Source organism: Papaver somniferum, chromosome 8 (assembly GCF_003573695.1).
Source record: "Papaver somniferum cultivar HN1 chromosome 8, ASM357369v1, whole genome shotgun sequence".
Lineage (NCBI taxonomy): Eukaryota > Viridiplantae > Streptophyta > Magnoliopsida > Ranunculales > Papaveraceae > Papaver > Papaver somniferum.
This window is the reverse complement of record NC_039365.1, coordinates 17983537-18055625: the sequence shown is the minus strand read 5'-3', so window position 1 is coordinate 18055625 and position 72089 is coordinate 17983537. Positions and strand designations below refer to the sequence as shown.

Genomic DNA, 72089 nt, shown 5'->3' with positions numbered 1-72089 from the left:
CAGACTGTGACTTTCGTTTCCAACTCGCCAACAAAAATTTTTACAACTAGTTTTCTTTTCGGCTTAGATGCAAATCCATTAAACCCATATATGTTGTACGTTGATGGCACGAGATCCGAGTCTTTGTACCCCATGGTTCTAAAGGTGTGATAAAAGAGTATATCGACCGAGCTCCTCGTATCCACCAAGATCCTGTCAATTGCCCAGATTTCTTCTTTTCATCTTGATCTTCTTCCCACTTTGAGTATTTCCTAAAATTCAGGGTTATAGCCAAGGGGTTTGTGTGAGAATTTCCTCGTTCAGGTGCATCCTTTGCTGAGAAAGTTATTTCTATTTTCTGTCATTCCTCTAATGGTTCTCTTGTTGTAACGCTGAATATCTCATTGCCTTCGAAGTCCCTCTTATGTACTCTTTTAAGTATGTTGTCATGGAATTTTTTGATGCTCTTCGCTGCATGTATTATCGTATTACAATTCGGATTTTGTTCTCCTCGATCTATTTCAATTCGGTATATCTGCTGATTGTCACGAAGTGGTGGCGGTGGTGGTGGTACATAGCCTTCCAGAAAATGTGCGAGTTTTCCCTGTTCTATCAGACAAAGTATAATTCGTCGAATGTTTCGACAGTCCCTTGTGTGGTTCCCGTGGAAACGATGATATCTACAAAACTCATGACTCCTGGTTCCTGGGGGTGGCTCTCTTCCCAAATTGGGTGGTGGTGGGATCTCCTTTATTAATACTATTGCCTCCCATACCTTTTTCACAATCGTGTCAAGCCTTGGTGTAAGGACCCTCAAGGATGTCAACGCTATTAAACTAGTCAAGGGACGTCTTAGTCGCTAATTACTCGATTAGTGTAACTCGAACGTTAACTAATAGAAACTAATCTAACAACGATATAGATACGAAACAAGTACCATTGGATAGGTCTCAAAAATTTGCGCGGAATGGACTACGTGAACGTGTCGTTCGGATACTGGGCGAAGAAGATATCAAGGGAAAAATATGAAGGGAAAAATAGTCTTTTACCCTTTGGACCGACCTTGGCTTCCCTTATCAAATGTGGTTCGTTCCTTAGTGTTTTCCTTTGTCTTATCTCTAGAAACTGATCGGGAAGAATTCATTCATTCTCTTTGCTTTCTCTTTCTTATTCTTTCTTCTTCTCTCTGTCGACTTTGTTATCAAAGAATCGAGCGTGTGTTGATGTGAGTGATTCATAGAAGTTTGCTAACTTGATGAATCAAAGGGCAAAGTGAAGAAATGTGGTTGATTGAACCGGGAGAAGGGAATGATGTTTCTGAATTTAGGGTTTGTTTGTGGAAGAAGTGGATGAATCATAGAAAATAAGAGATGGGTTTGATCGAATGAAGGCTGTGATGACTCAAATAAAGTGAAAGATGTTTTGTTAGGTGATTCTGTGAGAATTAGGGTTTGCAAAGCAAGGTCAGGGAGGATTAAATTCAAAAGAAGGGTTAGAAGATGAATTTGAGGTTCTAAGAGATCGATTGGAGATGGGTTTTTGGTTGATTTGAATATTGAGATTTGAGTTAGGGATTCTGAGATGGATTCGATAATTAGGGTTTCAGTGATGAGAATTGGGGTTTCTAGGACATGCTGATGCTAATGATTCAAGATGGAGAAGAGGATGATTGTGGAGGTAACAGATGGGCTTTGGAGTTGATTCAGGTTGTACTAAACTAGCAGAGAAGATTATCCAGCCGCATGAGATTTGGATTTCACCTAAGGTATTTCCTTATTAAAGTGAATTGAGTACAATCAGTAAGATGTGTAGTCAAAATTGAGTGTTGATGTTAGTGTGTGAATTGTTAATTGTTGAGTTTATGAATTGAGTTATAAAGTTACGACTTGAATTGGTACGGGATAGAACTGTGTGGGTATGTAGTGAAGTACAAGATTTTGATATGATGTTGGAACTAGTGGATATATCAGTATAGTGAGTGTTGCACTCTCTGAAGCAGTGGGTGATGTTCGAGGTTGTGTTGATGGGTTTGTTACTGACTAGTGAATGGGTGAAGAGAACTGACATGGAGATACAAGGTCAGTATTGTAGAGTTAGAATGAATGTGGTTATAATGAAGATATGAATGTGTAGGTGGTGGTTCTATTTTATGAACAGAATTATTATTGCAGTGGTGTATTGTTGTTGAAGTTAATGGAACTGTGGTATGTTTTCTAGACTTATGTTCAAGTTACAGGGTTTCAATGTATTTCTGAATCTGCGGTAGAGAAGGCAGTGGCTGCTCTGGTGGTATTGTTGATGGCAGTTGAAGTTGAAGTTGAAATGTAGAAGTTGTTGTTGTTTATTTTGGAAATGAACTAATAACGAACACAGCTAAAGAAGATGATGATGTTAGAGATGAATTTGGTGGAGTGATGAAATGGAGTGAAGCTGTAATTGTGACTTAGCTAGGGATGTGATGAATTGCAGGGAGTTATTGAAGAGTTGGATTGAGTTCCAGGGTTATGAGAATGATGATGTAATTGATAAAGATGATAGATATGAGTGTTGTTTGTAAGTTAATGAAGCTGACATGGTTGTATGACAGAAGTGGTGTGACTCTGAAATACTATGGCTAGGCAGTGGATTGCTTTGGAGTTTGGTTGTGCAGGATGTGGTTGTAATGAATCTGAGTTAGGTTATATTGAATTGCTTAGAGCTTGGGTCACAAACTGTGTTGAGGTTGAGTTATGAGTTAGACATATAGGTGGATGTAGTTGAGTTTGGTGGTGATTGAATTTGCTGTTAGTGATTGTTGTAAAGCTTGGATATTGCAGCTACTGCTTTCGCAGGTAGGCTAAGCTTGTATTTGAAGTTCAATTATGAAGTTCAGTTAAATTTAATATGATGTATTGCAATGAGAGTTAGATGTTGTTAGATTAAATTGAATTGGTAATGGAGTAGAAGTTGTAATTAAGTTTAGGTTGCACAATGTTTGTGCATTAGTGCTCTTTGGCCTGAGCAATGGCTCTGGCCTGTGCAATAGTTGTGGCCTTGTGCCATTCAGCCTAGTCAGGATCTGACTCTAGCTGACTTAGTCCATCTGACTGAGTCGAATCGGGTTGAAACGGGTTTGACCCACTGAGTCACTAGTCTTGACTCGTTGACCATTGTCCATGGACTTTGACCTGACCTTGACTCTGTTGACCGTAGACTTGACTTGACCCTGGCTGACGTTGACCGTTAGTGGACCCTTTGACCGTCATTGACCGTTAGTTGACTCATATGGGCCATGCCTTAGGTTAATGGGCTGGAGTAGTGGACTTGGGTTTAGAATAAGTGTTTCTTAATTAGATGTTTGGACCCTTTATGGTCCGAATAAGCCTTTGGCTTCTTCTACTAAGTTGTAGATATTCACAAGACTTATCTAATGGACTATAGAACCAACCTAATCGTATTAGTAAATCTTAGATATGTTAAAGATAGATAATAAAAAGGTGTAAAGTCATAAATGGGCTTAGAACCATAGAATAGACTTGTATGAGCCTTGTATGATTCTTTTGGATAAATTCTTAGAGAGCTTGTATGATTAACAGTTAGTCTATCTAACAACGATCGATTCAAAGGATGAACCAGTTGATCGTGGATCTCGAGGTAGGCGTGGCTTTTCATCAAAAGAGGTGGGAATACATTTGACTCTTTTGTAACCATTGTTGTTTCTTTTACAAATGTTTATATTTAACAAACCGTGCATTGTCTGTCTATGCATTCCATGCTTTATTTAAATTGCATTATGATAATTCTGTTGGTTCTTTGAATCTTTCCATGGTTTGGAAAGGACTTGTAATGTTTGTTTGTCATATGAATTGTTATGGGAAATACGAATTTCCACTTGTGGTATATAGGATACGCTCCTTCACATTTATATCTACATGAATTCAGCTTTTATGCTTATATCGGTCGACAGTTTGCGAGTTCGGAATTGTCGACAGCCATATTTACGATTAGGTGTGGATTTGCGAGTTCGGAATTGCACAAACATAGTATATATTGTTTGAAGAAGGAGTTTGTCCATATATATGTTTGTTAACTTCTGTGAGGATATGCTCTTTCACATTTATATGTACATGAATTCAGCTTTTATGCTTATATCGGTCGACAGTTTGCGAGTTCGGAATTGTCGACATCCATATTTACGATTAGGTGTGGATTTGCGAGTTCGGAATTGCACAACCATAGTATACATTGTTTGAAGAAAGAGCTTGTCCATATTCGTGTTTGTGTATCTCAGTGACTTGGTCATTATTTAATGTCTGGGAAAACATTATTGTTTTTCTTAATCTTGCTTATGATTACTTAGAAGTTAAATGTTAATTATTCCTACTTACAATTTTCAGAGACAGATCAGAGTTGCGCAGCGAAATCCACAAGTGTTGACTCCGTTAATTAGTTAACTTCTGCTATGTTATTATGTTGTTTATTGTATCTGTAAACCAAATGACTATTGTATATGTATCATTTGAGAGAAGTTCATGTATATATATTCTGAGTGAGGTTAGTTTTGGGATAAGTTTTGTAGCAGATTTCTTAATTGAATGTTTAAGTATTTGAATTAGATTCGTAGTGCCTCTTTATTTAGCTAATCTCTTGGATTAGTCAGCTGCTAGCTTAGGGGGCGCTACACTTGGGAGCTTCATATCTTCGAAATCTGGCACATTTGGTCGCCGCTCTCCAAATCTAGGTCCTTGATTATTCCTTTGTTGATATCATGTATTGTAATTTCGTGGCTCGTAATTCCTTCATCTTGACTCCTCATATCTTTTTTGATCAATCCATTTTTGATCTCCACTTGATACAGCTACAAGCTTCGCTAAGATTGGAGTTGAAGGCTCTCATTTCTCATGTTTCGAATCATTCTCCACGACATGCACTGTCCTTGGTAATGGCCTTGAATTTCCTTCTTTTGCTGGAATCGGTGCCACTTCGCTAACTTGCCTCTGCTTTTCTTCCAAGGCTATGTACTCCTCTTGGTATTCTCTCAATTCATTCATCGTCAACGTGTTTCGAATAATGAATATTTGAGTGTACAGCAGGTCAGTTGGGATTAAAGCATTCATGAAAGCTAAGATGAAATTTTTCTCGTCAACTCTCCCTACAAGCTCGCTGCATACCGTTCTCCACCTCTTCACCAATCCTCGCAGGCTTTCTGTGGGTCTCTTTCTCAAATTGAATAGAGTCTCAATTCCTGGTCTCAACATGTTGTTAGTTACATAAGTAGTCAGGAATATCCTCGGTTAGTCTTTAAACAACGAAATCGATCTTTCTGGTAGCCCATCAAACCAGGCCAACGCTTCCCCGGCCAAGCTCGCGGGGAACCATCGACAAAGTACCGCATCATTTCCTTATTGCATCAACGAAAGGGTGTATTGTTTCAAGTGCTACACAACACTTTCAGATCCGCTGAATATGCTTGGTAGCGTTGGTAGCACGCATTTCTCTGGGATATCCGCGTACATTATCTCATAGGTAAATGGAGATTTATAGGCCTCTTTTATTGCCTCCGCTAGCTGCACTCTGCTGCCTCTTCGCGAATTATTTATCAGTGTTCTCATATCTCGCAACTCATCCAAGACTTCCTGGTTCAGGTTCCCTCTGTTTCTCTCCCAACGGTCTCCTCTCATCACACTGAGCCCTCCTTCACCATGTCTCCTTTCCTCCTCATTCTTCCGATTGAATTCGCGCTGTCTTTCATCTTCTCTTCTCCTCTCATTTTCCTCGTGCCTCCGTCCTTCTTCGTACCTCCGCCTTTGATCTTCCCAGCTTGATATTTCCAATGCTCTTCTCAACTCTCTTTCTTCACTACTCTGTCTTCGTTGCCTTCTTCTTCGCTCTCCTCCGCCGTCCTCGCGGGTGTATCTTCCTCGTCGTAACTCCTTTTCTCCTGATGATATCATGTCCACCTCTGAATTCGTGGCTTCGGTTGCCACTCCCTCGTTCAGATGGCGATTCTGCAACAACAACCTGGCGTTTTGTCTCGTCAATCGGGCATGCTGCTCCGCTAGATCCCTATCTCATTCCCTTTCAAGACGAAACGTTTCCCTCAACTGATCCAACGTCATGTCTTCTTCACCGATATTCTCCTCCAATCCCCCACGAGTCGTCTCTTCTTCTGTGATGGTGTCCGTGTCAGAAGTGTGTACAGAACCCTCTCGAAAATGATCTTCGTTGGCCTCCTCAGTCTGCCGCTGGTTCACGCGTTTCCTTTCTCCTGCAGCTGATGTTCATCCTTTTTCCGTTCTTCCTCCTCTTTTGGCCTCCAGTCGCTTGCTTCTCCTCGTTGCTACCATGTGTGCCGCCCGATCTGGTGTTCTAGTCATCGACTTATCCTAATTTCAATATTGGTTTTTTACTAAAACTTAATCTTAAAAGGGATGTTTTTCTAAAATCTCTTACTCCTACAAATTTAGCTAAGGTGTCTCACTAAGATCTATTACTCCTAAAACTTTAGCTTCTCTCCGCTCCTTAGATGAGGATGAATCCCCAATCTAAGTTCCCTGTTTCTAGCGCCAAAATGTAACTACTGGAAATCCAGTAGCACACCCAAAGTGATAGTAAACAAGATCTAAGACATATTAAGTAATGTAAGCACCGAAAATTCTTATTGATGAATCATTCAAAGTAACAAAGATACAAGTTCTTGAATACAAGGAAACCCTAATCTCTCTCCCTAGGTTAAGCTCTCCCACTCTCCAAAATCCGATCCCTCATACATTGCCCAAGGACCTCTATTTATAGGCCATCTAACCCTAATGGAACACAACTCATTTTATCTCGTCGCGTTCTCGCAGTAACGCTTTATACTTCGCCCAGACCGTTTTCCATAAAGTTTTCCCCCTTCTTTCGCTTACTTCACATGGGATTGTCGGGACACTTGTCTCTTTCTTGCTCAATAATTTATCTATCTCGTGGATTGTCTTTTCATCCAAGTAATCTTACTTCGTCCTTGATATCTTGTTGGATACTTCAACTTGGTGCGAGTCTCCTCGCTTCCGCACGCACTCTCTTTATACTTCGCAGAAGCAATCGACAACATAATTCTGACATTTGAATTGACAAGGTTACGATACCATTATTTCCTTGTAACAAAAGTAGTGATAAACACTCAGATGATTTAATGGGATTCATGTAGATTTTTTGTTGGCACGCATTTCCTGATATTACAAGAATGAGTGAAAATGATGAAAACACTCGGATGATTTAATGGGATTCGATGACATGATTTATGGGTATAATGTTGGTAAACAACTGCAAATGTGTCCAAGAAGTTGCTTTTATTTTTAGTCCTACTATGGTATATTGGAAATGAGATGAAGTTCTTTAAATAATGTTTTAGTTATGGACATTTCGCATTTTGATTAAACGTTTTGGTGAATGCTGATGAATGCTAACAAATCTACTAAGCTTTTTTCTTTGTTTCGTAATACAATTTCGTTTGTGAATCTAATAGTCATACACTTTGTAGTAGGTTGTAGTGAGTTTACTTGTTGGCCTAATTTTCTTTAGCATGAGTTATTTTATCTTTTACTTGCTAATGATTTTTTTCCATAAATCACTAGAAACTTTATTGGTCATGTGTCTTCCTCTTCTTTAAGTTGGAGATATATATTTGGTGAATCTAAGAGATGATAGTGATTTTTGTACATGGAAGTTTGTGAACCCAAGTGTACATCTTGTCTAATAGGTTGCGATAACATTATTTCGCCCTAACAAAAGTAGTTTTCCCTCCGACAATTTTCTATAACATCACATTACATATCTGCAGCTATGCTAAGGACAGAAGTTACAAGCAGTTAAGGAGCAAAGCGTACGAGGTTGAAATAGAGACATGCAAGCATGAAACACGTACTCCTACTAGTAACAGTCGAATCATACCCTGTGGCCTTATTGCCTGGAGCTTGTTCAATGATACCTATGCATTTTATGTGAATAACTCACTGATAAATGTGAATAAGACAAACATTGCTTGGGAAAGTGACAAGCACAAGTTCGGCAAGGACGTCTTTCCAAAAAATTCCCAAGCTGGGGGCTTGATTTGAGGCGCCAAATTAAATGCCACTAAACCGGTAAGTCACGTTATTTGGTAGTTAGATTAGAAATCGGGCCATTATTCTTTTGATGTTCTTGTTGAAACCCTAATGAATGTTGATGAAATTGCTTAAGTTCTTTGTTCATGGTGATGATTTCCCCAAATTCTATCGTAGATTTGCAAAAAAAAAAAAAAAAATTCTATTGTTCGAGTTCACTAAAAAAGAATTTGGTTTAGGCAGAATGGATTTTGACTTTAGTTTTTTCTAATATTCTGTCATGAAGTTTGCCGTCGGAATGTATTTTCTCTCATGATTTTTAGAAAAACAGTAGAACTGTTATAAATTGGGTTTGGTTGAATTCAGTACTATTTGCTACTATTGCTCGACTACTATTGCTTAATTGCAATTACAACTTGTGCTTATACTTGTTATATTAATTGAATTTCGGTCATAAATTTTTGGAGGGAGACGAAGATGATTTTTAGTTTTCTTTTCAATTTCGTTGTTTGTTATATTGCGATGCAATTATTGTTTGCCATATGTACCATCCTTTTTGAGGTTCCCGAATAAAAATGTTTACATTTGTTGGTGTCTTAATTAATTTATTCGATCATTATCTAATGTGGTTAACCGCTGAGCTGACATATTGGGTAGGTTTTGCTTCAAAAAAATCTCAGGAAGATTAGTTACTGAATTTGTGTGGATATGGAGTAAAAAGAAGATGAATAATAAAGGTCAAGGTATAGGCGGGTTAAAGCTTCTCCATTTATCCACATAGATTAGATCATCTGCTCTCTTAGGATGAAGTTTGTTGTGCTTTGCATTTTGTAGATCTCTCTTTTTGGTATTCTATCATGAAGTTTGCTGTCGGAATGTCTTTTCTCTCATATGATTTTTGGAGAAATAGTAGAACTGTTATAAACTGGGTTTGGTTGAATTCTATTGCTCGACCACCCACGTCATATAGCTATGAAATTTCACGGCCAATTTATTGAGCTGAATCTTTAAGACAATATCTGTAAGTCGAGTTGGACTACCGAGCTGAATCTTTAAGACAATATTTATTCTAGAATGAAATATGTCATCTAGTTGTGTTTTCAATATTTATTCTTAGTTTGAAGTTGTAGTTTTATTCAATTCTAGGATGAAATTACGCAATAAAAAAAATCTTTTTAACTTGAGCACATCTCGTTCTCAACTGCCTTGTCTTTGAACCATAAAGTGATATGATGAACCTGTAAACGGAAATTGCGAGCAAGTCCTCAAGGCATAAAGACGGAACAAACGTAATACATATGAAAATAAGGTAATTCGAAAGCAGATCAATGTTGCTTAACGCTTTCCACCACCACCACCAAGCTTTGCTTCCTTTGGTTGGGCACCCTTGGCCAGTGGCCACCTTACCCTGAGTCTTCTGTGTCTTGGACATTACTTCTGCTTTTTTAGCTTTCTTCTTATCATTGGACTTCTTAACTCTCTCCTTGGACTTCACTGAAAAAGCCGTACAATACAAAATCAGTATAACAGAACTTCATCAACATACATCAAGTTTTAATGTCAGAGACTATGCTGTTTAATTAAGAAAAGTGAAAGCAACAAAATCATAACGCACAGCGGCTTCAAAAGCTGCATCTCTGACTTCGAGTTTCTCGGCCCTTCTACTTTGGATCACTTCCTTCTTTACTGCCTCTGCAGCGATGTCCTGCAAGCAATAAAAAAGGGATGTCAGTCACAAAAACACACTCCCTACTTCACATAAAAACAAATTAGTAACTTGGAATGGATTTCCAATTTACTTGAATCCTCCTATAAGTTCCATGGTGCAAAATTTATTAAACAAAAGGAGAAGCCCACGCAATTACCTTCTTGTGTTGCTTCCTGTGCATGGCTGTCCATGTAAGCTTAGAGGGCTTCAACTTGTTGTGAAGATACCTATTACATTTCGGGTTAACAAAAAGGAACACCTGCCACGCAATAAAACCACACCAAATTCATTAGCAAAAAAAGCAAACATATCGGTTTATTTGAAAAATCGATTCTATCACCCGTTTCCTTGCAGTTAATTAATGCCCAATCGACCACCACAATCAAGGACCAATCCGTATTTATATACTGTATAAGCCCTATATAAATGTGTAAAGAAAGACAATCTTTATTGGTTATATTTCAAGGTCTGTCGTCTATTTTTTTCGTTCTTTTTTTGTATTAAATTCGATGAATATAAATGAAAATCAATGAATATCTTATTATACAACTTTTTTATAGGAAAATCTTAGGCCTAGAAAGGCACTAAGAGTAGTACACAGAAGTTGTGTTGGCTATGACTGTGGATGCATCACTCAGCTTGCCAACGTTGTTCTTACATAAAAGAGCTAAATTAAAAGTCTCCATATTCTGACTACGATTAACAATACTAAGATTCAGTAAAACAAAAGATATGGGATTTATGTCCATATTTTTACCATTGTCTTCTTGGTTATTTCTTCTTTCATAGTAATTTAGGTGAAATCTTCCTTGAACAACTTCATTGTAGAGGAACTGGAAACGATCTAGAATGTCCATTCATTCAGCAGATATTGCAATGTTTTTGTGCTACATCTCTTTGGCCCACTGGAAATCTAGGTCTGCTCCTCTTTTGACTCCCCCTTCTCCATAGTGTCCTTAATGTCCTCTAGAGCCAATGGTGTTTCCAGCAAAATCTGTCATAGTTAGAGCAGTGTAAAAAACAGAGTTCTCAGTATCTTGTAGTGTGCAGATACTGATATGTTTTCCAAATCCTGCTTCTGCATTCCAATTGTAACAGGTATTAACCCGTTGCAGAGCATTAGCCTCTTCCTTTGGTAAGAGGGGAAAATTGTTCATAATATGATCTGGCATCGCATGTATTCTATTGTGAGTGCACAAATGCTGCTTAATTCTGAGAGCAATAACTCCCACATTAGGCTAAATTTGTTTAAATATAAACTCACATCTGGCTTTCCAAATATACCAACATGTGGTTGCATATATGCTGCATTCAGTGTTTCCAAGTTGGAACCAGGAATTCAGCCAGTCAATAAAGATAATATTGTTATCAAATATAGTATGAGAGTTGCCAAGGATTTCCTGCCACACCATAGTAGCAGTAGTGCAATTTAGAAACATGTGAGACATGGATTCTTCTTCCCCACTATTGCAAACATTGCATATAGGGTTGATGTAATGAAGTATGCTAGCTGTTTTGGCATTTGTGGGAAGAATTCCATGAGCACATTTCCAGATAAAAATTATGATAACTGGAGCCACATCCATGTTCCAAATGTCTTCTCAGTTTCCAGTTGGAGGGTCATTTCTGTATAGATGATCAGTTTTTGCCTTGTACAACTCCTTAACAGAGAACACTCCTGTGTCATTGAAGTTCCGGATTATTCTGTCCTCTTCATTTGGGTAAGTCTTCAGAGTAACAATCACAGCCGCTTCCTCCATGCTAAAGAGGTTAGAGACTTGATCTGCATCCCAGTTTCCATCTGGTAGAAGCAAGGATTCTAGCTTGTTTATGTAGTGAGGGCAGTGTTGTGGTTTTTGAATTCTTGGATTGGAATTTGGGATCCATAAATCTTCCCAAATTTGGATCCTTCTGCCATTACCAATTCTCCAGGAGCAGTGTTTTTGTATGTTGCTTATGCATTATAGAATTCCTTTCCATATCCAAGAGTCTCCATCATTGGAAGTTGTATCCATGCTAAGAACATTTCTGCCTTGAAGATATCTGGCATCCATAAGCTTGTACCATAGAGAATCCTTATCCTACTCCAGTCTCCAACCAATTTTTGTTATCTTAGAGTTGTTGAATAGTTCCATATTCATGAACCCTATGCCTCCTAATTCTTTCGGATTACAAACTGTTGTCCATGCCTTAGGATAATAACCAGAAGGATTGTCTATATTTTTTTCCCAGAAGAAATCTCTTTGTAGATTGTTGATGTCTTTGCAAGTTTTCTTAGGCACCTTAAAGCAGTTCATTTGGTAAATACAGGCTGATGAAGTTACAGACTTGATGATTACCTCTCTGCCAGCAGGATTAAGAGGGGTATGTTTCCATCTAGTGAGTCTTAGCTTCAATTTTTCAACTCCAGGTTTGAAAAAGTTTATTTTGCTTCTGTGTGTGAATAGTGGGGATCCTAAGTATTTATCATCCAGCTGAAGGACTTGAGTTCCCATGGAGTTTCTAATTTGAGGGATGAGATCTGGATTTGTGTTTTTGCTGAAGAAAACTCCAGATTTATGAAAGTTGATTAGTTGCCCAGAAGAACTGCCAAATATCTGTAGGAGCTGCATGATATTTTGAGCTTCAGTTATATTAGATTTGCAGAAGATCATGCAGTGATCAGCAAATAGAAGGTGACTGATAGGAGGGGCTGCTTTGCAGATCTTTATCCCATTGATTATGCGCATCTCCTCAGCATGCAGAAGAGTCCTTGAGAGAGATTCCATGCAGAATAAAAACAAGTAAGGTGACAGGGGATCACCTTGCCTTAGGCCTCTGGAAGGTTTGAAAAATTTATCATGAGAACCATTGATGAGAACAGCTGATGTGGAGGTTGATATGCATTGATTTATCTTGTTGCACCATTGATCATCAAAGCCAATTTTCTTCATAATTGTCATTAGAAAGCCCCAGTCCACTCTGTCAAAGGCCTTTGCCATATCAATTTTTAATCCCATAGTGCCAGAATTTCCTTTTTTTTTCCTCTTTTAGACCTCATGGTGTGGATTATTTCATGAGAAATAGCTATATTGTCAGAGATTTGCCTTCCAGAGATAAAAGTAGATTGGTAAAGAGATATGATTTTTTTTAGTAAAGCCTTCATTCTTTGAGCTAGGAGTTTAGAAATGATTTTGTAGGTTGTGTTGCATAGACTGATAGGTCTGAAGTGACTAGGGAGGTAAGGTTATCTACTTTGGGGATGAGATCTATGAAGGTGGCATTCATCTCCTTTAGCAGGTGTCCAGAAAGGAAGAAGTGTTGAACCATTGAGACAATATCATTACCAATAATATCGCAGTTGAGTTTAAAGAAGTTTGGTGGGAAACCATCTGGCCCTGGATCTTTGTCATTTGCCATACTAAATAAAATAACTTTAATTTCTTCAGGTTCGGGTTTTCTGTTGAGGGTGGATTTGTCTACCCCCAGTTATGGTTTGAGGGATAAGGTTGATGATTTCATAAGATGGATGAATAGTTTCAGCAGTAGCCATGTGAGAGAAGTGGTTGGTGAAGCAGTCTTTAACCTCTTGATGCTCAGTAATCCAGTTACCATCTTCAGTTTGAATAGATTCTATTTTATTCCTTCTTGCTCTACTCTTTGGGGAACTATGAAGGTAGCTTGTTTTTTGGTCTCCCAGCTTAATAAGTTGATCCCTGCTCTTAGTTTTCCAGAATTTCTCTTCTATGTCATGCCAGTTTTTGAGCTACTTTCTAGCATCAGCTAGGGCTTGTCCTCTGTCAAATCTGAAATAGTGAGTATGTAGCCAAGTTAAGTGTTGCTTGCATTCTTCAATGTTGGTTTTGATGGTTCCATACACCTCCTTGTTCCAGACTCTGATTTGAAGTTTGATGTCTTTAAGTTTTCTGGCAATTGAGAATGCACTTGAACCTGGAGTAACCTTTTTCCAGCATTCAGCTATAATTTTCCTGCAATCAGCATGATCTAACCACGGGCCAAAAAATTTGAATGGGATCTTACCATTCTTCCAGTGAGGGTTAGAATTTAATAAGATAGGATGATGGTCAGAACCAATGGCTAGCATATTAGTGATAGTGGTGTTTGGGTAGATATCCAACCAACTATTATTAGCTAGGCCTCTATCCAGTCTTTGCTCAGTAAGAGCATGACCTTTTCTCTTGTTTGACCAAGTGAAAGGGCAACCAGCGAAACCAAGATCAATGAGATCTAAATTTTGTATCTTTTCATTGAAAATAGAAGCTTCATTGGCATCAATGGGGTGAGTACTAAACTTTTCTGAATCATGGAGGATGAAGTTCAGATATACAATGACCAACCAAGGTAAGTTATAAGAGATAGCAGTTTTCTCAAGAATTTTCCAAGAATTTAGCTTGGATTGAGTGTCATGAGGATTGCCATAATAGCCTGTGAATAACCAAGGAGGGCTGTTGGCAGTTCTGATAACATCATTGATGTGGTTTATAGACCAATCTAAAATTTCCAGGTTTAGATTGCTTTTCCGTAATAATGCTAATCCACTATCAGTGCCACTAGCCCCTCCTGGATTAACATACCAGAAATTGTTGACTCCTAAGTCATGCAAATTTTTCTTGAGTTTATCATGCTTTTGTCTAGTTTCTGACAAGAATATGATGTCAGGATTTATTTTATTAAGCATGTCATTGAGGTATCTTTTAGCATCCCTAGTACCCAATTCTTTACAATTCCAAGATAATGAAGTGAAGAATTGCCAGAAACATGATACTGCGGGATACTTTGAGATAAGCCTTATAATAATACTATCATAATGTTTATGAAGTATAAATTGCCCAAGGATATAAAGAATAATATTTAAGTAATAGCAACAGAGGACTAGGTTGAGATTGCATACCCTTGTTTCAACAGCAGAACAATCCAAAGAACCATTAGCCATGGAGTTGAGGTGGTTGGTCATCTGCTTCTGAGTAGAGTCAGGCTGATCCTTGTATCTTTTTGCATTTGTCATTTCCATGTTGTTGAGGGCAGTATAGCAGTATTTGGAGTAGCCTTCTTTCTCTTGGTATCAGTAAAAGTGCTAGAGGAGGAACTGAGAGTGATGTCATTAGAATTCTCAAAGATATGATCCTTTTTCTTAGCTTTCCAGGCAGCTTTTTTCTTCTTTGAGGCTTCTTCTTCCTTAGGAAGGGAATGAGTGGGAAAGTACTTTGAGATATTTATGACTGAGAAGAATTGCTCAGCAGCAGCTAGGTCATCAGCAGATGTATCCTCATCATTGTTACTCAAGATGTTAATATTGTTGGAAGAAGTCCTGGAAGCTGCCTTCCACTTTGGTAATTTTTTATTGTAAGCTCCAGCTATCTTTTTTTCCAAAACTAATCTTTTGTGTCTAATTTGACAGTCTAAGACATTTGGGTGATGAGAATCCAGATCTTCAGTAATGGGGACCTGAGCTTCAGCATAATGAGATTGAGCTCCAAAGATGATGTTATTGTTAGATGTAGATGTTATGTTTTCTATTGATTGTTCAAGATCCAACCTTTTGGCAATTTTCATTTTTGCTTCAAAAGCAGCAGTTGCATCAGCATCAGAGTAATGCCTGTGGATGATATCTTTACCAGCTTGGACCTGTTTTTGTGTAGGAGTTATAGGTATAGGTGCTGGATGGGAGTTGGTAAGTGGTGGTAATCAGGATTTTTTTGATTTGGATGTGTAGGGAAAGGGGGCTTGGGTGATCAAGAATTCTACAAACTTTGCAGAATTTGATACTATTAAGAGTATAAGCACATTCCAGCCAGTGAGAAAGGGAAGGAGATTCATAAGCTTCTATTCCAAACTTAAGAGATCTAGTTACATTGATATTAACCTTGACCTCCACATTTTTCTCAAATATGTCCCTTCCATATGGTTTTTTTGAGCCTTGGAAAACACCAATTGGTTGAATGATATTTGGGATGTCTGGTATAATATGAGTGGGTATTCTCTTGATTAAAAGCCAGATCATAACCTTGGAGAATAGTTCTTCATCAATAAGTTCAGGGCCCTTTGCTGGTACACTCACTAGAACCATTAGCTTATCAAAGACCCCTCTAGTGCCTCCATACCTTAAAGTAGAGTAATCTTATTCCTTAATGGTTCTGAGAATGTAGAAATTTCTTCTTATGTTCCATATGTCAACTTCAATTCTACCAAACATCTCCCAGTGAGCATTGATGAAGTTTCTAACTCTTAATGTCTGGAAGCACATTTTTCTACAAAGTTTGCCAATAAAACATCCTTCCCAGTCTTGGGATTGTTTCTAATATTTTCAGAATTGATGAAGACTTTGGGGAACAAGTCCTCAGGGATGGTTAAAGTTGTATTCATTTTCTTCACCAGGTTCTCAATGGAAGGTGGCTTAGAACTGGAGGAGTAGGCCATTGATGAGTGGTAGTGAGACCAGAGGGAGAAATAGATGAGAGGGTTATGTTTACTTTGGTTAAGGGGGTTGGAGTATAAGACAATGTATATGATGTTGATGTGACTAACTTTAATTTCAAAAAAATTCACGGGATGATATTGCACCTTGTCGTAACTTAATAAGATAGCATTTGCAGTAGAGATGCTTATGGAGTCGTACTTGTGCTTGGAGATGACAGCAACGGGCTTGTTGACTTGGTCGACTATGGCTAATGGAACTTTGACTGAGACCTGTCAAGAGAAATAGGACTAGATTCTAAAACGTTAATGATAGCTGAGTTAGAGTAAGGTTGATTTTTTCTTACCTTAATACCATGATGCACATTTACCTTGTTACTGCATATGACTAGTGGAGGGGGTGCCTGTAGCAAAAGAGTGGGGATGCCACCTAGAATGTAACTCAGGAGTATCTGAGTGGGTAATTGGTGGGTAATCTTCTGAGTCAGATGAGCATAAAAATCCCTTCCAGTCTGAGGAGGAGCTTCAGGCGGATCAAAACTTATGGATAAATTCCATGGTTTTATAACCAGGATTCGACCCGTTGTTGGGGTCAAATTGGAAGTGCCAAGTGTTAGTTGCCGCTGTGCATGAGCCAATGATATGTAGTTACTTTTTCAAGGCCAAAGTAAGTAGCCAGTAGGCTTGCCAAAATGAGATATCATACAAAACCAATCTCTAGGACTAGATATCGTAGTGCCATCTTGGACAATTGAGGTTGTGATTTGCAAATTGTTGCTCTTCCCATACCAAATATAACCATAGAAAGAAGTAATTCTTTCAGTTTCTCAGTCAGTTTTTCCAAGTTTGTACCAGACAACCTTGCAGAATTTTTATGTCGAGTAAATTTCCGAGGGAGAAACAAGCTTGGAGTACCAGCGAAATGAGGGAAAATCAGAGATCCCCTGACGATGTTCAAAGAGAGCCAAAAATACCCAGATTGAATCATCCCAAGCATCAGGTAAATAACTTTGAAATCCAAGAGAAAGTTTCTGTTTATTGTTATTCTAAATGAAGAATTGCTAATGCGGGTATTGGTGTTGATTATGAATTGAATGATGTTGCAAAAAATTACTAGGATGATGCAAAAGGGGTGCTCAAATCGGATCCAGGCGAAGGTGAAGACAAGATGCAAGGCATTTCTTGTGCAAGGGTTGAAGAAGTGGGTTCTGGAGATGGCGGTGAAATGCATGCAGTGGCTGGGGATGGCAATCAGCAAGATCCCAGAGAGCGTGGTCGTCTGGAGAATGGGCGGCTTGTGGGTGTTAAGGATGGATGGGTTTTGTATGCTCAGCATCCCGATCGAGGCAGATTTGTGATCAATGAGTGGGTTGTGCTAGTGGGGGATGATCGGATTGTTTGCGGAGGTGCTCGTCAATGTTTTTTCGCAGCACCAGTTCCTGAGGAAGCTAAAGACCAGATTCATAGGAATGATTCTCTCCCTCTTCCTGCAGACAAAGTCGTCTTTCCTAATCTGTTCATTCTTGCACCTGAGATCCGACAAATGGATGCAGATGTTGTGGAGATAGACAGTGCATGTCATGGGGAGATAACGCATCCATATGAAGTACCAGCGAGTGAGCCTTTGCCAACAAGAGTTAGTGCTAGGTCTTTTGCCCGAATACCAAAAGCTGCTGGACCCAAACCTGCAGAAAAAGCTACAAATGCATCTGGAGATGCAGCGAAAGTCTAGCCAGGTAGGATCCCAAGCATTACACAGAGGGGTGTGAGAATTATATGGTAAACAGAAAACCTTAGATATAAAATATTTTATTATGGTCTGGTGATATGGGAAATCTAATATGTTATACAAAGTTGTTGTGGTTAACTTTAAAGTTGATTTTCTGTATATGATCATAAGAATGTTTGGCACGTTGTCAGTACTACTTCTAGATAAAAATGTGCATTGCTTTCCAAATTAGAATAGATTAGATTTGCAAGTGATCCAGTAGGAAATCATGATAAGAGTAACATGATTGAGATAATGATTCAGAAAAAAGGAGCATTTCTTGGTAAAGATATTACTAGAATTAGTACCAGGAACTGTACTAGCATTAGCACCAGAGTACAGAGTTAGCACCAGAAGTATAAATGAATAAAAGTTGAGGGTCCAAAGTAGATCTAAAATTTAACTGAAACAGTAATTTACCTTCAATATTTCGTGCCAGGATTATAGGAAGATACATACCAAGTTTTTGGGATGCAAATTCCAAGCAGTTGACCCATTGATGATGGTGGTCGTAATGTCTCAGTAAGAGGGAAAATAATTGATGGAGATAGCAATCATAAATATCCTTATATCCATATTTAGAGTATATGTCTATAAAAATGCTTAACCAGGTGAAACTACTTCTAGAGTTTGTCTTTGGAAAATCATAGCTGGCACAGAGAATTTCTCGAGATATTGTAAGATAGTAATTTTTCACTCCGAATTGAGCCAAAAAGCCTTGTATTGGAAATACAGCAATTGAAAGAGAAGTTGTTAAATTGGGATTTGAATTGCAGGTCTTTAACAACCAAAGGTTGTGAATTTTTTAGCTCCTTGAGATTGAAATGCTTTCTGTAACTGTTTTTAATTGAGGCTACATCTGTGACTTGTTTCTTGATAAGGACTGGTATTGAGATTTTTTCTTGGAAGGGGAGAGACCAGCTTCCATGCTAAAGTGAATAGTGATTTGTGGGTAATTTGTGTGATTTGTGTGATTAGAACTGAATGTGATGCTTGTGACAATCTTCATCTCTTCAGTTTCTCTGATTGAGGACTGAAAGTGATTGGGTAGTTTAATGTAATTGCAATTACATTGAAACGGGTGAGAATGAAGCCAATGAGCTCAATCGAGGAGAAAGGTTAAAACTTGGTGGTGGTAATCATCATCAGAGCGAAGAAGTAGAAGAGAATCGAGAGATTTTTAGATTTTCGATAAAAGTTCCGGTAGGATTCGACCGTTGAAAAGAGCCGTCAAAGGGAAACAACACTTAAAAATGGCTAAGAAAGATGATCGGAGAGAGGAGAGAGGGAAGGGGAGAGAGGAGAGAGGGGAAACTACTTCAGTTTCCGTGTTATCTTAACACCGAAACAAAATCAATGGTCTTTAATTGCATAATTAACTTACTATGTTCTGCCTCGCCAAATTTATGTGTGATTGGATGACAGCTCATTTGATGACAAAACAAAATCAATGGTCTTTAATTGCACAATTAATTATGTTTATCATTTTCCTTTTTTTATGAAACACCAAAACCCTATAAATGTAATATCTCTGTGCAACACAATTTAGAACAGAAAACCACAAACATGGCTTGTATCTTGATTAATGGTAATACTAGTAGCAGTCATCTTGTATCCGCCAAACTCTTTCTTCTTGTTTTTACGATATTTTTTGTGTTTTCATCGGTAACAGATGGCTTCGGAGCTCATCACTATCCGACGGCAGTAGTCGTGAGGAATAAATCATCTCCAAATACAGTGCTTACAATGCATTGCAAATCTGCAGATGACGATTTAGGTGAGCGTAATCTGGCTTTTGAAGCCAGTTGGGACTGGGATTTTTATGTCAATTTTTGGGATACAACACTTTTTTGGTATAATTTTTGGTGGGACGAGAATGGTACGCCTGGACAAGAAGGATGTCAAATTTACAAAGCTAAAAGGGATTTGCGTAGATGTCCTCGCATTTGCGAATATGATATTCGATCAGATGGCATATACAGTTACGGAGGAGCGTATGAGAGTTATTTGGTGCATAAATGGCCATAGCCATGATCAATATATGTAATAAGTGTTCTATAACGAGAATCAAATCTATATTATAAGGGACAATGATGTTTTTCTGTTTGGACGGAGATATACAGTTTGGACATATAAAGAACGGCCCAGATTGAGGCACCTATTTAAGTTATTCAGTTACATTTCTGACATATAAAGAATGGTCCAGATTGAGCTACATATTTAAGATTTTCAATCTATATTTTAGACATACAAAGAAGGGTCTAAATTAATTCAGATATTAATTTTATCTAAGATAATGAATTTAAATTAATTACCCTTTAATTTAATGTCATTTATTTGGGAGTTATTCCTCCCATTTAATGTTAAACCGTTTCTTTTTATTCTAAACTAAACTCCCATTAACTTTACTCTTAACTTAATCTTTTTTATAATCAAATTCCTTTCCCAAGGTATAATTCACTATTGTTTTGGTTGATTTAGATAATTGTTGTTAATAGAAATGAATCATTTTCTTAGTATTGTTTAATATTTGCATAAAAATACAATATCAACCTAATTTGGACGGAGATCTACAGTTTGGACACATAAAGAACGGCCCAGATTGAGGCACCTATTTAAGTTATTCAGTTACATTTCTGACATATAAAGAATGGTCCAGATTGAGCTACATATTTAAGATTTTCAATCTATATTTTAGACATACAAAGAAGGGTCCAAATTAATTCAGATATTAATCTTACCTAAGATAATGAATTTAAATTAACTGCTCATTAATTTAGTGTCATTTATTTGGGAGTTATTCCTCCCATTTAATGTTAAACCGTTTCTTTTTATTCTAAACTAAACTCTCATTAACTTTACTCTTAACTTAATCCCTTTTATAATCAAATTCCTTTCCCAAGGTGTGATTCACTATTGTTTTGGTTGATTTAGATAATTGTTGTTGATAGAAATGAATCATTTTCTTAGTATTGTTTAATATTTGCATAAAAATACAATATCAGCCTAATTTTTGTGTCATTTATACAGTTTAATTTCTCTATGATTCTTTTCATCAATATTGAATTTTGTTATCTCGATTTGTTTAGGAACTGGATTATTCAATTATCTATACTTAGTCAACCATCTTGCTAATACTGAAATTTAGGAAGCTTCAAAATAAGAAACACGGAACTGGATTATTGAAGCTCACATATAATCTTTCATTTTCTGATATTAGAAGATTGTTTTTAAGCAACAAAGAAAACGGTTTAGGGAGCAATACAATGATGCAAAAAAAAATTGTGGGATGTGTCACTATACCTATATATGTCGGGACTATACACATTTCCATTCCATATATTTTATCATTGACAAAGATGAAGAAGTTTTGGTATTCCAGAAAGGTACAAGTCTAATTTTTGCTAGAATATGTGGTTCATTTGCACATATGTGATTGCCATGACTAAAATGTCGAGTTTTCTAAAGATCATCTCGGTTCAAGAGAGCTTAGTGCATAGGAACACATCTAGACTTTCATCTAAAGATACCATGACTAATACTTGATCCATCACCTTTCTTTTATCCCGCAGATATCATATAATACTTGAGATTCTTTTATTTCATTTAAGATACCAACAAACCGAACTATGTATAAATACATTAAATTTTGGAAGTTGATTTAAGAAATATTTTAATATTCACCTGTAATGTCATGTTCATTTTGTGCTCGCAAATTGTAGGATTATGGTTGTTTTAGGTCTCTTATGTACTCTTAGTTCAAGGTATAATATCAATTCAATCTGCAAGTTTTCATACCATTGGTATTTAGATTTAGACTGAGTCTCTTATTTACTTCTAGGCCTCAAACGCATATGCTGACAAAGAGAAACTCTCCTATACATGTACAGTTTATCGATTCATGTATTAGAGGGAGAAATTTCTTTTATTTAGATCTGTAATTTATTTAATGCGAGTCTTTCACTATTTTAGTAAGACAACAAGATTGTATTATCAATTTGTAAGGAAAAGCATACTTGGCATATGATGTATGCAATTACATCAGGTGCATCATTTTTCACCGCTAAGAAAGATTCAAGGACGCTTCGTATCACCAATATTCAAGGAAATGCTGTAAAATTTAATGTTTTACATTTTTTTTCTTTTTTTTTCGTATTTTTTTTGTGACACTGTAAGCTGGGCGTTTTTCATGTGTTCGTTTAAACCATAAATGTATAGTTATCATTCTTTTTCAAGAGGTTTCACAGTACAGTGTAACATCTCTCAAACCTAGAACACTATAGGGAATGATGAATGTTAATTACAATATATATATATATGAAAATGACATGTTTAATGTCCGTAAAATGTTTTTCCGTAAATTATATTAACCTAGCTAATTAAACTTTTTTACCATGGATTCGAGTATTACTAATGTGTAACCATGCCAATTATATATTGACACTAGCACAAAGCCAATATTCATTTTTAAAAACAGTCAACGGTTCCAAAAACTAATGCATATGTAACACTTTTTAGGTATATGAAAGAAGGGTTCCCAGTTAAGATTCAACTTTTCGAATTTCGAAAAAAAAAATTGCACTAATATTTTTTTTATCACAAAATAACAATCTAATTAAATGATGACTGAACTGCATTTGTAATTTGGAATACAATCGACAAGTTAATTTTATTCAAACAAGGAATTTCTACGAGTTCCCGCTTAGGAATTTAGGTTTTCAAGTTTGTTGGTATTGTTTGCAACAACTGTGAATGGATAGTTATCTCAATAAGCATAAATGAAACTAGGTGCAGATTCCAGTATTCACACTTACAATGGATATCTTTACCACCAAAAAAATTACTGTGTGGTGTATATATGTCTGCGTACATCCATATATGGACATCCTAATCACCATCTAACTAGAAACCAATCATGTTGATGTTAATAATATCGATCAAAGCTTCGAATTCAGTTTAAGGGAGATTACCATTCCCCCAGTTTCCCACGCTCAGCTCATGGTAGCTCGCAAGAAGAAAAAAAACTAATACCAAAACAACTAGTAGCCATGTGGCATTATGGCATGGGTCATATCCTAGTGATTTAATAAAATGAAATCTTTTTCTGATGAATAAGAAAATTTAAACGAGCCAAAAAAATTAATTTAGCATTTCCACATAAAACTTCGAAACCAATTAACCAGGATGAAATGAGCAAAATTTAGTGAAAGAAATGAACTGTGAAAAACAATGACTAACGTAGTTTTAATATATTTTCAAGCAAAACGACATCACTTAATGCTTCACCACCAAGCTTACCCCTTTATGTCCCAGGAACAAAGTATATCCAAGATCATGTAAGCTAAATGAGGCAATAAAAGATTTTGTTGCTTACAAAATAAACTTTTCCCTTCAACACCTCGTGTTCTCAACTGCCTTTCCTTTGAACTAAAAAGTGATGGTCATCAAGGTTGTCATACAAGTCATTCCATGTTACTAAGCAGAGTGAGGTGATAATCCTACAAATGTATAACCGAAGCTTCCAACCTTTTTATGTTGAGCTTTGCCTCAAATCCTTAAAAAACTTGAATGTGTTAAAAAGATTTTAGCAAGCCCTCTAGGCATAAAGTTGGAACTTCCGTAAAAAAATCTCTGCCTAAGTACAACATAAATACATCCCCACACTAAGGATAAATCAGCATGAAAAACTATGAAATAGAGAAACTTATCTAAACCCAACAATGTCAATACACTTGGTTTATCAGTCTGATCTAGCATTTCCATCAAAAACGAGAAACAAACAGGATAGATATAAAATGTAGTCCGATTGGATCCTCTGTATTCAAAATTAAGCAAGATAACAAAATAAAGGTTTGTCTAAAAATAGCAATAACATAACTCCCAGTATCTCTTCAAGCAGAAGAACGTTGCTTAACGCTTTCCACCACCACCACCAAGTTTTGCTCCCTTTGGTTGGGCACCCTTGGCCACCTTACCTTGAGTCTTCTGTGTCTTAGACATTACTTCTGTTTTTTTTATCTTTCTTCTCATCCTTGGACTTCCTAACTCTCTCATTGATTTCACTGAAAAAACTACACAATACAAAATCAGTAATACAGAACTACGTCAACAAACATCAAGTTTCAATGTCAGAGTCTATGATGTTTGATTAAGAAATGTGAAAGCAACAAAATCATACCGAAGAGCGGCTTCAAGAGCTGCATCTCTATCTTCGGGTTTCTCGGCCCTTCTCTTTTGAATCACCTCCAGAATAGCACCAACAATTGACCTAGAGTAGGGCTTCTTGGTAACACGACGCCTCTTCTTTACTGCATCTGTAGCGATGTCCTGCAAGCAATAAAATAAAGGATATCAGTCACACAAAAAATACGCCATACTTCACAGACAACAAATTAGTAACTTGGAATTCAAATTGGCTTGCCAATTTACTTGAATCGTACTATAAGTTCCATGATTATTCATATCCATGGCCCAAAATTTATTAAACAACAGGAGAAGCCCACGCAATTACCTTCTTGTTGTTGCTTCCTGTGCATGGCTGTCCATGCCAGCTTAGAGAGCTTCAAATTACCACTTACATTCCGGGTTAACGTAAAGGAACACCTACCACGCAACAAAACCACACCAAATTCATTAGTGAAATAACCAAACATATCGGTTTATTTGAAAAACCGATTCTTGTTTCCCGTAGTTAATTAATGCCCAATCGACCACCACAATTAAGAATTAAGCATCAGTCCATATATTTGTATTTATATATTGTAATTTTTTTATATTTTCTTTTTTGGTATTAAATTCGTTGAATACCAATGAAAATCAATGAACATCTTATTAATTATACAATTATTTTTTTGATAAAGAAAGTAATTTATTAATTGAAGGCATTGTGGTCTCCTGTTAGGAGGTTACAAATAGAGGAATTGAAATTCCCATAACTCTCACAGATTTGTCTAGTTTCTTTGGATGTTTTGGAAATTGCATTTTCCACTTGATTATCATCTCGACTAGTAAAGTTAAAAGAACAAGAAACAAAACTAGAAATTAAGTGTTTAATCTCTTTAATAAGGTTACCATTTTCCCATTGAATAAGCGAGGATTGACGGCTGATGGATAGTATGACAAGCTTTGCATCTCCTTCAATCTGGATCTTTGAAAACTGTAATTTCTTAACCCAGCTTAAAGCTTCACAAACCGCCATGCACTCCGCATCCTCTGCTCCTAATGCTCCATGGCCATATGTCCCTTTAATTCCAATGCAGGTACCTGTGTTGTAACGCTATGTTCCACCTCGCCAAATTAATGTGTGATCTGATCACAGCTATGTTTCACCACACAGGGATTTAGTGTTTGGAGAGATTGGTTCACCACATCTCCATTAAAAGGAACATCAATAACTTGCCATGTTTCAGAATCAGGGTTCAATCGGCCGGATCTTGTCACTCTTGGTCTTGCTGCCATCTAGAGAATCAATGGAGAATAAAAAGTTTTTGATTTTGGTTTTTGAGAGTTTTTGAGGATATGAAGGAGAATATAAATGGAGGAGAGGGTTAAAATTAGGATTAAGTTTTGATTTATTTTTTTTTAAAGGAGAGGGTAAATCAGACGTTTAATTCACTTGAATCTCCCCATCTAGTGTTTGCCTCCCCAAAGCATTTAAGCCCCCAAAATGGTCAAAAGACCAAGACTTTTTAAGCCCCAATAATAGAATTCCACGTTAAACCAAAAACCACTTAGTATTATTTCAATTGTGATAAACAGAATGCACTTATTTTTTTGGGATCCCGACACCAACTCCGTAGGAACACTTACCTAAAACGTCTAGCTTTCTTTATTATGTTTTAATTCCTTTTCTGCTCTTGTCGGTTTGTTTATAGTTTTGGTTTCCTAATTTAGCTAGAACTATATAAGCACAATTTTAAGGTGGTTGGGTTCTTTTAATATTTCCTAATAGAATCCTCTTAAGCTGTATCCAATGTTTTAAAAATCGGGCCAGTCATCGAACCGATAAAACTACTGGATCAGGATCAAATGGACTAACAAGTGGTTTAACCGGTAGTTCATTGGGTCAAATATATACCGTAATAAGTAATAACTACTAATAATCTTTCAATAATAAAAATCCTGGCGTTTTTAGGGGCCACTCAAAAGGATTTAGGGGCCAACAATAAAACAAAAAAGGTCACCCAAAGGGAAAATGTAGCCAGCCCTTATCTCGCGTAATTCGTAATGGCGAAATTACCCTTATATATTCGGAGGATATGATAACATTGTTACCCACCGAATGCAATCGGAGGCCAAAATATTTTCCAGACGTCCGATTGTACGAGGTGCAGTATTTCTTGGTTCGTGTTTTGGATTCAGCGTTAAGCGGGAGTTAAATATATTACAAAACCTACCGATTATAAGTTGCCGCAAATTCAAATTTTGAAAGCTACCATAATCGGTAGATATGCTAAATCCAATACCTACCGGTTATTGGTTTCTCCACATTCAACTTTCGTCAAATTAGCCGTTGGAGTTTTTGGGAAAAACAAAAAGAGCCGTTGGACCCTAAACCTATATAAAGAAACTCATATCTATCACCCCAATTGCACCAAACTCTTTCCTCTCTTCAGTTTTAATTTTTGCCAGACGTCCGATTGTACGAGGTGCAGTATTTCTTGGTTCGTGTTTTGGATTCAGCGTTAATCGGGAGTTAAATATATTACAAAACCTACCGATTATAAGTTGCCGCAAATTCAAATTTTGAAAGCTACCATAATCGGTAGATATGCTAAATCCAATACCTACCGGTTATTGGTTTCTCCACATTCAACTTTCGTCAAATTAGCCGTTGGAGTTTTTGGGAAAAACAAAAAGAGCCGTTGGACCCTAAACCTATATAAAGAAACTCATATCTATCACCCCAATTGCACCAAACTCTTTCCTCTCTTCAGTTTTAATTTTCATAACAAAAAACATGGATATTGCTTTTGCCGAAGAAGAAGATTGTGCTATTTATAGAGCGTGGCTTGTGGTAACTACTCATGATCTTGTTCACAAGCTCCACAAATCGGAATCCGAAGAGCAGATATGGAACCGTATCTTAATGGTATTTGAGGCCTTAGATGGTAATCGAATTCGAAGATCATCCAATGACATTAAGATGAGAAAGAATGCGCTAGATAAGGATATTGACAAACTTGAAGATGAGGAACGGTTTGTTAGGAACGCTTTTCCTTGGTGGACGTATGAAAAACGAGTAAGTATCTCTGTAACTCCAATTCACATTAACAAAAGTTAGTACTAACTTGTTACTCATTCGTAATTTCAGAGAAATCTTGCGGATCGCCGGTATGTGGACCTCTATGGGAAACGATTTGAACATGAAGGATGCTACAAAATCAAGAGGGACAATTTCTATGGTCACTGGAAGTTATGATCTGTTTTAATACTTTTATGGTCAATTAGGAGTATGGATTTAGGTGCTTTTGACGAAATTGTAAGGTTAAGGCCGTTTGAACTTTATGTAATGGATGTAATCGGAGTATTATTAATATAAAAACTAGCCGATTATACGAAATCGGTAGATTATTTTGTTAAACAGCCTAACGATTTTAATATTCGGTTATTTTATGAGTCAACTTTCTTTCCGATTATGGTGTTGTTTGGTTCCAGGAAACAGTTTTTTTTGAACTTGTAATATTCGGAAGATAATGTTTTTGTAAAGTTCCGAATGTACGATGGCCCAAAAATCAGAATTTGGAAAAACTTATACTTTTCAACTTTTGTCTTTGAAATAATCGGACGTTAAATTAGTTACCAAAACTTCCGAATATGGGATGTCTAACCTTCAATATGGGCCCTTGGAACCACCTGGAACCATGGCGTGGTTTGTTTTGAACTTGTGATATTCGGAGGATAGGTTTTTTATAAAGTTCCGAATGTACGATGGCCCAAAAATCATAATTTGGAAAAACTTATACTTTTCAAATTTTGTCTTTGAAATAATCGGAAGTTAAATTAGTTACCAAAACTTCCGAATATACCACACAAATCATTGTCATTTGAACTTGTCTAACTTAGTTACGCAAACAAATTTCCGAATGTACAACAAAAATCATTGTCATTTATCTGCTCTTCTTTACTTTACGACCGTGACTACCTCCCAGTCATGCACGACCACGGGTTTGAGCACCTTCAGTTTGAGCACCTTCAGTTGGAGCAGCTTCAGCGCTCGATGAAGCTCGAGTTCTTTTACCCGTCTTTGATACTGCCACCTTGGGCTGATGCCTCTTCCTGACTTTCTCCCCAAACTGGGCAGCATAATCTTCGTTATCCATATTATCAACTAGATCTCTAGCCTCTTTGATCTTCTCAGCTGGCATGGGATCTCCGCTCTTCAAGCATGCAGTTAACATTTTGGAAACACGCTTGAACCTATTCACCTGTTTTTTATACGTAATGACATAACATCAAACGGTAATTACCTAAGATTTATAGGAATAATATAAAATGAACAAAAATATAAGAACACGCACCAGTCTATCATAACCAGCTGGTTTGTCTTTGATGATACAATTATAACTTGAACCCGCCGTAGTAGTGTTGGAATTGATTTCACGGATAACCAAAGGATGTGATACCTTGTTATACCAACTCATATAGTCTGGAGAATTTTCATCACCTCGGATGGTTCGTCTACCAGTGTCGATAATGAAGTCATTCCTCTTATCCCAGTTATCAAGAACAGTAGGTGGGCCTGTGTGAACAATCGTGAGATTGTCACCACTAGAAGAACACAACTCCAACTCCAATTTGTAGTAATCTCCCATTTTCTCCAGAGGTTGATGTTGTATATACCCGTGTTGTCGCATCACCCTAGAGGGGTTATACATCACATATCCTGTGGGGTGCCACAATGGTCCAAAATAAAGGGACAAGTCCGACCGAACGTTTATATGCCCACTGACTCGATCTTCCTTGTATGGATCAAAGCATACGTCTGAGGCCTTCAATTGGTCCAAAATCTCCCTCATACGAATCAACTGCTTATCCTTTGTCCTAGAACGGTTGTCTTCAAATATATACTTTGTTCCTCTAGGAGTACCTTTGCACCACCCCGGGTTCTCTCCGGCCAACTTCAGGATAGGGAAGTGGTCATAGATCCATGCCTATATACATAAGAAACCAATTTTTAGTAAATAGATTGTGTATATTCGGTAGTAATTTCCAAACATAATTTCCGATTATATATAATCGGAAACAAAACTGAGTAGCTATCCACCGAATACACAACATTCGAAAATATATATGGATCATTTCCTACCGAATATGCGTCATTTGGAGTTCAGTAACCTATAGCTTTTCTGGCCTGTATATTCGGTTCTAATATCAAAAGAATATTTCCGATTGTATATAATCGGGAAAACAATTAAGTACCTAGCCACCGAATAACCCACATTCGGAAAATAAGATGGATCAATTCCTACCGAATATGCGTCATTTGGAGTTCAGTAACCTATAGCTTTTCTGGCCTGTATATTCGGTTCTAATATCAAAAGAATATTTCCGATTGTATATAATCGGGAAAACAATTAAATACCTAGCCACCGAATAACCAACATTCGGAAAATAAGATGGATAAATTCCTACCGAATATGCGTCATTTGGAGTTCAGTAACCTATAGCTTTTCTGGCCCGTATATTCGGTTCTAATATCAAAAGAATATTTCCGATTGTATATAATCGGAAAACAAACTAAGTACTTAACCACCGAATAACCAACATTCGGGAAAAGAGATGGATAATTTCCTACCGAATATGCGTCATTTGGAGTTATGGATATGCATCATATGTATTGTCTACTGAATAACTATAGAGTGAGTTATAGAGTTAAAGAAAAAACCTGCAATAGAGCCACATTCCCGGCAACTTGGAAGGTTCCTAGCCTCGAAGCCTTTCTCAACTCTTCCATCAAGAATGCTAGGCATGCCGTGCCCCAAGAATAGTCACCGACTTCAAGGAGAGGATCCAAAAGTTGTATAAGGTTGGCGTCGATCCGGTTGCCAGAAGTATTGGGGAATATGACACATCCCAATACACAAAGGAGATATGCGGTGGCAGCGTGGTTCACTTGCTCATCAGTTAACGTTCCATTCTTTTCCTTCTCCAAGGTGCCTCGAAACATATTCATCAAAGCTGTAATGTTGATCTGTCTTGTTCTGTAACTTGCATGCCTCCTAAACTCTGCTGTTGTTGTCTCTTCATCCCAACCTAAGCACTTGTTAGTTAGAGAATAAAGTTGTGCCCAACTTAACTGCTTTGTGTAGTTAAACTTCACAGCTGTGCCTTGGTCGGGAAGGTTAAGAATCTGCACAACATCATCCGGGGTGATCGTCATCTCCCCAAACGGCATATGGAAAGTATCGGTGTCAGGATACATTCTCTCCACGAACGACGATATGTCCACACGATCATGTTCCAACAATGAATTCTCGGCGGCATTAGCTAACCCCGAGTTGGCAACAATTGTCTTGAACCTTTCACATTCACCGGATAAAGGCCACGCAAGCATTTTTGTTGGTGCGGCGGTAGGTTTGAGTAGACGGACCGCATCTTGATGATCCTATTAATACAAGTATTACGATATAACACATAGACAATACATTAATAAAAAATAGTAATTTTATTACCTCGGTTTCATATATTTCTCTGGCCCATGAGTCTTTGTATCCAAATAGCAATTTTCCTCCATCCGCTGGTAGTTCAAGGATTGTGCCTGCTGGAATACCCTTCTTCTTCAAGTGCTGAGGGACAAGATGTGATGCTTTCTTAGCAATATCCTTCCTTACAACATCTTTTCCTTTTTTGGCTTTTTGGGTACCACTTGGTTGTCCTTCTTCTTATACTCTTGCCACTGGATCAACTGGTTCAACACTTGGTCCTGCACTTTGTTGAGCGGCTTGTTCAACACTTGGTCGCACCCCTTGTTCACTGCCTTGTTGTTCAACAGTTGGTTGCACTCCTTGTTGACTGCTTTGTTCTTGTTCGCTTTGTTGAGCACCTGAATTATCTTTGGCACTCCTTTCCCTCCTAGCACTAGCTGTCACTTTCTTCCTCCCTTCTCGACTTTGTCTAAACAACAAAGAAAGGAACAATATTTACAAACTATACAATCGGAAGACAAAGTATGGAAATATAACCCGAATGTACACATTCGGACGTAAGAAGACACATATTGTTCCCGAATACAAAACAATCGGAAGCTAACTAAACATATTTGCAACCGAATATACATCAATTGGAGTTCAGAAGCTGTAAATTTTTCATCCTACACAACCGGAAGAAAAAGTGCACCTCTATAACCCGAATGTGCAAATTCGGAAGTAAGAAGACACATATTTTTTCCGAATGAAAAACAATCGGAATATAACTAAACACGTTTACAACCGAATATTCATCAACTGGAGTTCAGAAACTCTAAAATTTTATCCTACACAATCGGAGGTATAAAACATTATATTGTCTTCCGAATAAATACTGGCCCCAAAATGGGATTTTTCCTATATCATAAATTTTGAGATTTTTTCAATATATACATTCGGTAGTGAGTGTTCTTCCGAATACTTTGTGTCTACTTAAATATATTCGGTAGCCAAAAAATTCATTAAACTACCGATTATTAGCAGTTTGTATCCAGGAAGATATGGCCACCAATATTCGGCAGATAATCATCAAATCTTTCTCCCGAATACTGTCGATGTTCTTGAAAAATGAAGAACACAACTACATTCGGAAGTAAATGAGCATGCATATCGTCCGAATCTGGATAAATAACCGAAAACCCTAGAAATGTTTTTTCACGATTCGACGAATTAAAGCGAAATAAACCCCAAAAATGATAGATTCTTACCTAATTGGGGCCATTTGAAGTTGACGAAGTGTTTGAGTCTCGGAATCGCCACCACCGACTACATTGCCGGGTACTTGTTCTTCGCGTTCTTCGCGTTCTTCTTCATTTGCAGCAAGAATTTCTTTATTTCTTGCTAAAATTCCAATGTTTGGATCGATACCCCGAGCAACATTTTTGGTTCTAGGTCTGTGGGTTTCATTTCTCTTATCCATTGTTTTATAATCGAATCGACGATGTTTTGATTTTACGATTCGCGGTGATGTTTCAGTTGAACGAGGAAAAAAAAATTTTCTTCCACAATCGGAAGATAATATGAAACTGGAAGAAGAAGAGTTGAAATGAGTAGAATTGTTTTTGATTTGGTTTTTATACAGTTTTACCAGAAGGGCATTTATGTAACTTCAATATCATATAGGGTACCCCTTAACTAGAGTCTTTGGCTGGGTATAAATTGATGGCCCCTAAATCCTTTTGAGTGGCCCCTAAAAACGCCAGGATAAAAATACCTATCTAACATTAATTAGATAATAAAGTCAAATCTATGATGGTGGTTAGTATATATATGTTGATAATGCAAGGACTTCATATGAAAATCTTAATATTTCAAGTTTCCTCCCATCAAATTCTTCCACCGATGGTTTCAGATTCTACTTTCTTTTTTTTGACGCGCTCTCTCTCTCCTCACATAAAGAAGAAAACATGATACTCTGTTCAGAAAAAACAAAAACAAAAACAACAGAAACGATTATCCAACTGACCTTCTTTCCTTCTTCATTCATTCTACATTTTTAAGAGATTTATTGCAAGTATCTATTCTCATTAGGGTGGGACTTTCTTTTTTATTTCCTTGACGAAGAATCGATCTGATCCATGATAGATCTGATTTCATTATGGATTAGATCTTTAAAAGCATGATCTTTCTGGTAATCTTTTAATTACAATGGAACATCTCAAGAAAAAAGAAAATACAATAACAATCTAAAAAAGAGTAAAATTCATGAAACTAGTTGAAGATCTGTACGGGTATCGTGGAAATTTTGTGATAGAAAACAGCCGGGTGAACCGGCAAAAACGCAGCTGGGTAGGTGGGCCAGTGGTTGGACCGCCCGGTTTACCCGGTTCATTGGGTTTTTTTACATATTAGTGGGATAATATGAAGCCGGACTGTTTTTTTCAATGGTTCATAGATTTATCGGTCCAACCGGCCGGTCAGGTCCGGTTCTTAAAATACTGGTTGTATCCCTGTATATAGGTTAAGGGATATTTAATACTCTTTTTTTTTTTTTGGACAATCAACATATTTCAATTCGTTCAAATCAAAATCGTGATTACATGTCTGCTTACAAGAATAACAAAAACATCAAAATATAAAATAATCAAAACCCTAATACAAATAAAAACATCATTTATCAGTAGGTCGCGAAGAGAAAGAGTGATAAACAACAAAGATATCCAAAATAATTTTATGTATAAGGGAGAGATGATGGTAAATCCGGAATTAAGATCCGACAATTTAATCTGATTGTATTCTTCTTCTTCAATAAGAGATGCTCCTAATACAAAGGAGTACTTTGCCCATAAATTTGTCTATCCACACGAACACAGATGCCGATACAAAACGATGTGGTGATGAATCGTTGATGTTTTTGAATCAAGAATAGCAAGCCACGAACCGGCCACTAAAACTTGAAGAACTCGTCCCACAACGACGAAGAAAAATCGTCCCAAAACGACGAAGAAATATGTCAACAGACACCAAAAACGATGTAAAAATATCTTATTCAATTACCAACAATCAAAAACTTTCAAAGAAAACAAATTCTTGCTCAGATCTGGTCCAAAAGGACCAGATCTGAGCAAGCCGGCTCTAGGGTTTTTCTTCTTTTTTTTTTTGAGAAAGGGAAGAGGAAGAGGAAGAGAGAAGGAAGAACAGTTGGAATCTTAGTACTCTACTTTTTACCTTGGATTTAGGAATTATTCGTTGGAAGTGAAATAATCTCGGTAAGTCAAATTTTAATTACCTATGAAACAAAAATACCTAATCTACTCTTAATGATTAATGGTCAGTAGATATTCTCTCTCGGTATTCACCAATGACTAATCCGACGTGGTGAGAATCGTGAGATATGCATACTGAAGAAACACATTACACTGTCCCCGTCTAACTAAACTTGTCTAAATTGGGGCATATGCCAATTAATTGGGGCGTATAACTACATGAAAAAATAGGGTCGTTAGGAAGTAATTTGTAGAAGCCTCTTATCCAGTATTTATATTAATGCCTAATATGCCCTTATTAAATTAGTGATGATTAATTAAGTTAATATTTATTAAATTAATAAGTGTTTGAGTGGGATTATAATGTTTGGATTAAAGTAGAAATTCATTTTTCTTTTTAAAGGTTTGGAGGGAAAGAAGTAGAGGGAAAAAAGGAAAAACTAGGGTTTGTGAATTTCTTAGCAAAATGAAAGAATTTACTGATGATGAAGACTCTAGTAGTGATGAAGAGGGAGGTGCATCAGATTATTATGATTTCGATCCTACCGAATTGGATAATTTGTTGAATGAAGAAGAGCATGACAACCAAAAAATGCTTGAGGATATTATTCAAGCACAAGAACAATTTCGTCGGGAGGAAGAAGATGATAATGCTTCTAATAAACAGGTATGAGTTATAACGATCTACAGACATGTATTTGCATGTCTAAATTGCCGAATAAGGAAAAAAATTCAAAACTTTAACCCAGAATCGGTTTATTCGATAGCATGCTATAAACCGATCTGGGAAAAATACCCAAATTGGGTTCAAGAATCAGTCTTTGTTCATCACCAAATAAACCGATTGTAGTAAATTTTTGGCGCGACGGGTACGTGACGAGAATCGGTTTTTGTTGGTGATGTGCATAATCCGATTTCTTCCCTTGAATAATCTCGTAGAATACACAAAGTTGACAATCGTTTTTTTTTTCATTAATATGTAATCCGATTTTGGAGTTCCAGGAGAAATGTGCACCAAAATCGGAACGTGAACCGATTGTAGACTCTGAAAATTTTCCACCAATTCTTTAATCGGTCTTTATAGTTGCACATATAAACCGATTACTTATAATCGGTTTAATCGACTGTAACTTATAAACCGATTTTGAATCCTCAACTTTTTGATATTTGTTGTACATTGTTGTGGAGTTTGAAGAAGATCAACCCGAAGCCGTATTTCTGCTGGGTGTCGATACCTCTGCCCACTATTTCACCGATTTGGAATGGGAAGATAGAGACGATGCAAAGCAATGGTTTATAAACAAGGGAGATTAAATGCGCATTAGTTTTAGGCCGTCATTCAAGTAAATATCATTTGTAATTTGTTTGTGAGAGAGGTGGAAAACAAGAAAGTCACTGGACAAAGGACATACTGTACGTGAAGAAGACAAGGATTTTTACATATCGATGATGAAGGAAGGAAAAACAAGACAAGAAAAATAAGTGATTTTTGAAAAAATGGTTACTAGAGTACAAGGGCCAAAGGGGAATGGACCAATTACCCGAGAGCATTGGATGCAGATGCCTCTATGTGGTCATCTCTTTGCGGAAACGTGGAGTTGCGTTGTTCATCTATTTGGTAAGGGATCATGTTATACATACGCACCAAAATACACCATTTGGGATGAATCGCTTAAGGATCGCAGAATTGTTTTATTCAACCATAACAACATACATTATATCGGTCTTAGAGTACGTGATGATTGTCCATTACTATCGGTAGATAAGTTTAACAAGGTCACTGAGGTCACCAAGGAGTGGCTAAAAAAACACGATGCCAACATGAGGCGATGGGAGGAATTGATCAAGCCGGATCAATTCGATGGTCTCCATTTGTTGGAATGACTATTTTCCTTATGTTAAAAACTTGATCTACCAAATGCTTATATTTTGTCGCTTTCTTATATTGTATTTTGAAAACTTGAACCAAGCTTAATGAATGAAAGTGGTTTTCTTTTTTTTGGGTAAGTTGGACTCATGAAATTTGTAACAGAATCGGACTTCTAAAATGTTTATAAAGTCCGATTCTGGAGGTAGTTTGCTGCAGCTTTTTCAGTTTCGGTTTATACTAACGATAATGTAGTATGATTGTTGGTATACAGAGATTTTCAACTACACAATCGGAGTACATATGGTCTAAAATGATCCGAACAAGAAGCCATAATCGGTTAATGTGTGTACTAATGTAACCCGATTGTAGTTGATGTTCATCACATCAACCCATAATCGGGTTATTAAGGTTTACATTAAAAACCGATTAATGCAAGAATCAGATTACTATGGCGAGCATATAAACCGATTCTGGGTGGGTTTTCAGAAAACTTGATGAGTGAATTTTAAAGATTTAGAGGTAAATCATTGTAAAGTATCTTTTAGATGGAATGTTTTTAAGGGATTTAACTCAATCACTTGAATTGTCTGTTTTTGGGTTTTCTTTTTGTTTAACAAAAGGAAATTAGATTTTAATTGTTGTTTGTGATTGATTAGGATTTAATTTTAATTTTGATTGAAATTGATTAATAAAATGAGTTTTGATTGATTAGGATTTGTTAATTAAGTTATGATTTAGTGTTTGTATTTGTGTTATAATAATTAAGATTTTTTTAAGGGTTAATTCAGTATTTTTATAATTTTTAAACACCCCTTATCATTCTCTATTGGATTGATGAGGAAATCCATAGGCCCCAATTAAGTGGCATAGGCCCCAATTTAACCAGGCAAATAAAATTCACGAGATACTTTCATGATCTAGATTTTCTCTGCCTATGTCTTCTTCTCCGCCATTGCTTACTAGTTACCACCTTAATTGCCTGATCCATCTTCTTGTTAGGATGATTATAGTCATATGAACAGACGTAAAATAAATAAATAGCAAATAAAATCAATCTTTATTAATTAATGAATCAAATAACCTAAACAACACATAACCATCAAAATTAATCAAAATTGGAACATCAGATTGGTCAAAAACACCATCATCATCCTTATTATCGACATCAAGTTGATATATATCACTGAAGATTCGAAAGGTAAAAAAACCAGTACTAGTGCTTGTGGAGAAACAGGAAAAGTAAAGGAAATAAGTCGAACAAGCAGTTTCACCGACGAGAAATGATAAGAGAAAATTTTAAGGACTCCGGGTCCCACTGTAATTAACTTCACCAGTTCACCCATATTTCCATACATTATTCTATGCAGATAAAAACTCCGGATCCCACTATAACGAACTTCACCCTTATTCCCGTATATCTATACAAGGGCGGTACCGGGAATAACATATTTTGATCTATCCTATATTAGTTACACTAGTTCCAATGCAAACTTTTAAAATCAATACAATTTAGAGCAGAAAACCAACCTCTAACAATGGCTTCTTTCTTAATCAATGGTAATACTAGCAGTGGTCTTCATGTATTTGCCATATTCTTCCTTCTTGTTTCAGCAATTTTCTCTGTGTTTTCATCGGTAGCGGATGGCTTTGGAGCTCATCACGATCCGACGACAGTAATCTTAAGGAACAAATTATCTCCAAATACAATGCTTACCTATCATTGCAAATCTGCGGATAATGATTTAGGCGAGCGTAGTCCGGCTTTTGATGTTGCTTGGTCCTGGGATTTTTATGTCAATTTTTGGGATACAACACTTTTTTGGTGTAACTTTTGGTGGGACCATAATGGTATGCCTAGACAAGGAGGATATCAAGTTTTCAAAGCCAAAAGGGATATGGATAGATGCGGTGGCACTTGCGAATATGATGTTCGAAAGGATGGTCTATATGGCTATAATTTAGCAGCGGAGACTTATTTGGTGTATAAATGGCCATGGTCATGATCAGTTTGTAAGAAATGTTCTCTAATATTGATAAATGATCGAATAAAACGCAAACTTTTTCTGATGAATTAGTACTTTACTTGGACAAAAATGAAAACTAGGGAATCAATGCATGTCGTTGATTACAAGATCGGCTCTGCCATCATATACATAGACCCCGGTTAAAAGAATCAAAGTTGTTACATGAACATGCAAAAGCAAGATCTTTCACTGATCTTTATCCACCTACTCTCAGATCACTAACACCCAACCAGGCTGCACTCCAAAAGTTTATCTATTTTTCCTCAATCGAAGAAGAAAAGTTTATGATGTTCTTGACCAGATGAATATATGTCGAGAATGAATGCCATTGCGGCGCTTTCGTTCCAACAAAAGAGGGGTGATTCGATCAATGATAGAGTATAGACATAATAAACATAATGCAATGGTGTTCTTGAGTTTTGACTTCTCAATTCTGACCATTCAATAATTGAACCCTCCAGTCCACTTTTTATTCTTCAACCTTGAATTTCACTTGCGTTATGTGGTGCTCAGTGCTTTTAGTGTTTTCCTGTTTATTTACCGTGGAAATATTCCTTGTTACCTTAAATGCACTTTGAACCTCTGACGTGCAAACCCTTCTGCAGTTAATCAGCCTGTTGCATTTCTTATAAGGTAGTTATGACCGGCCCGCATAGTGGCGCATAATCATGACGCGTTACGGAGTATGTAACCTGGTAGATGGAGCTGCATGTCCGACGATGTAGCGCCAATATGGGTGAGACAAGAAAGGTTACTTGGCACATGCAACATTATGCGATAGTATTGCATATCCTTATTCAGAGTTAGCCCAGTTCAAGGAAGGAATAAAGGATGAGATGCAAAGTCATGGAATGACTTTGGCATGGTCCTAAGCTTTGGCCATTGATGATTATTGCTCGCCAAATGAGATGCAAGTGATGCATATGAAGCATGAAGCTGAACTAAGCAAGTCAAGACTCAAGTGGCATGGTATCTGGATGTTGGCATCCAAATTAGCTAAGTATGCAACTGGGATGGATGTTGCACATCCATTGCCAGATACTTGGCAGACATGCAAGTGGCATGTTGCATTACCATTGCCAAATACTTGGCAGAGACCAAGAGTGAGTGAAGCGTAACCATTGTTGAAGGCTTGGCAGAAGTGCAAGCTGAGTTGCACGAGCATGCCAAACATTGGCGTGGCCGGAGCTACACGTTGCGATGTTGCGAGACTTGAGTTCAAGCGCCAGATGCGAGTGTGTGTGCATCACAAGTCATGCAAAAGCGTGTGAGCAAGTTAGAGAAGGTTACAAACAGGCTTTGCAACCGAGTTTGGCATGTACTAACCGTCCAAGACAAGTGTGGCTCATTTTCAGAGTGCCAGCACAAAAGCTAGCAGTTAAAAAGTAAGTTGTGGCGGTTAGGGAACTGCCCATGGACAGATGGCTGTTCACGGGGCGTGCAACAGAGTTGCACACGGATTGGCCCTGGTTCTTGGCAGTATAAATAACCATAAAACCCTTGTTGAGTGGGTTGTTCAATAGTTCAAGTGTTGAGGAACCATATTTGCAGTAGAGAGTGAGTTTGCTGTAGGCTTCGAGAATAAGCTTGTGAGTTTATTGGTTGCACTGATTTTGTATCTTTACCTTAAGTTAATAAAAGAGAGTTTGTTGGCTTATGCATTTGTTCTTGGTATCTTGTTGATTCGAAGTGCTCCCCTTATTTCGGTGTGGTATAAACATGGCAGGAACCTATTTGTAGTATGGGGTACATTGTTTGGTAGAGAAAATCTAAGTAAGTCTTACGTTGCATAACTCAGAGAAGTTGGATGTTTGCATTGGTGCAAACTTGTAAGGCTGAAATACGAGTGGTGATAAGAGATCAATGAACCACTATATTGCCGGGTTATACTTGCGAGAAAAATTTGTCAGGGACATTTGCAGGTGTGACAGTTCGTGTATCAGAGCACAGATTGCTCTGTTTTGGCTTTGTTTTGGAATTTTTTCTCTGTTTTGCTTGAGTTTTAGTTGCTGAAAATTTTTAGATCGTAATGGCTGGTAAGAAGAGTTTGATGGATGCCTTAACTGATAGGGTAGCGGACTTGGAAGACAGGATTGGTGAAGAGGTGCGCCATCCTAATGATGCTAATTATGATGCTACGAGAATTGCTCGCATCCAAGCGTTGGACAAGCATGCTGCTGATATGGAAGGCCAAATCGCTGCTGATAAGACCATGTACACAGGTGCATTTAAAGAGCTAACTGATGAGTTAAGCGTCTTGATAAGGAGGGTGAGTATGATTGGTTCGAATCAGGATACTGCAGGTGGTAGTGGTAGTGACTTTACAAAGATTAAATTCCCGGAACCTAAGGAAATTTCTGGCTCAAGATATGCGAAGGCATTGGAGAATTTCATGCGGAACATGGACCAATACTTCAAGGCTGCCAGAACCCCAGAAGAATAAAAGGTTACTCTCGTAAGCATGTACCTGGAGGATGATGTGAAGTTATGGTGGAGAACTAGAACCGACGATGACCTTACAGATGGTCGTCCGAGAATCGTGACATGGGATGCCATGAGAGAAGAATTGAAGGGTCAATTCTTACCAAGCAATGATGCTTGGCTATCCAGAGAGAACTTGCGTAAGCTACGGCATATCGGTACACCACGGGAATACGTCAAAGAGTTTTCGTCTCTGATGCTAGATATTCGTAACATGTCGGAAGAAGACAAGTTTTTCAATTTTACTTCTGATTTGCAAGCATGGACACAGGCTGAAGTGTGAAGGAAGGGTGCAAAAGACCTACCTTTAGCCATTGCAATTGTGGACAGCCTTGCTGATTTTAGATCAGTTAATACCTCAACTGATGCTAATATGAAGGGCAAGGACAATAAAGGCCAAAATAAGAAGGATGATGGGAGTAGGAAAAGTTCTGAGCCTAAAGAAAAAAGTTATCAAAGGGATGATAGCAAAGCCGTGAAGAACAGAGAAGGTGGTTGTTTCTTATGCAAGGGTCCTCACCTTGCGCGTAATTGTCCTAAGAGAGAAAAATTGTCCGCAATAGTCACTGAGAGTAGTGGCGAGAAAGAAGAAGCTGATCAAGTGGAGCATGTTAATCCTATTCAACTATGCAACATAGTAGCACAAAAGGCAACAACAAATAGTAGGCTGAGTGGCGCTGGCCTGGTTTATGTGAAAGTTGGCATACACAATCATCGGCTCTGGGGCATGGCAGATACGGGTGCTTCGGACACTGTTATGAGCTTGTCAATGGAAGAGTACTTGGGTTTGGAAGTATATCAGGATGATCACTGCATGAAGACAGTGAATGATATTGCTAATCCAATCAAGGGGATGGCTGTGGCAAATGTTGAAGTTGGAGAGTGGCGTGGCCAAGTCAGTATAATAGTGATGCATCTCAATGACTTTGAGATGATCCTTGGAAACAACTTTTTCAAGCAAGCAGGGGCAACATTGATGCCTCACCTTGGTGGGATTTTCATACAATGTCCAAGTGCACCTTGTTTCGTGAAAGGTGTAAGGAAAGTTAGTCCGGTTGACATGAAGTGTGACACGGGAAAGGCAAGTGAGTTTGCACCTGTCCGTTTGTTCGAAGAAAGCTTAGCTGAGATTCATGTGGAATTTGGATATCTTATGGATCTTAGCATCCCTTGTTCGCTGTGAATAGCGCATGTATGAGGCACGAGCATTGCATTGCTGTTTGCAAGTGCCTGAACCTTCAAGGTTGCTGAAGTATGGAGACTTTGTCATGTTTTCTGTTTGCTATTTCTGTTTGAAGTTTAAGTTGGGTGTTGCTGATCTTATGGTATTTGAAGATAGCACACTTTAGCTGGTGTATTTTCTTTGGTTTAGTTGTTTTCTTTCAGTAAGGCCGTGGGTTGGCCAACGGTGTAAATGGGAAGGAATCCCGATGTTTCTTATGTAAGGCTAGTGTAATGAATGAAGGTGGTATTTAATCAAAAACCTTGTCTCTTTTTGCTTAATGTAAAGCTAGTTCATTGGGGAAGAACTACAAGTATACTTAGCCAAGTATGCAATAAGAAACACTGAGAGCAATGCCAAGAAAGTTTTGAAGTTGGTGGCACAGGCAAGTTTGCTGTTGGGAGAGTTACATAGAGTAACGCAGCAAGAATGAAGATATAAGTCCATTCAGCATATGAGTTAAGAGTAACTCATGGTTAGGAAGAGCATGTTGTTGTTTTTCCGCTACATTAAAGCGTAGCAGTTTGAAAAAACAAGTGAGGACTTGTTAGTTTCAAAGGCGCGTGAAGAGGATACTTCTTTGGAAAAGATGACGGCGGAGAGCCCAGAGTATCTTAAGTCATGGCTAATGTCATGCATTTCAGTCGAGTTTGCACAAGGGTGTTGCAAAATGATTGAAGAATACTTAACTTATGGTAAGGTCTGTTGAATTGCAAAGGCGCAATGTCAGTCGGAATTGAAGGCAAGTAAGCTAAGTTATACATATCAGGTTGATATGTTAGTTATTTGGCGTGTACACTTAGGCACGGAATGGCTTGAAGAAAAATTCATGTTCTGATGCAAGAGGCATAGCAACAGATTGCAAGTAGCATTTGGGTGTTGAGATGTTAATGAAGTGGAGATTGAATCATAGTCGACGATGTGACAATGATGCTGGAATTCATGGTCTCAGTGGCAAGGCAAACAAGCTAAGTGGCGGCATAAAGTACTAGGAAGAAAAGTTTTGGCAAGGCTGAAGGTCAAACAAAATTGCTGATTTCTGAGAAGTAGCTCAGATGTGTACAAGGCCAAGGAAAGTTCAGTAGAGGCTGAAATGATGTTGCATTCAACGAGAACGTTGAACATATTGGGTGGGGGAGGTCTATGACCGGCCCGCATAGTGGCGCATAATCATGACGCATTACGGAGTCTGTAACCTGGCAGATGGAGCTGCATGTCCGATGATGAAGTGCCAAGATGGCTAAGACAAGAAAGGTTACTTGGCACATGCAACATTATGCGATAGTGTTGGATATCCTTATTCAGAGTTATCCCATCTCAAGGAAGGAATAAAGGATGAGTTTCAAAGTCATGGAATGACTTTGGCATGATCCTAAGCTTTGGCCAAGTCTTGGACTGTGCATGTGCATCAATGGCGATGCCAAACACGCCGTTGATGATTATTGCTCGCCAAATGAGATGCAAGTGATGCATATGAAGCATGAAGATGAACTAAGCAATTCAAGACTCAAGTGGCATGGTATTTGGATGTTGTCATCCAAATTATCTAAGTATGCAGCTGGGATGGATGTTGCACATCCATTGCCAGATACTTGGCAGACATGCAAGTGGCATGTTGCATTACCATTGCCAAATACTTGGCATAGGCCAAGAGTGAGTGAAGCGTAACCATTGTTGAAGGCTTGGCATAAGTGCAAGATGAGTTGCATGAGCATGCCAAACATTGACATGGCCGGAGCTGCACGTTGCGATGTTGCGAGACCTGAGTTCAAGTGCCATATGCGAGTGTGTGTGCATCACAAGCATGCCCAAGCGTGTGAGTAAGTTAGATACGGTTGCAAAGAGGCTTTGCAACCGATTTTGGCATGTCCTAACCGTCCAAGACAAGTTTGTCGCGTTTTCAGAGTGCCAGCACAAAAGCTAGCAGTTAAAAAGTAAGTTGTGGCAGTTAGGGAACTGCCCATGGACAGATGGTTGTTCATGGGGCATGCAACAAAGTTGCACACAGATTTTCCCTGGTTCTTGGCAGTATAAATAACCAGAGAACCCTTTTATAGTGGGTTGTTCAATAGTTCAAGTGTTGAGGAACCATATTTGAAGTAGGGAGTGAGTTTGTGAGTCCATTGGTTGGACTGATTTTGTATCTTTCCCTTAAGATAATAAAAGAGAGTTTGTTGGATTATGCATTTGGTCTTGGTATCTTGTTAATTCGAAGTGCTCCCCTTGTTTCTTTGTGGCATAAACATGGCAGGAACCTCTTTGTAGTATGGGCTATATTTTTTGGTAGAGAAAATCTAAGTAAGTCTTTCGTTATCTCAGAGAAGTTGGCTGTTTGCATTGGTGCAAGCTTGTAAGGCTGAAATACGAGTGGGTGATAAGAGATCACTGAACTACTGTATTGTCGGGTTATACTTGCGAGAAAAATTTGTCAGGGACATTTGCAGGTTTGACAGTAGTCCAGTACTCCAGTTGATTTGATCGCTAAAAAAATAACTCTGTTATTGGGGCTTAACCCACTGACCATTTTGGGGGCTTAAATGCTTTAGGGAGGCAGATTATCGGTAGGGGGATTTTAGGTGATTGAAAAGTCGGATTTACCCTTTTCTCTAAATAAATTAAAATCAAAACCTAATCTTAATCTTAATCTTAATCCTAAATAAAAAGCAAACAATAAAATCCATTCATTTTCTCTATTCTCCTTCTTCTCAAAAACTCTCAAAAACCAAACATCAAAACCCCTCTCTTCTCCATTAATTCTCAAGATGGCAGTAAGACCAAGAGTGACAAGATCCGGCCGATTGAACCCTCATTCTGAATCAGGAAAAGTTATTGATGTTCCTTTTCATGGAGATGTGGTGAACCAATCTCTCCAAACACTAAATCCTCATGTGGTGAACCAATCTGTTCAAACACCTGCAGATCCTCCACAAATGACTCCTACAAGGTAAGAATTGAAAAATCCACCAGTTATTTTATCATTAGATTGAAAAAATAGGTTCGATTGATGAGTTTAGGGTTTTTCAAAATGCTTTTCTGAAGAGTTTATGGCTGGGATATCATATCGTCCTGACCGTAATTTCAACCTAACGGTTGGGACATCACGAACTTCCAACCGTTAAATTTAGATATCCCAACCGTGATATGTTTATACGGATGGAGCTTTCCCAACCGTAAAACGCCCTGTGTCTGCTTATTTGTTTTTGAGGTTGAGTGTTTTCGGATGGGAATTTTCTTACCATAAACACTAGTTCTTGACCGTTATTCATGTTTCCTAGCCGGTTTAATGATTACAGTTAGGTAGACGATATTGTTCATAGCCGAGACTTTAATTATGATTAGGATGTCTCAGTCATCCCAGACGATATTGTCTAACACGAATGGTTTGTTGTTGGTTCCTAACCGTAACCGTATAACTCTGATATGTTTTTCACCATTTTTAGGAACCCTGAAAAGGAAAAAGAATCCCAAGAGCTTCCAATGTGTGACATTGCTACGATGATGGTCAAGCGAGCTAACTGGATAGCCAGGGGACTACTCTGTAACATCGAGGAGGTTTTATATTTGGATTGTGACCAACAAAAAACACTGCTTCTCAGGCTTCAGGAGTTACATAATCCAATGAGGGATGATTTATATACTGACGATGAGGATGATTGGATGAGTGGTTCCCTAACTCCCCAAAGTTCTTCTTCATAATCTTCTGAGGATGTTCCCAAGAATATTGGTCGTAGTGGATAAGCGGTTTATGTACTTGTTTAAGTGTTCTTAGCTTTTATCATTCAAGACTTTGTTTTAGTATGTTTTATTTGGTTATATATTTGCATGGATTTAGCTTGTTTTTAGTAATGGGATATTAATTTACCTTGAATGAATGGATACTAGTGTTTTAATTATCTAGCCGAGTACAAAATGTACTAACAATCCAGAGTAAAAAATGTCCGGGATAACTAATCGTGAAATGTATTTACGGCTAGAATTACTAGCCGTATATTGTTTTACGTCCTAAAATAACAGTCGTAAACCTGACAGTTCCCATAAACACGGGTAGAATTCCCAGCCGTAATTCTGCGAAAAAAGTAATTTACCAGTTCATTGGGCATTATGGGTAGGATTCCCAGCCGTAATTCTGCAGATTTATAGTCACGGTTGGGTTTTTCGGCTGTTAGTACCTAAACGGTGAGGTCTCTCAGCCGTTGTTACGGTCACGGTTAGGTATTCCCATCCGTTCTCGATAAACGGCTAGGTCGTGTTAGCTTAAAACCTGACCGTAATGAATGATTCAAATATTATTTTTTTAAACATATGAGAAAACTAGCTTAAAATGTTCATTTATAATGAGTGATTCAGAAACAAAGGTTCACATTACATTCAAAATACAAAGGTTCACACCACATTCAAAATACAAAGGTTCATATAATCACCACCCTTCAAAAATCATTGTTATCATATTATCACTAACCTTCACACCACAATTACTCATAGTCATCATCATCGGAATTATCATAGTCATCCTCATCGGAAGTCATTAGTATACAAGGCGCATCCCTCGACAATTGCAATGCTTTCCATAATTCAAATCTTTCTTCGAACCTAGCACACAAACCCAACGACATTTAATTGTCACCACCGTGTCCCCTCTTTAATGGAGGTAATGGGAAATCTTCTTTCAATTGGAGGCCGATAAATGGTTCATGTACACCAACCCCATGGTGACTATCTTTGTTGATTCATCTTCGGTAAAGATACGTCTTGCTGGTGTGTATGTAACCCTATATGCATAGGAGATGAAATGAATAACTAAATGGAATCAGTTGGCAAGTAGATATCCATATATTGACATTCTCATCCAATATTCTCTTGTCAATGTAGCGTTTCTCATTAAACGTCGTTCAAATGCTTGGAACCTCTCATTTAGCACCGCCTCCGTTTCATCTCTTTCGATTATCATCGTAGGCTTGTAGAATTCGGGGAAACCACGTAATTCAAGCAAACATTTTTGCCTTACATAAGTAATTTGGTCTACATTCCAATCTCTTGCATCCTCAAAGGGTACAAGTTGATCTACGAACACATGGTAACCACAATTTCGTTGCCTGCTACATCGTCGGTGAACTTGACGTAGTCATGAATGAAATGTGGTAAAAAGTGCATGCAATTTTTGTATATTGTGTATGTAGGTCAGATATAATTACCTTCATCATCTATAGGAGGTGATATACCCGATCCTACGTCTATATAAACCGTTTTTTTTCACCATTAACAACTATTTGCGATGGTTCGACCGATGGTGATTTTCCTTTGACATCATTACCTCGGCTTCTCGCTAATTGCTTTATACCAACTACACTACCAACTTTCCTTTCGACTCTACTGCCTTCTTTAGTTGTTGAACCTTGTTGGGATGGAACAACCAGTTCTTTAATTTTGACTCCACTATTGACTTTTCTTTTTGAACCTTCTTGGGATGCAATAACCACCTTCTTCTTGGGGCATTTTACCTTCATTTCACTAGCTCGTCTTGGTCCGCCTTTTTTCATTTCCTTTCTCTTACATTTGTTTGTAGTCGTATTTTTCGACTCCCTATACAACTCATTCAACTTTTCAAAACCCGAAAGATCTCTATGCATTGAAGGAGTCAATTGTGGACCCTCTTGAACCTTTCTCCTAGCTTCCGCCTTTTCCCTTTTCTTCGTTGTTTTGTTCGAAGGCCTACCCTTGCCCTTCACCTTGGTAGGTTCAAAAATATCATCTCTAGTAAATGGACGATCGAATTTCCACAATTCATGCAACCAAAGTTGCCTTTGTGCCGGTAATAAAGAAACATACTTCTCAAATAGTTCCTTGTGTGCGTCGGTGTCGCAAAACACGTCCCCAAGACCTTGATTGGCTAATGGATCGCTGAATATTAGTTGTTTCCAAAATGGATCTATATCTTCGATCGGAATCATCCTTGTGGGATAATTGGATACCATATGCTTACATGGGAGACCCAAAGCCGTCTTTATGGGACAATTACATCTAATTCCCAGTGGAATATCATTATTCTCCCAAGCCACCACTTGCTCCATAATTTTAAGGATTGTCCATTGGGAAACGCAAAATGTATTCCCCGGAGCTAAGGGTTCCCCCTGTAATCGACAAGCCTTCTAGATCGGATATTTTCAAACTCCCTTTAATTCTATCAGTCTAACGCTTGAAATATTCAACCATAGATTCAAAAACAACAACAAATCCATCATCACAACCATTTAACTTACTTTTGAACCGATATGGAGACGACCCCACCGTGCTTGTGGCTTTATTGTCATAATGTTTATAATGGTTTACCCATGCACTTACAAACTTCTCTTTGTGAGGATCCAATAACTCGTTTGTTTGTATGGTAAAATTACTTCTACCCCAAACACGATTTTGATGATGATTTTGTTGAAGATCGATCCCCTTTTTTATTCTCCAATTGAACAGTGTAGGGGGGGGGGGTACCTGTAAAAAATCCTCCGATGCTTAAGTTAGCTTAGGTTTTTCACAGATAATTTTTTGGGAAAGATTGCATACCTTTTAGGATTGTAAATCATCCATTTATATGTTACCAATTTCCGTTTTTTCTCTAATTTCGAGGTAGGCATGAATTGCAATAACTGACCCTGCATGTCTCCTCACATAAATTGTAATAACTGGCCCTACATGCCTCCTGTAATAACTGGCCCTGCATGCCTCCTGGAATGTTCCATAAACTTCTTCTACGGTCATGAAATTAACTAAGCAAAAGTGTGCAAAGGGTTGGCCCAAACAAATTAGTGTAAAATGCCAAGCCCAAGTAGTTTACTTAATCCCACAGTGGGGCTGAAAAATCTGCAAGGCTAATCAGCATGGGGTGGAAAAATCAGCGAGTCCGTGGCTTGGATCAGCTAGAAATTCAGTTGACTGAGCCAACTCGTCTTGGCTCAGTGGGGCGTAATCATCCGCTAGTTAAAAGCATAGGGGCAGAAACATCCGGGGAGCATGCTAATTGAGTGCAGCGAGATTCATGGAGTCAGGGCCATGGGATTAACTTGGGCCGCGATATACTGAAGAAGAACCAGCTGGCCTGCCAGGGTAGTGATGAGTGCTAAAAAGTGCATATTTTTACATATTTTTCTTGGCATTTAACTCATCTTTTGTGCATTAATTCTAAGTTTTATCCCATATTCTGTATTTTCTTTGTTTTCAAGAATAAATATTTTTATTAATTAATTTTGCATTTTTAGGTACTAAATAAAGCCTGGTTAACTCACGGAGTGAAAAGAGCAAAGAAACGACAAAGACTCCCGCAGAAAGGCAGCGAAGAATGGTGTTTGCAAGAGCCGGACCAACTAGAAGTGGGCTTGGAAGGAAGAATTTGTTCTTAAAGAAGAAGTGGGCTCAGAATTGTCTAAGCCCAAACTCTAACCTAAGTCCAAGACCAAGCCCAAAGCCTGCCTAAGCTCGTAGCCGTCAGATTGGATCCACAGATGCATCCTACGGTCGCTTCATCGTCGTGCATCGAAGTCTGAAGCTCCTGTCAAACACTACAGCACCTAACTCCATCTTGAGCCGTCAGTTTCGTTGTACTTCCGCATCCAACGGTCGCTCCTCGCTTCCTTCTGTCTCGCCGTTAGATCGATCCATCATCTTCGCATCCAACGTCGCATCCTCGTTGTTCATCAACAATTGCTAAACCCGCTCAACACCCGAGTACCAAATACCCTATACCCAAAACAAACGCACCCCAATCCATTTTCCATCGACTTCTTCTCTTTCTCCCTCACCCTCTGCAACACCACCATACCCTGCCGCACCACCATTCCCACCACCTTCTCCTGCTGCCTCCACCAACTCGAGCAAAGCTCGAGTAAACAAACCCTCACACATCACCATCACTCTTCTATCCACCTATTATCAGCCTACATCTTCACCTTCTCCTCTCAACGAAGAATTAGGTTAATATTAGTTGGAGTAGGGGTAAGGATTAGGGCACCAACTCGCACCAAAGAAGCATGGGAGGAAGCAGAAGAATGGGTCGAAGGCTATGAAGCAAATCAGAGAAGTATGGGTAAGATTCAACAAACCCTAATTTCAACTGTATTTGGGTATTTTTGGGAATTGGGTGTATGAACCCTAATTATGTAAATTGGGTATAAATAGAAGGTGTTTGGTGCTGTTGTGGGCATGCCTGGACTAGCCAGAGCACCACCAAGAGGCCTGGAATAGCCGCGACCTCAACTGTTAATTTTGTTTTCAATATCAGTTCATTTTAAATTTCAGTTGTTCAATTCATCATGTTCTAGTTTAATTGCTAAGGGGGAGATGAAATCATGATGCTTCTGTTAATTCAATCCAAGCTAGATATTGTGCTTGTTGTGCTGAAATGTTTAGGATAGTCTTAATCAAAGAACATCCTTTAGGTTGTTAAAACACCTAAGTGGCTTCTCTGCGGGTAGTTGCAGTGTGAGAGCCCCAACTATCACAAGGTTTAGAATTATCTTAGTGCCTTTAGCCTCCTTTCTAACCCAACCCTTTGATGAGCAGCAGGCATAGAACCTCCACTTCCATCTAGTTAGTCAGAAAGCCTAGAAGCTGACTGATAACTAACAAGGGACAAGAGCAGTATTGAACTGAGATTGCCTTAGCATAGGTAAAATGGTGGATTTGAAGCCTTAGTACCCTGCCACTGTTACCTTTACTTTCTGTCACTATTTCAGTCACATACCAAAACATCTCAGTTGTGTTTCAACACAACACAAAATTCATTCCCACTGTTACTAGAAAAGTAGAAACAACATTTGCACCCTCCAAGTCCCTGAGGACTTTCCCTTTCTTCCCATCACTAGCTACATTCGACCCTGTATACTTGCAGGTGTGCTTAAGCAAGTAAGCCTAAACCCATTAAGAGAACCCAACCTGTGGGCTTCCATTTTTAATTTGTGGGCTTGTAATAATTTTTTCCATTTTTTTGTTGGGCTTGTAATTTAAGTTAACTTTTGGGTTTGTATTTGAGCTTAACTGTGGGATTGTCCTTATCAAAATTTTGGGTTTCAAAAACCCAACAAACAACCTAAACAAGGTTAACTGAACCTTCCAACTCAGCTGGGCTTCATTAGTTTCTGGGCTTGCTGAAGTCGTTAGTGGGCCGTGTACCCAAACTCTAGGCCGAAAGTTGGGCTCTGTTTCACAACAATTTTTCCAAAACCCAACAGTGGGCTTGGCCTTTTTTTCCCTAAAAACCAAAAAGTTTTTTCCCATTAAAACCAAAAGGCTTTTTCCCATAAAAACCAAATGTTGTTCATTCCCTTAAAAACCAAATTTTTCCCAAAAAGTCCAATCCCATTAAAAAACCAAATTTTCTTGTATAGAGTCTAGTAGATAGTTTCTTAGTTAAATATTTTGTTTCTTTTGTACATATTTTGCTAATCCAATGTGACTCTTAACTGAAATATGTTGGATTTTTGCCTTGAATAACGGAGTTCTAATCTTGCTTTCGCCGACATCCGGGTATTCTCTTTCCTTTTTCCCTGCTCAGCATGGTCCTATTCGTATGTTGTATTATAATTTTATTCATCTTTTGAAACATTGAGGACAATGTTTAGTTTAGGTTTGGGGGTATAGAGTAGATACCATGATAATATGCCATAATCGAAAAACAGAACTCCTTCTTTTTTGAAAAAAAAAATGAAAAAAATCATAAAAATGGAGCTCATTTACCTTGAAATGTTGACTCTTGTGCATGTATGTAAACATAAGGATTCTTAGTCTAGATATTTAGGCACCCTGATTCTAGCACAATTCACATGTGATAAGAAACTTGCACACGCACAATCTACCAATACATGTATAGCCTCGATCTTCAAGGTGTTTGATAGGAAGTTAGATTGCCAATCACTTTAGAATACTGAATGAGACTTGACTAGCTTGTTCTTTGGTTGGCTGGGATAGAAGTTGGAGGATACGTTAAGAAAAGCAACCATAGAATTTGACCGGATGCATTCGATAAGGGCCACCTCTTGCTAAGAGTCATGTAATTATGTTTTTCTTTTTGTTCATGTATCAAAAGTGTCACTATGTTGTAAAGATCAAAGTTATTTCTCCCAAAAAAAAATATCAGAAAAAAATAAATAAAAAAAATCAAGTATTTATTTATTCCATGTTTTGTCATGTTAAAGACAATAGTTCTCTCTTGTTCCAAAAATAAAAGAGAGTAATCAATGTAAATAAGAGTCATGTAAAGAGTCATCTTTTTGTTGTAAATAGTCTTGTAATAAGCAAGGAGGGTGCAGCCATCGATGTATAACGCGGGTAAACTGAAATATCACCAACTCATTGGGTGAACATTCACAATTCTCGTAAAGCCGGACAGCTAGCTTGGCTTAGAATTCGGTTCTTAGCCTAAAAACTATCTCTTGGTGATTAGTAGTCATAACTTCAGGTCATTCTAGACACATGTGTAGATACACTTTACACTCTTATCACATGTCTTTTTTTGTTATCAGTGCTAGGATTGTGCCTTAGATAGCTAGATTGACATCTCCATTTTGCTGCGAGCTTAAACTGACTTGCACATGTCACATTTGATGGAATCTGAGCTTATATTTTGGCCTAGAACTTTGTAGGTACGTTCTAAGCAAACCTTCACGAGACTTCACTCGTCCACTAGGGACACTTAGTGGTTTAAAAGGCTTAGTGCATACGCTAAATGCATTCGAGAAACCAGCGACAGTGGTATAGGTAGGATTTCCTTAGTTTTGTTTTACTTGAGGACAAGTAAAATTCAGGTTTGGGGGTATTTGATGAGTGCTAAAAAGTGCATATTTCTATATATTTTTCTTGGCATTTAACTCATCTTTTGTGCATTAATTCTAAATTTTATCCCATATTCTGTATTTTCTTTGTTTTCAAGAATAAATATTTTTATTAATTAATTTTGCATTTTTAGGTACTAAATAAAGCCTGGTTAACTCACGGAGTGAAAAGAGCAAAGAAACGACAAAGACTCCCGCAGAAAGGCAGCGAAGAATGGTGTTTGCAAGAGCCGGACCAACTAGAAGTGGGCTTGGAAGGAAGAATTTGTTCTTAAAGAAGAAGTGGGCTCAGAATTGTCTAAGCCCAAACTCTAACCTAAGTCCAAGACCAAGCCCAAAGCCTGCCTAAGCTCGTAGCCGTCAGATTGGATCCACAGATGCATCCTACGGTCGCTTCATCGTCGTGCATCGAAGTCTGAAGCTCCTGTCAAACACTACAGCACCTAACTCCATCTTGAGCCGTCAGTTTCGTTGTACTTCCGCATCCAACGGTCGCTCCTCGCTTCCTTCTGTCTCGCCGTTAGATCGATCCATCATCTTCGCATCCAACGTCGCATCCTCGTTGTTCATCAACAATTGCTAAACCCGCTCAACACCCGAGTACCAAATACCCTATACCCAAAACAAACGCACCCCAATCCATTTTCCATCGACTTCTTCTCTTTCTCCCTCACCCTCTGCAACACCACCATACCCTGCCGCACCACCATTCCCACCACCTTCTCCTGCTGCCTCCACCAACTCGAGCAAAGCTCGAGTAAACAAACCCTCACACATCACCATCACTCTTCTATCCACCTATTATCAGCCTACATCTTCACCTTCTCCTCTCAACGAAGAATTAGGTTAATATTAGTTGGAGTAGGGGTAAGGATTAGGGCACCAACTCGCACCAAAGAAGCATGGGAGGAAGCAGAAGAATGGGTCGAAGGCTATGAAGCAAATCAGAGAAGTATGGGTAAGATTCAACAAACCCTAATTTCAATTGTATTTGGGTATTTTTGGGAATTGGGTGTATGAACCCTAATTATGTAAATTGGGTATAAATAGAAGGTGTTTGGTGCTGTTGTGGGCATGCCTGGACTAGCCAGAGCACCACCAAGAGGCCTGGAATAGCCAGGACCTCAACTGTTAATTTTGTTTTCAATATTAGTTCATTTTAAATTTCAGTTGTTCAATTCATCATGTTCTAGTTTAATTGCTAAGGGGGAGATGAAATCATGATGCTTCTGCTAATTCAATCCAAGCTAGATATTGTGCTTGTTGTGCTGAAATGTTTAGGATAGTCTTAATCAAAGAACATCCTTTAGGTTGTTAAAACACCTAAGTGGCTTCTCTGCGGGTAGTTGCAGTGTGAGAGCCCCAACTATCACAAGGTTTAGAATTATCTTAGTGCCTTTAGCCTCCTTTCTAACCCAACCCTTTGATGAGCAGCAGGCATAGAACCTCCACTGCCATCTAGTTAGTCAGAAAGCCTAGAAGCTGACTGATAACTAACAAGGTACAAGAGCAGTATTGAACTGAGATTTCCTTAGCATAGGTAAAATGGTGGATTTGAAGCCTTAGTACCATGCCACTGTTACCTTTACTTTCTGTCACTATTTCAGTCACATACCAAAACAGCTCAGTTGTGTTTCAACACAACAAAAAATTCATTCCCACTGTCACTAGAAAAGTAGAAACAACATTTGCACCCTCCAAGTCCCTGAGGACTTTCCCTTTCTTCCCATCACTAGCTACATTCGACCCTGTATACTTGCAGGTGTAGTTGTAGGCTTTCTTAAAAACCTACCAGGTAGGCCTAAGTTAGCCCAGTCTTGGTGTAGATTATTAGGGGTAAAACATCATTCTTCAAATATTCTATAAAATCCTGGTAGGTAGCCCATTTTTCCAATACAAAACGCTCCCTTGCGAGATAAAAATTTTCTGTGAGCGACCATATTAATTTTTCCCAATCACGTTGAAAATCTGCCATTTCACCTCGGCTATCTCGTCGTCGATTTTAAACTTATCTTTCGCTTCTTTTTGTTTCTCCTTCGGTAGTTTCTTAATCCTCTCCATCTCCGACTTCCTTGTTGGCCAAATAACCCTCTTGCAATTAGTTTGCACATTGTTCCATATATGAAACGTGCAAAGATGGTGAGCGCGTCGGGAAAAACACGTGGTATGGCCCACATCAATGATTTCTCCTTATCCGTAATCAACACCCTAGGAGTATAACCTTCTTCATTCAATAACTTGACCTTTTTCAATTCCCACAAATAACTTTCCTTCGACTCGTCTTTCAAGAAACAAAACGCAACGGTAAATGTCGACTTGGTAGATGTTTTCCTAAAAAAGTTCAATATCGGCATGTTGTACTTGTTCGTTTTATATGTGCAATGCATAAAGAGAATTTGATGGAAATATCTTGTCAATTCTACACATTCCGGATTCGCGATGAAAAAATATTCCACTTCTTGTTCATCATTCGTGTTATAGGCGGTAGAGTACTTTGCCTTCTCAAACAAAAATAATAATTGTTGCAAAAGCATCCTATCTTTCCATGACTCATTTCTAAATTTTTCTCTTTAGTTATAGATAGTTGCCAATGAGGATGAGTTTTTAGGAGTTTAACACCTTCACCCCACTAAGAATATAAATGGGTCTTGTGCGTCTTTTACTTAACACGCGTACTAACTCCTTTTATAAAGTGTTGAGCCTTGCCGAATAAGGATGATTGATCAAACTCTTCGGAATAGGATGAGTATGATAACCCGAGACTACTTTTTCCGTATACCACACTTTCTTGTCGTCGTTAAATTTAAATTTAAGCTTAAAAGGGCATCTGCACTTCTTCGTATTATAACGTCCCTTCTCCTCATTGTTTTTGGCTTATGCTCACTACCCTTTTTCCAATGGCTCTCATACTTTCCACTACACTCGTAAACCATTTGAAAACTGGTGGAAGTAACTTGTTTATACTCACTACTCATTCTTTGCATCTTTCCACTCATAGTTGTTTGCATAGTGAGCACTTGTGTCCTCGAAAACTTGCATCGGTGTAGGTTGGTCTTCTATAACCACCTCTTGATATTCCATAACCACCTCTTGGTCTTCAATAACCACCTCTTGATCTTCCATGAAAACCTCTTGATCTTCCACCGGAATGTACGGTACAATCTATAATAAAATTAAATATGTCACATCATTTTCAAAAAATACACAGAAACGGTTGGGTCGAAACTGAAAACCAAACCGTCAATAATTAAACGGCTAGGTCGAAAAGTTACGTTATAGCCGTAATACAAGATACGTCTGGGTCGACAAATGATATTCCAGCCGTTAAATATTACACGGATGGGTCGAGCACCCATGGTACCAACCGTAAACAGTTTACGTATAGGAGTTCTTGGCCGTTGGTTTCCCTGTATTTGGATGAGTCGGATTTCGGCTTAGAAAACGAGTCGTAAAACTAAACACGGCTGGGTAACCCATCTGGCGCCGTCAAAATTGAATTGCATTTAATACTTTCGTCCAGAAAAACTAACCGTCGCCGACAGTATTAAATGCTTCCCATGCACGTAGAAAAAACCTGGTCGTAATTGATTAGTTACGGCTAGGAAATATTCATCGTTCCATCCGTAAGGTTTCATAACGACTGGGAGTTCATGAACTGTGAGCCGTATAACTAAATAACGGCCAGGAGTTCATGGTTTCCCAGTCGTGATTGTACTTGGCGGCTGGAAATCTAGGGTTTTCGGAAGGAAAAAAATGAAACTTCTACCTACTCTGAGCTTAAAAACTGAAATTGGAGCTAGAATAGAAGTATACCTGGTGTTCTTGAGCATTTGTTTTTTCGATTTCTTCTTCTTCTTGGATTGGTCCTTCGAAATCATAGAAAGGTTCATAAGGGTTATTTTGAGTTTGAGAAAAAAAATCTTTATATAAATATATGATAAGGGGTGTCCTAATTAGTATTTGGTGACCCTAAAAAGCCCCCAAAAAACGAAGACTTTCTGAACCCCAATAATAGATTTCTAAAAAAAAATGATACTCCTATAAGTTCCCGCTAGGAGAAATCCTGCCGGACACCGACTGGCTTTACAGATTCAATAGTTTTTCAGCCTCAAAAATTTAAATAAAATTTGCAGTTTATGGATGTATAATATTTTAAAGATTTAAGAAATGCTTAGTGTCAAAATTTCCAGCCAAAGGCGAGAAAGATTCTTGTAACCTTTATGACTTACAGTAGGTAAGATGGATGAGATCAATTGGATGATTGCATGCTGCTCCAGCTTGTCGGGCTCAATTGGTGGAAATGCCACTTTTGGAATGGGTTTCCAAAAGTGCCACCCCTAAACCCAACCTACCAAAAATGTCACTATATGACATTTATGTCCCTAATAGTACAGGACCCTTAGTTGTTTGATATTATTTCCAACTTTCAAAAATTAAAACAATTATTTTTTATGTGTTTTTTAGTGCCAGGGTCCTATACAAAGGGTCCGGACTCTTTACCGAACCCTAGGCGTATATTAAAAAAATATTAGAAATCGTTTTTTTAATGTACTTAAGTATGCAGGGTCGCTTCAAGAAGGTCCTGACTCTGTACAGGACCCTCTGGATCTTAGTTTAAGGACCTTTTAACTTGACCACCTAGGCGCCATGTAGGCGCCATGTAGATGACAAGTAGAACGAAAAAGGTGAGGACCTTTTGCGCCAGGGTCAGGACCCCTAACTAAGAAGTCGGGACCCTTAGCTAAGGACCTTTCTCAAGTCGACCAAGTAGGTGCCATGTAGGTGACAACGGGGATGAACGAAGTGATAACATTCTTACTAGGGTCAAGACTCTCAAAGTCTGGACCCTACCGTTTGACGGGACCCTAACGCTTCACCTTCCTTACACCCCCATTACACCCCTCTTTTCCTTACATAACCCACCTTCATTCTTTTTTTAGCGGTTCATCTTCTTCTTCTTCCTTCTTTCATCTTTTTTTTCTTTTTCATGGCAGCTGCTACACCATGAAAGCTAATCATCCAACTGAGATAGAGAAGGAAGGATCTATAGGTGAGCTTAACTTTTAGCTCTTTCAAATTCGATATTAAATTTGAGTTAATTTCAAACTCAAAGTTAGGGTTCTTCAATATGTATTGGGGATTCGAATCCAATACAGTGAAATAAGGTATTGCGGTTCTTGAATATGTACAGTGAAATAAGGTATAGGTTATCTTTAATTTTGTGGTTTGGTTACTTAATTTATGTAGGGTTCATGATACAGGATGATCTTATAACTGATAGTATGTTATGTTTTGTGAAATGCAGTTGTTAATTTGTCGTCGCCATAATGATAAGCAAAGCTGTTCTCATCCACTAACTGATAGTATGTTTTGTGAAATGCAGTTGCTTTTAGAACCCTAAATTGTCGTCGCCATAATGATTAGCAAAGCTGTTCTCATCCACTGCAATGGTGAATGGGTGCACAACAAAGGCAATGATGACTACAAAGGTATGACACATCTTGCAGGGGTACCTGATAAGTACACTTTTGAGGATGTGAAGAAGAGAGCAATGGATGTTTTCGGTTTCGTGCACAAACCTTGTTTTGATGTGTATGGCCTCATAGATGTCCCGGGAACCTCATTTAAGCAAAGGATTAAAATTGTTAGTGAAGAAATGTTGATTTTTTATGTTGGATAGACATGTGGAGTCCCAAGCTTTTACACAATCAAATATGGAGAAGAAGTAAAAGTAGATATTCCTCCCGTGACTCCCAAAACAACTACTGGAGATTACAGCGGATCCAAGATGCTTCCCCACACTCCCTTGACCCCTCTTAACAATCTCACGTCGTGTTCCAGTGAGGATTATCAGTCCAAGAATGAAACCATCAAGGGAGATGGTGGTGTTAAAGGTACGTTTATTTGCCCCTCTTGTTATTGTACTTTTGTATTATGTTTTTCCTGACCAAATAGTCACACTAATGTTGAATGTTTTATTTTTTCAGCGAGTACTAGTGGTCCAAAGACTAGGAGATGTCTTGAACCAGTAATGACTCCATCATCCAAGAAACTCCGATGTCTTCATGATGCGACAACAACTCCAGCGCCGGTTCTGGATATTCTTAAACCCCCGAAGCGTATGAAGTACAATGATCTATGTGTGGGTAACACTTTCAAAAGCAAGGGGGAGCTGAAACTTATACTTGCAATAGCCAAAGTAGAAAGAAATTTTGAGTACAAAGCTTTTAAATCCGACAGCCAGAGGTTTATTGCCAAATGCAAAGACAAGACATGCGAGTGGCGTCTGCGAGCAGTTCCCTTAGATTCTTGTGGGTGGTGGAAACTCACAGTTGAAAACGATGTGCATACTTGTGAAAGCAACAAAAGGACTGACCCTGAATTAAGAACCAAAGAGGCCGCTACTGGAATTGCAGAGCTTTTCAAGCACAAATTCAAAGAACTAGATGAGGCATTTACGCCCAAACAACTGGTTAAGGACATAAAAAGGAATTATGGAGTGGTTATCAATTACCAGCAGGGATACAACGCTTGCAAGCGTGGTATTGAGCTGATCAAAGGTAGTTATGATGAATCGTACCAACACCTCGTTGGTTATAGTCACATGCTTGGTGCTCGTAACAAGGGTACTGTTACCGAGATTGTAACTGATTCAGATGATTCTTTTCTATATTATTTCTTTGCGTTTGGAGTATGTATTGAAGGATTCAAAAACTGTTTCAGACCCGCATTTGCGGTTGATGGTACACATCTTACAGGGCCACGCCAAGGAGTTCTACTATCAGCCGTTGGAATGGATCCCGACGAGTCGATTTATACTATTGCTTTTGATGTTGTTGATTCAGAGAATAATGAATCTTGGGAATGTTTTATGAGAAAGTTAGTCGGAGTACTTGGCGATAAGTATGCTATGAATGAAGATGTTGTTGTGGCAACAGACAGGCACCCATCGATCGGTAGAGCCATAAGATTGGCATTTCCTTGTGCTAATCAAGTATACTGCATCCACCATCTTTCAGGTATTTAACAAGACTTTATATACTACAAACACACGAGTTTTGTGTTTAAATAGATTTGATGTTAGTTATCTGAATGGATACAACGTTAACCTTGATTTGTGTTTAGTATAACTTATCGGACTGTAGGTCTTTATGTGTGCGTATCTAGATAGAGTTATGAAGTCAATGACAATAGCATCATATTGCATATAATGTCCCAGCGGAGGTGGCAGAACAAGTTTTGTAGCATCAATAGCATCTTATTGCATATATGTACAGTCCAAACAAGTTTTGTTGTCCACCCTGTTGTATGATACATTTCAGACATATATATATATATATATATATATATATATATATATATATATATATATATACATGCTTCATGTTGTACTTATAGGTCAATCCTGTAATGTTTGACCTTGCAGAAAATATCAAACAGACCTACCACAATGCCACGGCTTCGGTGGCATTTACAAGAGCTGCAAAAGCGTTTAGAAATGATGAGTATGAACTTGCTATGAGAGACCTAGGTTTACTGAGCCCCGCTGCTTTAAAATCTGTAGTGGATCTTGGACCGGAAATGTGGGCCAGGGTGAAGGCTAGAACAGGTCGTTTTACTCTCATGACTACAAACGCCTGTGAAACTTTCAATTCAAGAATAGCTGATGTTAAAGGTCTTCCAATTTGTCATTTATTCGATTACATTCGCAGGTTCCTTATGGAATGGTTCTGCGAACGTATACAACTAGCTCGTGATTGGCAAGATCCTTTGAGTCAACATGCACGGGATATAATCAAAGAACGGTGGGCTGTGGCAAAAAGGTTTGTGGCTTGCCATGTCGATGGGGACGATATGAAGTGGACGAGGGTGACTATGAAGAGCAGCACACCGTCTATCTTGACCGAAGGTCTTGCACATGCAAAGTGTTTGACTATCAGCATCTTCCGTGTCCCCACGTACTTGCAGTGTGTGAGACATATAAGATAAAAGAAGAAGGCCTTTGTGGGGAATATTATAAAACATCGGTTTGGAGATCTATGTATGAACCTAAAATCTATGGTGTGCTGAGCCCAGAAACTTGGGATGTCCCAGCGGAGGTGGCAGAACGGGTGGTGCTTCCTCCAAAAACTACACCGGAAGTTGGTCGTCGGAGCATCAAGAGGAAAAGGTCCGTCATTGAAAAACCTAGAAAGAAAAGAGCTTGTTCAAGGTGTCACCAGACAGGGCATTATGCTAACAGCAAACGTTGTCCCAAGGCTTAGAACTGGAGTGATTTTGGTTGCTGACATTGCTTACCTTGTTATGTTTGTTTGAAATAGTTTAGGCGGCATCATTAGTAGAGTGGATTTAGTCATATTTTCATCCTCATGGTAAATTAGTTTTTCTCAGACTTGATATTAAACCTTAAATTTCGGAAAGTAGGTGTTTTGTAATTGAATTTGGGAATTATCTTATGTTTATTAATTGTAAGTTCTACAGGCATGTTTCATGTGAACTGATTACAAGAATCAAAAATCATTTACTACCATGTTGTTTTAGTGATTGGTAGATAGGTGATGCACTTTTTTAAACGTGTTAATGTTCATTTACTTTTCTTATTGAAACAACGAAAATTATATAGCCATAACTAGGACAACCTAGAAGTAAAAACAGTTCCATCGCACCTAATAAAAAGGACTTCAAATATAAAATAAACTAATCAGACATTATCTTAAACCATTCTTCATCAATTTTGTTTTCAAGTTCTGCGTTCTTGTGCCTTCGGATATCGCTCTTCATTGCACCATTCATCAGCTCAACAAGGGCAAGATCTTGAAACAAACTCTGTCCAAAATTCTCTTCCTTGATCCATACGCCGCTGCCATGATACGGAATGATACATGACTCCGGGACTGAGATCCTTAACCTGTTGCATTCTTCACGTAACTGGCGATCCTCCTTTACTAACTCAAACCACTCCTTACAGAATTGGCTACCGTTTTTTGTTGTGTAGAAATTAGTTACTACACGCTTAGCAATAGGTTTTTTAGAGTCAACAAACTCATCACCATCCGATGCAACACCATTCCCCCCATATATGGCAGTATATTGATTTCTTGTTCGGGCAGTTGAATTAAGTGAGGTTACGTCAGACTGTTGAGAGGATCCTGCCATTATTTTCAGATGATTTGAGATAAAAACTTGTAAACAAATGTACCTAATAACAGTGATTTTCTTTACCCTAGAGATTATTAAGCACAAACGAATATGAATGATGTCCATTTATACTTATGTTGGCAAACATGTGGAATTTAATTCCAACTAAATATAGTTGGCGCCTCTCATGTTCACCTCTCATGTGTTCCATTTTTTCTACTATGCTTTCAAACAGTTTTATTTTGGTTTTATCTATAAATAGAGGTGTTCCTAGATAAGAATCTTTCAGGGCTCACTAGAACAGAAGGTGAAATTAGGGATTCAAGAGAATCCCCCCAAAAAGGCGAAGAGAAAGATAGTCTTCTTGCAATAGAGATATTATTATCAGATAAAGATGGGGAATCAGTATTTGGTACCGGGTCTGGAGAGTCCGACCCGAATCCGACTTCAAGAGTAGTCATGGGACCCGCATAAGCTTGGTTTTGTGTTTTTTTTTTTTTTTTTGAAAAGACCACCAGGGAAGGGATAGAAAGCCACAATTAATTTTGACAAATCAAGACAGAACTAGGTTGCATGCAAAACATATCATTCTGCCGCACGTCCTAGGTTAATTAAGACTGAGAGACTAGGAAGAGGTAGAGGAAACTCAGACAGCAAAAGAAGGAGACAAATCAGCAAAAAAAGATTATAGGATCCTGAGATGATCTCTCTCAGGATAGAGATAGAGACGAACTAAGCATGTTGAAAAGAAAAAGAGATTAGGATATGCATGATGAAAATATGATTTACTATTCGGGAATGATTCGCAGAATTACTAACTAAGTTCTATTGTATATTTTTACTACCTATGTATTCTATATTGTTTTTAAACTTTAGTGGATTTTTTATACACATTTTTTCTACATGTGTATTCTTAGTTTTTAAATTCCAAGTCACCCAAACCAGTGATCTTTAGCTGACACTAAGCTGCTAACTCCCTTCAAAGAACATGAAGTAGATAAAATATCTAAGCATCAATTTTTAGAAGCAGAGACAAGCCGCTATACATACATAACTTAAGGATCATAACATGATCAAAAAAATATAAACAGATATATCCAGGGTATAAGAGTCCATCGCCACTAACTTAGATTTAGAACTACAGCTGACATCTTTTTCAACTATACACATCCAAAAAACAGGGACCAACATGCTGGCCAGGAATTATACTACAAGATCATATGATTACAGGTTACTATTCACCACTTGTGCCATTCACCTCTATAAATTGTTTCTTGAATAGCTGCACCGCAAGTTCGCATCGATAACGAGTAGCGAAAGCATGTTCGACTTCACAAACAGGAATAGTATATGGATCAATTCTCCAAATATAAGGTTAAAAATTCAAGGTTAAAAAATAGACTTCAAGTAAGACTCACGTATCATTTTGCTTAGGGGTTTTTAAGTCATATCTACACCACCATGGACCGCGGTTGTATGCTTTCTCCAAATAATCACGAATTTGACCGACTTCCGGGTGAATTTTCTTGAGCGATTATTACGATTCGGTCTAAGAGAATCATAAGTTATAATTGTCTTCTCCTTTACTTGAATGGAGACTGCGACCCAGTGAATATTTTCAATACAAACTACACCATATACGACATCAACCTTATCCCAAGAGGGTAAATGCTCACTAGGTGGTGAACCACGGCGTCCTGCTAACCCTAGTCTGAATCTGTCAACTTGGGAAAAATTACCATTCGCAAAATGTTGTTGTTTCACGAGCAAGGCATCTCAGTCACAATGTATTCAGGCAATAATATAAATAAGTAGAAAATATCCAATCTATTCTGCACAATAACTTACCGGTAGGTGACTTTCAAAGTATGACCAGGTACCAGTGGATTTGTTAGAAGGATAAGACTTGTGCAAAAGCACCAATGCACTGTCAATAATCTGCAGGAAGACCCATAAACATAAAACTTCTCACAACCCAAATGATGTTCTCATTATTAGATTTAATCGTCAATATCAAATGATGCAATATGACTCACATTACCGCATAACCAACCAGTTGAACGTAGTAGTAGTTTATACTCAGAGCAAGACAATAATGATGTACCATCACCATTATAGTTATCGCCATGTTCCTTGATACTGTGGTAAATTAAGATCCATTATAAGGCAACACCATGATTGTTAGTTTTCACATATACAACAACACAGAGAAACAAAAAGGTATACTAGGGAGGAGAAACAACAAGACACAAAAACAAAAGGGTATACTAGGGATGAGGCTAACCCGAGGTTTATGAATCTGTTCACATCATCTATATCCTGCTTCGTTATTTGCTGATCCAATGTGTCTTCTTCAAAATAATTCATGATAACAGGCTCTTCGCTTGTCGGAACCTTTTTTGCGTTCTTTTTCGCCACTTTCCCTGTAGGAGTATACGGGGGCAACAGGGAAGGTGCAGGGTTTATTTTCCTCCTATCCCTTCCCTGACCTTTTGTAACATCATCAGAAAGAACGATAATGGGTGCAGAAGGGCCAGTGCAGGGTTTATTTTTCTGACGCTTTCTTTTTTTCCCCGGTGAGCTGTTACAAATGTTTTTTACCTACATATCCGACACAATCAAAAAGTCATACCACGATAGTTTTGTGAAAAAAGTACAAAATATATACGTGCTAATGTAGCAACAAAACTAGAGATGCAACAAATACTTACAACAGCTCGACTCACATCAACTTCCTTATTTGGAGGATTGTACGGATATGGTGTATTTAATTCAATACTGTTGGATCCATTGCCAGGAGTCACATCTGGCTTCTGCATTGCTGCACCATCATAATCTCCTTCCTCGTTATGTCCTCCAGGTGGAGTCCCCTGTTCAAACAACATAAATATCAGTTCAATAAAACTTCAATACCAGAATAGATGTGACATTCTATCTATCTTAATACAATGAATTTCCAATTAACTCACCGTTTTTGTCTTTGACAATGCACAGTACGTCTTGGTTCCACCAATCTTATCCTTTATTAATTTGATCTCGGCAGTTAAACACTCCACATGATTCAACATTGTTTTATGGCTATTACTTACCTGGACACTTAACTCCTCCAACTGACCCTTCAATGCATTTCACCAATCACCGTCATTTTCAAATCCTCCGTATGACCAATCATTGAATTTTTCACAAAAGACTCGAAAGAAACAATGACTGAAGTTGATGTCCTATAACAAAGAACATCAAGTTGGGAGCGAGGATGTGCCACACGTGCTTCTTCCTCATCCTTCTCAAACAGATCTTTTTCCTCCACCACATTTTCATTCCCTAACAGATCTTCTTCGTCCTCTTCATCATCCATGCTGCTCTCCTCTGGAACCTGTTCATCCACAAAAATATTTTCAGTCTCTAACATATTTTCTTCCCCACCCTTCTCAAACAGATCTTCATTCTCCACCATTCAGTCTCTAACATAGTTCTGTTGAACGCTATTTCAGCCCAAGGATAAGAGTTGAAGTCGACGAGGTTATCCACCAGGTACCAGTGATCATGCTCAACTACTTTGTCATCTCCCTTTCCCAGGACATACCTGTGGACAACATATAGTAACGACAATTTCACCTTGTCATCAGATTCCAGTGGGACTTTGAAAATTTCACATTCAGCATTAGAGTTGCTTGATTGGTGACATTCACGCGATATTTTTTCCTCCTCCTCCTTTTTGCTACATTTCTTCGATTTTTTTCGTCGTCGTCGTCCTCCTCCTCCACTTTGCCAAAAAGTAATAATTTCAAACGTTTTCCAGTTACTGGTTTTCCTTCATCGGGGAAATGCTTCATCTTAAGGCAGGGCTTCGTGGCGGGACGAGAAAAATTATGGTCCGACTTCCTAAAACTAAGCCCCGAAATCAATGCGAACTCTTTCTTTCCGAAGGAGAGTTCCTTTCCACAAACCATTACGCGCATTTCTTCACCGTGACCCTTATCACCTTCATCACCCGTGGAGATCTGACTAGCCAATAAAAAATGAAACAAGGCACTAGACCACGTTTGCATTGGCAGGTGCAGTAAGGGGCCAATTGTAGTTGACATAAATTTCTCTTGCTCGGCAGGAGACAGCAGGCTACGCACCCACTTCAAAACCTTCGGGCTCGAGCATGTTGTTACCTTGCACGTATAAGCCCAGTACCTGGCAGGGTGAAAAAACATCCTACAACATAGAAATAAATTGTTACACCAATTACAACATACAAGTTCTTAGAATTAAGTATTTGAGAGCGGAAAGCAGCAACATTGGAAAAAGATAAATAGTCGTACATTCCAACTAATCCAATAACCACTTGTATTCAAGTTGTAAAAGTGACTCAACGAATGACCGGTCTAGTTTCCGTTTACAAGTGGCTTATACCAAATACACCTAGAAAGAACAATGCAGCAACATGGAAAAAATAGGATTCACATAGAAGCATCTAACTTTCTTTTATATATAAATAACTAAACTATTGTTATTGTCATTTTTCAAATTTAACTTATAGGATATGAATGCATACATTTCAGCATTTGACAGGGAATGCTCAACGGTACCATCGGAGTTAAGAATAAGAAAAAAAACAATAATGAATTCATGTATGAAATGAAAGACTCTAACAGTCTAACAGACATTAGAAGAGGGAAAAATACTAAGCCATGATATAGATTCCTAAATGATGAAGCAGATTAAAAATGAATTCAGTACTTAATATACCCTCTCTTTCTTTTGTTATCACATGTCGTTTCTCCTAAAGATTTCAATGAATCTCCCAGCAATTAAAAAAAAATTGGCATGACACAGTACATTAGTATAAATGTCACCTATTACCTTTCAACACCATCGTCAGATACCACTCTTTTGTCCTCCACAGTGGCATTCGGTGATATAATTTTCTCCACATGATCAGCAAATTTCACTTTTTTAGAACACTTCTTCTTCTTCTGTCCTGCACCCATAATTTAGAACCTACAAACATATTATAATCGAGATTATTTAGTTACTCAAAGTAAACTCCCGACACAAAGTTATAGTGATTAAGTAAAACTAAGTTCCTATCTACCTAAAACTATGTCCAACACACACATACGAGCACCAACATAAATAATCTGAAAGCTCTAATTACCAAAACAAACTAACAAAGAAAAGGCGACTAAATTAAAAGCGTTATCTGTGGATACCACATCCCTACGGTTGTCTAGCCGCTACCAATTGAACAATAAACTAGTTTTTACTGTGAGCATACTAAATTCTCATAAAATAGTGCTATACTTCGGAATTTAAAGCTCTTAAAATTCACGCAAGGACACTTCAGGTTTCTATTTTCACCGACTTAGGCATCATGCTCTACGCATAATCTCTCGCATACACTCAACTTCAAAATAAAATAAAATAAAAAACAGTAGAGTAGGAGGCGAACCTAATTGATTTATTTGTTTCTTCCTGAATTTATTGATCACCTAACAATGAACAGAAAAATACGAAGGTCAGAATGGTAACCATAAAGCTTAAGCAAACCACACATCAAAACAATTGAGCATTCATCCATGGTTGTACATAGAGCTTAATCGACCTCAATTTTGTATCAAGCATTGTTTTTAAGCTTAAAATTGCTGCAAGACTAAAATTATCAACGATATTTTATTGTTGCAAGACTAAAATTATCAACATCTATGCAACACCTTAACGTAACTTGCAAGTTTCAAGTTTTGTGTTCTGGATACTGTCACAGTTAAAATTCCCTACCACCCACTCATAAGAACACCAAAAATAAGGAGTTTCAGTAGACCTTCCCTATACCCACCAAACGTTTCAATCTTGCAAATACGTTATTTTACTGACACACACTGTTCTATTTACTTCACAGCTAATTTCCAACCACCCTGGGCTGCATGGGGGTAAACAAGTGGAAGGATAAAGCATTCACACTCAACAAACCAAATAAATGCAATCTTAAATGACAACAATATGAACCACTTATGCACCAAATTTCAAAATAGGTCCATGCCAGTGTTTTAAGTTGCAAAGAATCATTGTTGATGGCCATATATCAGAAGAAAATAAAACTTCTGACAACGTTTAATCCTACCACCAAGAGCCAATGTTGTAAGCATCATACACTACATCAATCACTATAGTTCCCTGATTCTTCAATCTAAACCATGATATGAACCCTCAATTCCTAGAGTCTATTGTAAATTCTAAAAATTAACCCCCATATACCCATCGATTTGTAAAGATTAAATAACGCGTTTGTCATTACAATAAGTACAACTGAAACATCAATTACACATCTTATCACAAAACATAAACGAGCAAGTTTTAAGCATGTTATAACATCAGAATAACAAAACCAGAAAATGATAATCTGTGGTAATACCAGAAACTAACTTAATAACAAACTTTTGTTATTAAGAATGTTGTAGCACCAGAATAACAAAATTATAATCTATGGTAATACAATAAACTAACATAACAACATGATAAACAAACTAAGATTCAGTTTCAGAAACCCCCAAAAAAATCTGATTAAAAAAAACCAAAAATCTAAAGGCAAAATCTTATCTTCAATTAACCAAATAAAGTTTCAGAACACCACTTATCATTCAAAATCTTAAACACCTAACCAAAAATTGCCTACTTTCATTTCATATCCAACAAAATTGAATCTTAATTTCAGATTGATAACAAATAAGTTTAAACCCTAAATCATACCCTTTTTTTTTCTTCCGCTCGTTCTGAGGTTCGGTTGATATCTGTGTATCCAAATCTTCTCCCCTAATATCTTCTTCCAAATACCTGATTTCTATCCATTATTATTTGTTCTTCATAGATGGTGAATTGGGTATGTAAAAATCTAGGGTTTTTCTGGATTTTCCGTTATGGGTATTGGTGTTCTGCTGTGATCGTTGGTTAATCTCTGCTGAGAACTGAGAGAAAGAACATAGAGGAAATGAGAGAAAGGTTCTAGAGAGAAGGAGATAAATCTCCAGACGGAAATAACTAGGAGGTTAATCTCTCCTGACGTGTAGGTGACTCAGATTTTAATTTTTGCTGAGGTGGTAGCTGACTCAGACAATAGGGTGTGGACCTTTTCTAAATAAGGGTATAAAAGTTAATAAAACCCCAAAAGGGTACTTTAATGTATATTTCATTAAGGATGGCATTTTCAGAAACTTGTTTCCATTAGGGGCTATTTTCACACATTAAAGTTGTAGGTAATGGATTCCTTCCTGAAAGAAACATATAAGCCACTATTAGTAACGAGATTTTAGTGACAATTAACACTTGTAAGAAAGTTCCACTTCGTGTAGTCAGATAATTCATTACTACATTATTCCTCAATTAAGGAGACAAAATCTTCAAATTTAACTCACTGAAACCTATACACGAGTTGGTAACTCAGTACTTCCCATAAAAATGAATTGGTAACTTGAAACGTAGATAGTTCCACAAACATATTGCTTGATTATTCTATAGTTTTCCATGATTGTTCATAACAATCGACGCGGAAAAATTATGAAACAAATCGAGAACCCCAAATAATTACCTTATTGTGTTGCTTCCTGTACATGGCTGTCCATGTAAGCTTTGAGGGCTCCAACTTGTTGTGGAAATGCCTCTTACTATCGACACAAAGCATCTTGCACAGGGTAATTACTAATGAATTGCACAGGGTAAGCAGCGTTATGTTTTCTTCACCCTCTTTAGAGTTAGCTACTGAAGCACTATATCTCTGCGCACCTTTTGCCGTATGTTCGGGACTCCATCGCAAAGCAAACGATCTAAAAGGTCAGACGAAAAATCGATTCTATCACTTGTAATAATACCCAATCGACCACACCACAATCCATATATTTGTAATTATATACTTTACATATGTATAGAGAAAGAGCCATCTTTATCGTCTATATGTCAAGGTCTGTGATCTATTCTATACCCAATTAAAGTGAATGGATATGTACATCTTTATGAATGAATATCTTTTTAACTTACTATGTTCCACTTCGCCAAATTAATGTGTGATCGGATGACAGCTCGTTTTATAACAAAACAAAATCAATGGTCTTTAATAGCACAATTAATTATGTTTATTATTTTCCTTTTTTTAAAAAAAAAATATAAATGTATCCCTGTGCAACACGATTTGGAGCAGAAAACCAACCACAAACAATGGCTTGTTTCTTAATCAATGGTAATACTAGTAGCAGTCTTCTTGTATCTGCCAAACTCCTTATTGTTTTAAGGATATTTTTCGGGTTTTCATCGATAACGGATGGCTTCGGAGTTCATCGTTATCCTAATTCAGTAATCGTGAGGAATGAATTATCCCCAAATACAATGCTTACCTATCATTGCAAATCTGCAAATGATGATCTAGGCGAGCGTAGTCTGGCTTTTGATAATGCTTGGTCCTAGGAGTTTTATGTCAATTTTTGGGATACAACACTTTTTTGGTGTAATTTTTGGTGGGACGATAATGGTATGCCTAGACAAGGAGGATATCAAGTTTTCAAAGCCAAAAGGGATATGGATAGATGTGGTGGCACTTGCGAATATGATGTTCGAAAGGATGGTCTATATGGCTATAATTTAGCAGCGGAGACTTATTTGGTGTATAAATGGCCATAGTCATGAACAATGTATGTAATAAATGTTCTCTAATGAGAATCAAATGATTTAATTAAATGAAAAACATGGAATCATCTGCATGTCGTTGATTATAAGATCGGCTCTCTTCCATCATCGACAAACACCAGAATTAAAAGAATCAAAGTTGTTACATGAACATGTAAAAGCAAGACTTTATACTGATCTTTATCCACCCTACTCTCAGATCACTAACACACAAATCAGGCTCTCCAAAAGTTTATCTGTTTGTCCTTGATTGAAGAACAAAATTTATGATGTTCTTGACCAGATGAATATATGCCGAGAATGAATGCCATATATATTCTCATGAAGCCACATATGTTCTTGTAAGTAAAGGGTCCCTCCCTGAAAGCAACATATATGTCCACTTGTAACAATCTCATGAAGCCACTATCAGTAACTAGATTTTACTGACAATTAGCACTTGTAAGAAAGTTCAACTTCGTGTAGTTAGATACTACCTCTATTTCTAAATAATAGGCCGGTTATATTTGAAGGTTTTGTTTCCTTAATCATAGACTAGTGTAACTACTAATAATTTACTTCCTCCTTTTCTAAATGTTGGAAAAAAATGGGTTTCACAAAGGATGAATGACACAGAGAAGAAAGTGTTGCACTCCAAAACTTTCAAGGCTTGTATAAATTTCTTTTAGACAAATATTTCTACCCTCCCAATAACAATTGGCGATTACAACAGGTATGCGAAATATTGCCTTCAGGATACAATGAAAGCCCTGCAACAAAAACTGAATTCAAGGTTTGTACCCCTTGATTCAATCAAGAACACACAAAGAGATTTCTGATTTCTGATGATGCTTTTTGAAATAGAGAAAACAGATTGATTTTTCTTATTTGTTAAACGAAACTGGGAGAAGCTATTTATAAAGGGTTTTGCACCTGTTGGGAATAGGTTTTTATTCGCCAACAGGTTTCTATTCACGAAACGTCAGGTTCCTTCATCAACAGACATCAATGGTGTCTTTTGGATTCGAAATTTTCGAACAGGCTTTTATCGGCCAAATAAAACCTTCAGTTCAAAAAATTCTTCCGGGGGCGTTGCCCCCTTGAAACCCCCACCAGGGGCGGTCTCCCCTGGACCCCCACGACCTGACCTGTCAGGTCGACCACAGTCTGGGGGCGATGCCCCCCAGGACCCCCCTTTGGTTAGCGGCGTTGAAAATATTCCAACACTAAATGATAGACAGGTTTATATTGTTGGAAATTAAAAATTGCGTACGCGCGTGAAATTTTCTACCCGTAAATTTTATGGAGAAAAAAATCTGAAAAACAGTTGTGGTGGTAGTTTTCACTTACCGATGATATTTGTTGCAGCAGTGCTATTTGGTGCATTTAGAGAAAACGCACCACTATAGCAGCAAATACCAATAACATTTTAACCCTCTGACATTGATGATAAGAATTTGCGGTCCTCGTACTGGTCAGCATAGAATTTGTATGTGGCACCAACGACAGAACGGGGGTTAGGGTGGGTTGTAGCCCACCCAACATTTGAGAAAGTTTGTTTCAAGCCACGAAGAAAGCCCAAAACGAAATATTTAGCGGGAAAGTTAGGCGCATATCAAAAAAAAATATTTTTATTGTCAGACCTAATTTTAGATACCGTGACACCAATAACTATATGAAATTATTAAAAATGTCTGCATGACGGATTATGCATCCGCATGATGGATTATGCATCAGGGGTATAATTGGCAATGCAACTTGGATATAACATATCTAAAAATCCGCGCCTTGGAATTTTACAAATTTTATATCGTTGGAAATCTTTTTAAGAGAGCTATGCAACGAGTACAAACAACAATATCAAAATTTTGTTTTTGAGGTAAAAATCGGAGGTGATCATCATTTTAGGCAAAATTTTCGAAAACTTGATACATAACCATGATGCAGCCACCAAAAAAGATGCATAACACATTCCGCAAATGCATAACGAATTACGCAACCATTTTCTCCATTGCATAACAAATTATGCATTTGGATAACAAAGTTATGCATTTATAACAAGTTATGCAACCATTGTTT

General features: G+C 37.9%; 2 pseudogenes; both read right to left on the bottom strand.

Annotated features, from left to right (window-relative positions):
• Positions 1 to 9377: 9377 nt before the first annotated feature.
• Positions 9378 to 11336, bottom strand: LOC113305196 (annotated as a pseudogene).
• A 12506-nt stretch (positions 11337 to 23842) lies between these two features.
• On the bottom strand, positions 23843 to 69036 carry LOC113305195 (annotated as a pseudogene).
• Between the last annotated feature and the right edge of the window lie 3053 nt (positions 69037 to 72089).